This window comes from Lepeophtheirus salmonis, chromosome 8 (genome assembly GCF_016086655.4).
Source record: "Lepeophtheirus salmonis chromosome 8, UVic_Lsal_1.4, whole genome shotgun sequence".
In the NCBI taxonomy this organism is placed as follows: Eukaryota; Metazoa; Arthropoda; class Copepoda; order Siphonostomatoida; family Caligidae; genus Lepeophtheirus; species Lepeophtheirus salmonis.
The window spans coordinates 7,334,586-7,404,556 of NC_052138.2; the positions used below are offsets into that span (position 1 = coordinate 7,334,586).

At 32.5% G+C, this 69,971-nt stretch overlaps 8 protein-coding genes and 4 long non-coding RNA genes across 15 annotated transcripts; 6 read left to right on the top strand and 6 right to left on the bottom strand.

Annotated features, from left to right (window-relative positions):
- Positions 1-930: 930 nt before the first annotated feature.
- LOC121123172 (uncharacterized) lies at positions 931-7,654 on the top strand. 2 transcript variants are annotated; one of them, XM_040718296.2, is made up of 5 exons: positions 931-1,176; positions 1,238-1,538; positions 1,787-2,019; positions 7,008-7,116; positions 7,199-7,654. In XM_040718296.2, the coding sequence occupies exons 1-5, from the start codon at positions 1,053-1,055 to the stop codon at positions 7,302-7,304; spliced, it is 873 nt and encodes a 290-aa protein (XP_040574230.1). In that variant the 5' UTR covers positions 931-1,052; the 3' UTR covers positions 7,305-7,654. The 2 variants fall into 2 exon arrangements, with proteins under 2 accessions (XP_040574230.1, XP_040574229.1); XM_040718295.2 differs by having other exon boundaries at positions 932-1,176; positions 7,172-7,654.
- A 10,800-nt stretch (positions 7,655-18,454) lies between these two features.
- LOC139906150 (uncharacterized) lies at positions 18,455-19,425 on the bottom strand. Its single transcript, XR_011781478.1, has 3 exons — positions 18,896-19,425; positions 18,704-18,843; positions 18,455-18,642 (listed from the first exon to the last, which is right to left on the bottom strand). It is a non-coding gene; the product is annotated as an uncharacterized lncRNA (long non-coding RNA).
- A 7,842-nt stretch (positions 19,426-27,267) lies between these two features.
- Positions 27,268-31,159, bottom strand: LOC121123400 (uncharacterized). The gene is made up of 2 exons (XR_011781417.1): positions 29,752-31,159; positions 27,268-29,700 (listed from the first exon to the last, which is right to left on the bottom strand). It is a non-coding gene; the product is annotated as an uncharacterized lncRNA (long non-coding RNA).
- Positions 27,758-29,779, top strand: LOC139906124 (uncharacterized). Its single transcript, XR_011781416.1, has 2 exons — positions 27,758-28,973; positions 29,179-29,779. It is a non-coding gene; the product is annotated as an uncharacterized lncRNA (long non-coding RNA).
- A 5,853-nt stretch (positions 31,160-37,012) lies between the features above and the next one.
- On the bottom strand, positions 37,013-39,330 carry LOC139906125 (uncharacterized). 2 transcript variants are annotated; one of them, XR_011781419.1, is made up of 4 exons: positions 39,043-39,330; positions 37,899-38,071; positions 37,795-37,846; positions 37,013-37,698 (listed from the first exon to the last, which is right to left on the bottom strand). It is a non-coding gene; the product is annotated as an uncharacterized lncRNA (long non-coding RNA). The 2 variants fall into 2 exon arrangements; XR_011781418.1 differs by lacking the exon at positions 39,043-39,330 and having other exon boundaries at positions 37,899-39,036.
- A 1,988-nt stretch (positions 39,331-41,318) lies between these two features.
- Positions 41,319-44,448, top strand: Uck (Uridine-cytidine kinase). 2 transcript variants are annotated; one of them, XM_040717783.2, is made up of 6 exons: positions 41,319-41,560; positions 41,630-41,786; positions 42,088-42,330; positions 42,398-42,495; positions 42,575-42,623; positions 44,138-44,448. In XM_040717783.2, exons 1-6 carry the CDS (start codon positions 41,489-41,491, stop codon positions 44,290-44,292), a joined length of 774 nt encoding a protein of 257 aa, XP_040573717.1. In that variant the 5' UTR covers positions 41,319-41,488; the 3' UTR covers positions 44,293-44,448. The 2 variants fall into 2 exon arrangements, with proteins under 2 accessions (XP_040573717.1, XP_040573718.1); XM_040717784.2 differs by lacking the exon at positions 44,138-44,448 and adding an exon at positions 43,089-43,912.
- RpL5 (ribosomal protein L5) lies at positions 44,395-45,806 on the bottom strand. Its single transcript, XM_040717782.2, has 3 exons — positions 45,640-45,806; positions 44,717-45,418; positions 44,395-44,649 (listed from the first exon to the last, which is right to left on the bottom strand). The coding sequence occupies exons 1-3, from the start codon at positions 45,640-45,642 to the stop codon at positions 44,464-44,466; spliced, it is 891 nt and encodes a 296-aa protein (XP_040573716.1). The 5' UTR covers positions 45,643-45,806; the 3' UTR covers positions 44,395-44,463.
- A 105-nt stretch (positions 45,807-45,911) lies between these two features.
- Positions 45,912-48,616, top strand: vas (ATP-dependent RNA helicase vasa). Its single transcript, XM_040717779.2, has 4 exons — positions 45,912-46,937; positions 46,998-47,415; positions 47,478-47,714; positions 47,777-48,616. The coding sequence occupies exons 1-4, from the start codon at positions 46,629-46,631 to the stop codon at positions 48,430-48,432; spliced, it is 1,620 nt and encodes a 539-aa protein (XP_040573713.1). The 5' UTR covers positions 45,912-46,628; the 3' UTR covers positions 48,433-48,616.
- A 216-nt stretch (positions 48,617-48,832) lies between these two features.
- Positions 48,833-50,705, top strand: PpV (Protein phosphatase V). The gene is made up of 5 exons (XM_040717781.2): positions 48,833-49,243; positions 49,302-49,397; positions 49,457-49,664; positions 49,734-50,081; positions 50,173-50,705. Exons 1-5 carry the CDS (start codon positions 49,175-49,177, stop codon positions 50,361-50,363), a joined length of 912 nt encoding a protein of 303 aa, XP_040573715.1. The 5' UTR covers positions 48,833-49,174; the 3' UTR covers positions 50,364-50,705.
- Positions 50,706-50,805: 100 nt separating this feature from the next.
- Positions 50,806-51,787, bottom strand: Polr2E (DNA-directed RNA polymerases I, II, and III subunit Rpb5). The gene is made up of 2 exons (XM_040717786.2): positions 51,586-51,787; positions 50,806-51,491 (listed from the first exon to the last, which is right to left on the bottom strand). Exons 1-2 carry the CDS (start codon positions 51,664-51,666, stop codon positions 50,940-50,942), a joined length of 633 nt encoding a protein of 210 aa, XP_040573720.1. The 5' UTR covers positions 51,667-51,787; the 3' UTR covers positions 50,806-50,939.
- Positions 51,788-59,753: 7,966 nt separating this feature from the next.
- Positions 59,754-64,325, bottom strand: CenB1A (Centaurin beta 1A). The gene is made up of 7 exons (XM_040718608.2): positions 63,742-64,325; positions 62,663-62,926; positions 62,114-62,467; positions 61,863-62,036; positions 61,424-61,634; positions 60,246-61,371; positions 59,754-59,936 (listed from the first exon to the last, which is right to left on the bottom strand). The coding sequence occupies exons 1-7, from the start codon at positions 64,018-64,020 to the stop codon at positions 59,882-59,884; spliced, it is 2,463 nt and encodes an 820-aa protein (XP_040574542.1). The 5' UTR covers positions 64,021-64,325; the 3' UTR covers positions 59,754-59,881.
- A 90-nt stretch (positions 64,326-64,415) lies between these two features.
- On the top strand, positions 64,416-66,175 carry LOC121123488 (coiled-coil domain-containing protein 43). Its single transcript, XM_040718610.2, has 2 exons — positions 64,416-65,705; positions 65,774-66,175. The coding sequence occupies exons 1-2, from the start codon at positions 65,165-65,167 to the stop codon at positions 65,857-65,859; spliced, it is 627 nt and encodes a 208-aa protein (XP_040574544.1). The 5' UTR covers positions 64,416-65,164; the 3' UTR covers positions 65,860-66,175.
- Positions 66,176-69,971: the final 3,796 nt, after the last annotated feature.

The following is a 69,971-nucleotide window of genomic DNA, read 5'->3' on the forward strand; positions in this document are numbered from 1 at the left end:
TAAGGAATTTTCATTTTTCCCTAGAAAATGTAACCTTTTAATTTTTTTTTTTTCAAAAAATTTAATATTAAAAGTTTAACTTAATTTCCTGTGAATAGCCATAGATTTTTTTATTTTTTTTTTTTAAATAGCTATGGATTTTTGAAATTTGTTTTCGAAAAAGTTTAATATTTTGATTTTTTTTTTTTTTTTAATTTTAACTTAATGTTTTCTGTGAAAAAAAATATGGTTTTTTAAGTATTTGTTTCCAAATAATTTAATTTTTGGAGAATACATAAGGATTTTTGATTTTTTTATTTCAAAAAATTTAATTTCTGAATTTTTTTTTTTGAAAAAGTGTAATTTTTGGATTTCTTTTAAAAAAAATTCCAATAACCAAAGTATATTCAGTGAAGCTAAAAATGTTTTGTGCTGGTAAGGGGTTACTTGGGTTAAATAAATATTTCACAAGTGGTACACCACTAAAAAAAGGTTGAGAATCCCTGACATAGAGGACAATGAATTTAATAGGTACTTTCTATGATTGAAGTACTTACTCTTTACATTTGATAATAAAATAGCAATTATTTTGTTTATGTTGAAACTCCTACTAAATTAATTATATTCGGTTGACAAATAAAGGAAATGTGAATTATTCAAGAACGTTGAATTGTTGTCTTCGTATGGCACAATTTCTTAATATTTAACCCCAATGCGCTCTCTTAATATCAACATCTCAGAAATTTTACTTGTCTACATTATATTAGACTGACCCAAATACAGAGAAAATGCTCCCCTCTCTTCAAAATTATATTGTGACGGAATTTTGAAGCAGTCTAATTGACGTACCTCAATGTCAGTTATCACGTGTCCCTTCTGCTCACAAACCTACTCCAACATGGATACAATTGTTATTCGCAAATAGCGTACTTCTCCTCTACTTCTCTCCTTGACTCAGTTCAATATAGGCCCTTCTCTGTGATAGATTACTAACTAAATAAATAAATAGAGTCTCTGAAAAATATATGTAATATAAGTATCTGTAAATGCATCTGTGAGCCCTCATCATCAAAATGGCACAGTTTGAATCAAAAAAACAAATTGTGTTTCTTTTCATAGGTGCATTTGTTTTGAGTGTCATTACTATTGCGTTCATCAATGCAGAGGCGAAACGGCGATTTGGAGCTGATCAAAGGGGTAATTGTCTGACTACTACCAATACCAACCCAAGTGGTATTGATATTCTCCATTCTTTTAGAGGACAACAATGAAAAGGATCCATCGTACTTATCTCGATTCAAGGAAAGGATTCGGGGCCAGCTTCTGACTTGGCTTCAACCAGATGAGAAGGCTAACTATGTGCAGAAACGAAAGTTACTCTCCTTTGATGAGAAACCATATTTGGGCCCCCCAATGAGTGGATTTTCAGATGAAGCAGATTATAGTGAAAAAAAACATGCAGATTATAATAGGATATTAAAGCTCCAATCTGAGATTATCAAACGTCTTGGAGGAGATAAGAAGTTGATCTTTGATATACTCGGGGCTTTTTGTAGCTGGTTTGTACATACATACTTGGGGGCCTGTCTCAACTTTCATAGGGAGCCCCTTTTCTTCAGATTTACAAAATTTGCCGTTCCTTCTTTTTTTTTTATTCATCGATTTGGATTTTTTTGTATAAGTAAAATATTAATTTTGTAGTTCAATTTCTTAGGGGTCATGACCCCCTTGTCAGGCCACCAATACATACATACTTTTTATCCGTTGGTGTATTGCATAACCAATTTTGCTTCTTCAATCTACTTAGTAAAAATGAAGAAAAAGGGAACTCAGAAATCCAGGATCAAATGAAAAAACCAGATGCAGAAATCCAGGATCAAATGAAAAAACCAGATGCGGCAATCCGGACACAGGAGTCGACTGATTCAAACTATACAGAACTCAATAGAAATTCTACACTGGATTTTTTCAAAAAGGTGTTGACGAATCTGGACTATTCTGAAAAAATAATCAAGTCATTTGATTACTGTGCAGTCCAGGGTAAGAAAATATTTTCTAAAAAATACTAATAACTTATTGACAAAGCTGAAAAATTGTTTATTCAATCAAACCTTTTTGAGAATACCAAGTCTTGTTGTATAGTATACGTACCCGGGAGCGTCTGAAGGATTATTTTTTGGGACGGGATGGTTTTTGTATATTTTTTTGAAAAATCCAAACATTAAAACTTGTAGAAAAAAATTCAAAAATACAGATCTATTCACAAGAAAATTGAAATGTAAAACTTTGTTGGGGAAAAAAATTGAAAAATTAAACTTTGAATATGAAATTTTTTCGAAAAAAGTTTCAAAAATATACAATTATTCTTATAAAATTAAATTTTTTGATACAAATTTCAAATATTCAATATTTTAGGAAAAAATTTCAAATATTAAATATTTAAAAAAAATTAAATATTTAAAAAAATTAAAATCCAAAGCTATGTACAAAAAAATTTCAGAATTCACAGCGGATAAAAAAAAATCAAAATTAAATATTTGGAAAAAAATTACAAAAATCTTAAGCTATTTTCTAAAAAAAAATCCAAAATCCCCAGTTAACCATAAAGCATTACAAAAATTATAATTTTCATGAATTAAATTTTTTGAAATAAAATTTCAAATATTAAATTTTTCGGGAAAACAATTTATAATAGCTATTTAGAGAAAATTAAATTCTTTGAACAAAAATTTGAAAAACTTAAATTTTGTAAAAAATTATCTGAAGAATATATATTTTTTTATATATTTGAGAGGGGGCTACACCCCCTACAGGCCATCCCCGGCGGACGCCCCTGGTATAAAGGTAGATGTCTAAAATTGAACGTCTGTAGATATTTCAATTTTTGCAAGTAGCTTGTTGATGTACAAACATGGAGCATAGACATAGAACATTCATGGCGCGTCAACTGAAAAACATTATTGAACAAAAATTTACAAATAATTAAATGTTATATATCTTTTTTTTCATCATTATAGTAAATAATGTATTTTTTGGCTTTAATTAGCTTTTGGTTATTTTGGAATTGGTAATCTGAAGAAGAAATTACCTTTTCGTCTGCAGTTGCCATTATTATTTAACTCCTGAGTAGTCAACTTCCTTCCCTACTACATTCAATTATTTTCAAATCCTGATTAAACATTGACGTCTTTTGAAAAAAAACTTTGATTAAATTTTTTGGGGAAAAATTTCAAAAATTAAACTTGAAATATATAAATTTTTGGGGAAAAAATTTCAAAAATTACACTTTTGTAAAAAAAACCTAAAATTATATTTCAAGTACTAAATTTTTGGAGAAAAAATTTATAATAAAAAGAATAAATACCTTTTTGGAGCAGGTCTACACCCCCTCCAGGCTGCGGACGCCCCTAACTTATAATTATAAGTCCTTATTGGGCTCAAAGTAGAATTGAAGATCGACATCCGAGTAGTTATTCCCCATATCATTGTTTATTTCCTTCTCCCTCTAATCCTTTGTCACAGCTGATTGTAGCTGATCTTATGAAAAATCACAACAGCTAAGTAGCTATCCTCCAAAACATTCCTCAAATTGTCAGTGTGGCCATCTTGATTTTCGGATTCGTTTATTTTTTACATGTCCAAAATAAAGACGCTATTCGGCACTATCAATATTTCATCAAATCGGTCAATTATGGGCTTTGTAGTCCAATTTGGAGTAAGCAGAGATACCCAAAAAATATTGTTAACTATAGTTTAAAATCTCCTTTTGATTTATGTGAGTTAATTTGTTCCCAATCAAATCAATTAATTTCTCAATCTTTTATTGGTACAATGAATTTTTGCTATTTATGTGTAATTTGCGACTTCTAAAAAGGATTAATCATGTATATAAATTGACGATAATTCAAAATATGAAATTCAGATTCAATTTTGACAAAAATCATTCATATTTGATTTTATCTAAATGCACAACATATCTAACTACACTATAAAACAAATGATATTATTTCAATAAATGGCACACTAGTTTATATTTAGTACGCACAAATTGTATAAGTTCATTGACACATTGACAATTATGATTGATATATAAATCAATTGATATTGTAAATCGTAAGAATTTTTGGTATGTGTAAAAAAACCAAATTAGCCCTGACAATTAGAAGAATGTTTGAGACGAAAGGAGCTTAGACAGGGGCGTCTGCAGGGAGAGGGCTTGAGGGACTGTAGCCCCCTTCCAAAAAAAGGATTTTTTTATTCTCACTAAAAAAAATTTAAAAAAAATTTCCAAAAAATTTCAAATTTTTTTTTTGTGTAAAGAACATGATTTTTCAAATTTATGTTCCAAAAATTTAATATTTATTTTAATTTTTCAATTTTTTTGAGAAAAGCTATGGATTTTTGAAATTTTTAGAGTATTCAGATTAGAGCCATTTTTTGACGTAAAATAACTGTAAAGCTGAAAATTAAAGGTAATAACAATTGATGAAAAGCATTCCGGCATTCGAAAGATAAATCATGCATTAAGTTGTTTTAAATACAGCTCCTACAAAATGGGTCCAATCATATAAAAATAAAGTCAAATGGCGATCGTTATTATTTTTTTTTTTTTAATTACTATATATATATAGCTAAAACTAAAATATAATTCTAGTATTAAAACTCTTTGGGATTTTCTATCCCAAAAAAGTCGATTTTCATTGATTTTTTCGGCTTAATTTGTAACTTTCTTATTAGAAGTTTTAATAAATACGGAATAAAAATGGTTGGTGAAAAGTTCCGGAATGAAATGTTAATAAGTCGATTAAGTCAAAAATAATCTAATTCATTTTTTTGATTTCTGAAAAAAAAATCCAAGCAGAAATTTAAAAGTTAAAATGAAAAACTTACTTCTACTACGACTTAAATGAATGTTTTAGCCAGTGGGTAAAAAATACAACCAAACAGGGTCTTTTATTTTCTAAAGTTGTTATCATTACTCATTAATTATTTTGGAGATAAGTATAAATTGTAACCACGAAAGTGTGTATGATCAGGAATGGCGGAGAGTCACTCTGAGGATTTGATGGGGAGCTATAATGGTCAGTCTTATTTATTCGCTCCATTCCAGTCTTAGGACCGGTCCTTAAGACCGTCAGTCCTCCGGACTGTTAATAATAGAAATGATTAAAAAAATAATAAATAGAGTTGATTTACGTCATCAAAGACACAACTATCTATGTTTTTAGGAATGATCTTATGAACTGAACTAGAACCAGACCAAAAATGAACTGAACAGACTACAGTCTTCAGTCCTAAATAAGGACGACTCAAAACTAAGTATAAGTCCCTGTTGAGAATGAAAAATGTAGAAATTCCTCCATATTTCCTTCATCTCAGAGCTGTTTGTAGTTAATCTAATAAATGAAACATCATCTGAGCTTAGTTACTATTCTCTAAACATTCTTCAAATCAGTCATGGTTACTATGTTAATTTTTGGTTTATATATAAATATAAAAGGTTTTTCATTAAAAGCACTTCAACTTTTTTTTCAAATAAAACTCAAACGGTTAAAGTTGTTGCCAAATTTACTTTTTCAGCACAACTTATAAACATATACATTTATATAAGAAAATTGATTTCTTTTGCGTTACCACCCCGAGTAAGTTTACAGAAGCCCAATCGCTGAACCCAATTTTTCACAACTTTGTCCAATAAATATATATTGGAGCATTATATTTCAGCAACTTTATATTTCATATTTTCTCTGAGCTCTTTTAACATCGCCGGCTTATAAGTGTAGACAAATAACTTCATATGATCCCAAAGAAAATAATCTAAAGGCGTTTAATTGCAAGGTTGAGACGGCCGATCAACTGGCCCATTTCTCGAAATAACGCGCTTACTAAAATTGGCTGTTAGAAACCACAAATTTGACAAGTCTATACCTTGCAATTGAGGGAGGAAAAAAATAAATTATCATTGTACGATAGCAATTTTCGTTTATAGTAACGTGGCAATTATTATCATCAACGAAAAAATACGACTCAATGATCCACCCAGCATGAACTAAACAGTATTTTTTTTCGGGATTCAATAATGTCTTGTGAAGCACTTGTGGATTGCTGCCTTACTAATAATCCATATTGTGCTATTAAAGTTGCAACAATTGAACAGTTCTTTTGATAATAAATTTGGATTATTTGTAGTCGCTGATTTAGTTTATATCACTCCATGATTAAATATATGCTAATGAAGTTTCTAAAACTCAAAGAAAGAAAATAAATATGGAGTCGTTTTTTCACCAACGGAAAAAAATTTGATTCATCCCTAATGAAAAACCCTTAATATGGCGTAAATGCATAAGATTTACGACCCTAGTTAGAAGAGCGAGTCCCTAATGGAATCAAACCTGTGGACACCCCTGATTCCTGTCTATGTCCTTTCTTCAGGGACTTCCACAGGATTATATATCCTTTTTTTTTTGGGTGGGGAGGCTTCGTTTATGGATTTTTTTTTTAAATCCAAAAATTAACATTTTGTGGTAAAAAAATTCAAAAATTAAATTTAAAATTTTAACTTATTGGTAAAAAAAAATCAAATATTAAATTCTTGGAAAAAAAAAAATTCACAGTTATTTACAAAATAAATTCAAAGATTCACAGTTATTTACAAAAAAATTCAAAAATTAAATTTCAAATATAAAATTTTTTTGTAAAAAAGTTCAAATATAAAATTTTTTTATAAAAAAGTTCAAATATAAAATTTTTTGGCAAAAATTTCAAAAAACAATAGCTATTTACAGGGAATTACACTTTTTGGAAAAAATAATTGAAAAATTTAATTAAATTTCGAATATTAAATTTTTTGAAAAATAAATTCAAATATTAGATTTTCTATTAAAAAGAAAAAATCCTTAATTTGGGGGAAATTTCCTCCCTGCGGCGCCCCTGAAGCTTCTCTTTTTCAAAAAATGATATCAATGTTCAGAGTTACCAAGTTAATAATAATTTTTCAACGATTGATATATCTATTCTTACGAAAATAGGATTAATTTATGTCGTGGTGGCAATCATTCTAACGAGTCTTCTGAATTATACCCTTGTCTTTTGTTGTTATTTTTGGTGCCTTAGGGGGCGAGGATCAAAGTTTGGGATGTAAGGAACTCTCTTATTGAGAAGAAATTCATTTTGATCACTTTTTATTATTCAGGTATACTTTTAATAAAAAATATTCCAGAAAAAAGAAAAAAGATAAAATGGACTACATGGATCATGACTTTACGGAAACGGAAAATTTCCTACCTCCATTGGAAGAGAAGAAAGAAGAAGGAGGACCGGCATGACAATCAATCTCCTTCAGCGTTGTTGATGTCTTCATACAAGTTCAATAATGATAGTAATAAAAGTAGAAAATCCCGAGTTACATTTTTACAATTTATAATATATTTATTCGCTAAAAAGGAGAGCCTCAAAAGAGAAATTGAAAAATATATCATCAACTGTTGCCTTTTATTTATTTATTCAAGCTTTTCAATTTCAATATTACATACGTACAATATACATAAATAAAAAAGCTACGAGCCTCCAATTGTATCAGTTGAACATCAAATATCAGAAATATTATTTCAACATACTCGTGTTTTATATCAAGTTATCTCAAATATAATTTAACCTATTGTACTACTTAACATAATTATCTGATTCAAATTTAATATTTATAATTGTTGTGGCACAATAACACATTGTAAACTCCATCACCTAACATATTCCTACTTGGCAGCTTTTAATGGTAACGGAACTTTTCTTTTATATTCATTTCATAAAAACCTTTGTAGTCACGCTCGATCCACAACTAACTTTTTTATACATTCATTACCTAACCAAAAGGAAAGGAAACATTTGGAAAAACATTCCGTAGTTAGACTTCTGTATTTTTGTTATTTTCAACTGTTTATCATATTAACTTTTTAGATAGTATCGTAGATGAATAAATATTACTTTATAATGGACATTGTATACAATTTACATTGATTTGAAGTCCTTGAATGATATAAATTAGTTTAAAAATAAAAATCCATGTAAGACCCTTTTGGAGTATACGTAGGGTCACCTATTTTAGATCATACAGTTAAAAGAGAACTCATAAAAAGTTAATTCAAACAGCTGAAAGGAACATTCATCATGTATTTTTGTGTATATATAAATGCTAGTTATGATTATTAATGTTGTGTAGGCCCATATTTAGGACTGAAGACTGCAATCTACTTTACTTTAGTCTCGGTTCAGTGCAGTTCAGTCCTAACACTTTTTAAGTTCGGTCCTTGATGACGTCACTCATCTTTATTTCTTCTTTTAAAATCAGTTCTTATTTCAAGAACAGATTCTAAGGCTAGTCTGAACCGAATTAATAAGGACTGACACAACACTAGTTGTGATTATACAATGTACACGTGAAAATCTTCATACAATAAATCAGAGAGTACTATAGAGATGGAGAGTGTACTCTTTTTTACATGTTTTTTTATTATTTTCAAATATAATTCCCATTTGAATCATTTGTAGAATTTAGTTAGAATTTAAAAACAGTTAAGATTTGCAATATAAATAGTTTTCGAATTCTAAGAATGATTCAATTCATTCGATACCCCAACCCCTGAGTCAATAAAAATAAAAACACAATACATCATTGTAATTATAAGACTCCACACCCATTTAATAACTAGTGAAGTGTAACTCAATCATCAAAAATAGTTATCATTGCAAACATTCGATGATACTTTGTAAGTGTAGTAGTAAATAAAAGGACACCTTGACAGAGCTGGATTTATCATAATGAATGAAGGGGCTGAAACCCTAGAGCCCCACGCTGTTCTTACTACAAAAAGTGTTTTATAGGTACAGTTTCTCCACAACATCCATAGAGGAATTGGTGAAAACATCCAGTATTCTTATCCCCCTATACTATGGGGAACCTGAACGCCGTTGATCCGGCCCTGGAGCTTGGAGTTGATGCAGAAAGAACTTGACATAATAATTAAAATCTTACCCCTCTCCTTCAATTATTATCGAATCACCTCAAGTGAAAACTTCAGGAGACTTTTAATAACTAAATAAAAAGAAAAACAACGTGGATCTACTAAATGAGTAAATAAAAAAACAGTGCGTTCTCCATCTCTATAGTACTCCCCGGATAAATATGGAATGTTTTCATGTGATGTTGATCAGCGCGTCCGATACTTTGATAGAACTATATACTGGTAAAGCCGTTCCGTCTCACTTCGTGATTACCAAGTCAATGGAACCTCAAAGTCAAGTAGTGTTGTCCAGGAGAAAAGGATATTTTTCTTTCATTGGATGAAACTACAGATCCACGACAGCGATCCATGACTGTAGTATTAATTGGCCCTCTGTATGGTCATTTTATAGGTCGACCTTATTTAATTAATTTAGAGGACGTTAAAGGAGCCGACAGTAAAAAGATTACAAATGTTGCAATTAAAAGTATTAAAAATGATTTGGACTCCGATTTCAAATGCGAAAGACTGAAGGTTTTCATTACAGATGGAGCTCTTCCACATTGATTAAAATAAGCCGAAAACCTTAGGAAAAATTTGCCTTGGTGAAACATAGAGCTTGTCCTGCTCATGGTTTAAATTGGATAGCTAAGCTCTGTTCTGATCAATTCCCAAATACCAACACTTTAATCTCTGAAGTTAAGAAAATTTTAAAGAATGCTGGTGATGGCAAATGGAGATTTACTGCTTCATGCCAAATTCTCTTACCTCCAGCACCTATTCGCACACGATAGGGAACTTGGCTTAAAGCATTAGAATGCAACGCCAAACACTTAAATTTAATCAAAGAATTTATTAACAGTTTGGAAGAAAATAGTGACGCAATCCAAAAAGCGAAAGATGTTTTGAATGAGTTTCTTTTCTCGGAAATATTGATGATAAAAGAGAATTTGAATCAGATTCAATTAACAATTAAAACATTAGAAGGGAGAATACAATTTCTTACAAGTGTTACAATTGTTGAAAATCTATGTAATGATATCAAACTTGAACCGTTCAAAACTAAATGTATGGAGGTGATTGAGAAGAACAAGGGATACATCAAACTGAGAGAATGGGCACCAGAATAAATTAATAGCGATAGTGAGTTATTTAAGTACAAAAACAATCCTATAGTAAACAGCGACGCCGAGAGGGTTTATAGTATGATGAGAAATATAAGCGGGGCCAAAAGGTCTCGTCTCACAGAGGGTCACGTCAGGGATGTGATGATTATAAAATGGAACAGTGCCTTTGTAGAAATTGGAAATTTGTAATAAATTATACTATTAATCTAAAAGATAATAATAATAATCTAAATATTTACTTATTAATTATATTTTTTTTTTTATTCCAGGAAAAATTTGACTTTAACAAAGTCTTATTTTTTAATGGCTTTAATGTATAAACAATAACTAAAATAAGTTACAAATATTATTTACAAAATTAAAATAAAGATATTAATAGTTTTCTTTTTCAGGATTTATGGAACTAATATTTTTATTGTATGTAGATTTCCGATTGATGAAAATGCCAAATTCCATTTGACGATCATCAAACACCTGGTGGCACTAAACGTTATTGGTAAATTAATATTCATAATTATACTGAAATCCATCTCGATGTCACAGTATACAATACGATGTTTTTTGTATCTTAAAAACTCACAAGTGCAACTATAATTAAAAATATATATCAAAATATTACACTTGCTTCGTTCAAAACTAAATGTCTGGAGTTGATAGTTGAAAACAAAGAATACATCAAACTGAAATCAGAAAAATAACCCTCATAGTTGCTCATTTTTGCAAATATTGCAAAGATTATGCAATAAAAAATTACGGAAATTGAAAATAATCTATTGAAGTGTTGGAGTTCAAAATTTTCTGTCCAAAATATATCGTTTTGTGGCATTTATTCATAAAAACTTTAATTGACGTTTGAGATAAGGAATTAAAAAAATTGAAAAAAATTTCAAAAATAACAGATATTTCAGTTGAAAAAATTCTTTATGTACCCTATTTATTTGCAAACGAATCTCCAGAAAAAATTTTACAAGCTTTATTTCCTTTACGAATCTAATATTTCCGTGGAAGTTCATTTTTTTTTTCTTTTACACCTGAAAAAAAAACGAAATTACAATTTTTGGCAATTTATTTTTTTCCCCATAACTTTTTTAATTTTGAATAAATTTAGAAAACGGTGTAATTTTTATATATGTTTCTTGAGATTCCAGTGACTTTTTGATTAACAACTATCTAGTCTTTTTGAGCTCCAAAAAACAGCTTTGTGTTTTGAGTATAAAATGAGCTTATATTATCCTAAACAAAAATTGAAACACTTCTCAGCCTGAATATGTTCAAAAGAGGCATCCATGCAAAATTTCAGCCTCCTATGTTCAACGGCGTGGGCATGCATGCCACACACAGACACTAACTCTATTTTATATATATATATATTCACAAATAATATGAATAATTTATCGTCTTTTATTTTGTATAGAGGGAAAAAAGCAATATCTTAACACGAAGAAATTAGTTAATCCGGGAGGTTAAGAGAGTGATTAATGACTATGTATTAAGTGGAGAAAGGAAATTGTAGGCGGGAATTTATTAATATTCAATAGTATCTCTCTCTCCTTCACCTCGCGCTCTACAAAGGCCCCATCCTTACACTGTATTAATTTATTCAGATGGTGTTAAATTGTGGAGTTTTTTTTAAATTTATTATATCACTATGAATCTATTATATAGTTTTTATTTCTCCCTCTCCCATCCCCTCATATTAAAAAGAAATTGTCTAATTGTTATTATTATTAATTTATTTTTGAAGAGGGAACATAAAAGTATTGAGTAACTACGGATGAGTGTGAGTATGAAAAACAGAGAGTAACTCAAAGGATTTCTGAGAGACTTATTTTCTTTATTACTAACTGGGTTTTTTATGTCTCTTTAATTGACCAGATTTGATATGCACTGATTAAGTATCAGTAAACATTTTAGTATTACAATTTCTCCATCTGACCTAGAAATTGACTTTGAAGTCCATATTCTACATAACGTATATTTCCTTATCTAAACATAACCTACGTGCATGCAGTTCACGAGAATAATTTATCAAGAGAACGTTGTCCATTGAGCTACGTCGTTCTATCTAAGGCAAATTTTTCCTTTTTGTCAACGTTTAATAACTCCGCAGAATCCCATGTACAACAGCTGTCTTATAATAAGCGAAAAGTCATTATGGCATCCCCAAATCATCAACAAGTATTTTTTTTTTAACTATCGATTTCCAACTTTCCTTATTAGTGTTCTGAACATTGATTGGTTGAAGTCAGATAAGCTGTTGTTTTTATAAACAATTGGATGGAGAAAAGTCTCTCAATTGTAGAGAATTGGCTAACTAATCGTATAATTTCAAGCTTTCTCTTTTTGGAGAAGAGAAGTTTGAGATATACAATAAGTCCTATTTAAAACTGTTTAGATGTAAAAACCTTATTTGATTAAAGCTTATAATTAGTAATGAAAATCATGAGTATTTTGGTATATTAAAAAATAAAGCAAAAAAACTGAAAATCAACATGGTAAACCACGACGAATTTGAAGAATGCTTTGGAGGAGAGCAGCTTAGCTGTCACGAATTTTCCTGAGATCAACTACAATCAGCTGTGACAAGGGAGAGAAGTAAATAAAAATAAATAAGAACATTGGGCGGAATTTCTTTGATGCTGATCCTCAATTCTACTCGGAGTCCAACAAGACAGGAGCGTCTGCAAGATTATATATATATATATATAAATCCCCAAATCCCCCCTTTTCCCTGATAACCTTTTTTTCCCCTTAAAAAAATTTAATCATTGAAAGACCTCTTTTTTATAAAAGAAATCATTTTTTTTAATAACCTTTTATTTGGAAAACAAATCCTTTAATTGATTTTTTTTTTATTTTTTTGTTTTTATATTTCTTCTTTTTTTATATTTTGGGGGGGTACATCCCCCCCCCCACACGGACACCTTTGAAAGACTTACAATTACAACTCTGCAACAAACCCTCAAGGTTACTCCCGTATTTTATCAGCAAACACGAAGGTTCAATCAGTTTTTGAATGTAGTAGGAAATTAAGTTCACTACTCTTGAGTTAAATAATAATGACAACAGCTTAGTAAAAGAAAAATCATTCCTTAAATTACCAATTCCAAAAACAAAACAAAAAACGAGACACATCACTATTTAAAACACCATAGAAGTTTCTGGGGGGGGCTACATATAGCCTAAGGGCCTAAATTCGCCCAACCCTGATTTATTTAGAAAGCCAACATTCTATTTGAATCATCCTGATTTATTATTAAATCAATCAATTTGCGGGGGGTGCGTTAAATCAAGTTCAATTTTAGCCTTAACTTTTTGGATGCAATCTACACATTTTAAGCACTCTAGAAAAATAATTTTCATTAGTGTCGCACGCGAGATTTCTTCATTTAATTTTGGCTAATATCCAAAAACTATTGAGGATTCTTGCTTTAAGGCCATTGAGCTACCTCTTAATATTCATAAAAATGCTTCAAAGTTTGTCAATCGTTGTTTTTTTAATAAACCTCCAAATATTTTTTTGTAACAAAAAATGAAATAATTGATACCCTAACGTATATTGTACATATTTACCAATTTTTTAGTGATACTGATACTTTAATATTGTTCCATATTTCTCAAGTGTAGATCATTACAGAGACTACAAATATGTAGTTAAAGACATATTAGTTATTTTCGACCCAAACTATAATTCTGTAACTTTACTTTGAGGTCTTATAGGATTATAACTTGTATATATTCTCATCCAGGCACTTATTAGAGTCATGGCAGATGTATCATACAACAATTAATATAAGATTTATTAATTGTTCGATATAATTAATAGTTGTAGTAAAAAGAATTTTTTTTTATTTATAATATTATTTTTTTTAGACAAAATTAGTAAATATTAAATTTTCTAGTAAAAAGCAAAAATTCCTTCTGTGGACACCCCTGTGATGTGTTTGAATTAAGAAAACGCCTTTTTCAAAGTTGTGTTAATTAAAATATTTAATACGTAATAAAAATAGAAAATTTATAAGAAAAAACAATCTATTTTTCCAAATGGTATCCCCTCATCATTAACAACTACTTTGTGTTTTGGTCAGTTGTCATATTTCTACTTTTGTCTACTTTCTCCTTATTAGGTGTCTTAACGCTGAAATATTGTATTCGAATTAGATGTTATTAGGGTGTGAACAATTTTCTACTATACGATGAAAAATATTCCCAAATTTGGTCAAAATAGAGTTTTAACAAATTAAAAGAATATATATTCTCTGCAAGTGATAGTCTGTAGCTTTCTTTTTTAACTAGTTGTTCAAAAATAATCGTGCATGCTGCGAAAATTTTTCACATTGTCTCTATGTCAGTGGTTCTCGATCTTTTTTGAGCTCGACCCTTAAAATATGCGGCTAAAATATTCGACCCTTACACTTCTCATTGAGAGATGAGTATACAATTTGTTATGCATTTCATGCAAAAAGTTGGATTATATTGCTTAAAAATAAAGATTTTAATTCTACATATATTGAAAAGTATACGCAAAAAATGAGGAATACAACGAAAAAACAATCGAATATATACCGTATTGCAAATTCGAAAACAGAATAACTATTATACTTTGTCATTAAATGTACTATTTTTTTTCCTGCTTTTATCCTAATATTTTAAATATTGAAAGTACAGATAATTTAAAATCTCAATTATTTGAGCATGTACGTATATAAGTATTAGATGAAGACATTTTGCAAAACTAAAATGGAACTATTCTGATCATATGAAAATGATGAGAAAATCAGTACATATAGCAAATCATCAAGAAATTTATTGAAATAAGAAGATAAAACTAAGAAATACTTAGAACTTAGACACTTCTTGATCATTAGCAAGTCTTCATTGAGATTTTAAATTATATGTACTTTCAATATTTAAAATATTAGGATAATTTTAATATTTAAAATATACCTAATAGTAATTAATAATTATTTTATTTGAATTCGAGCGAAGCGCGGTATTAATTATATTTATGTTATGATTTTATTTATCATGGGGCATGACGTCATTATGAGGACATTGGAATCGTAACCAATATCAGATAATGTTACACATTTGCTTGTTCACCCCCCTAAAAAAATGGGATGAATCAAAAAATACCAAATCGAACGAAAGCCCTTGGAGATCCTTATTTTTTAAATAGCTATTTTTTTAAATAAAAGATGAAATATTCCTCTATAATATGAGCTATGTTACTCCTTATCACTATTAATGATGAATAAGTTATAATGGTCTCAAGAAGAGTATCGTTTTTCATCATTTTTCAGCCTAAAAATGGAAATATGTCGAATTCAGAAGAGAATAGAAAATTTAAAAAAAAACACTTTTATAATCATAAAAGACCTTTCTTTTTACATCAGTATTATTCATCATACTTCAATTTGGTGATTGTCTTAATGATGGAAAATGTCTTTCAACAATAATAGTCTCGAATTATTATAATATTATAACTAAGAACAGTTTTAGATTTTGCGCTCAAAGATAAATTTTATTCTAGGTTTAACTTCATTGGTGGTAATTTTGACCCTCTAATTGTTCCCCTGTGTTATCATTCAGGGAGTTGCATTATTTTGCCACAAGATGGTGGCACTCTCTGTCACTCTTTATATTCACTAAATAAAAAAGGCTCATGCATGTCCCATCGTAATTTTAGTTAATCCCCCCCCCCTCTTTTTCAAGAAAGAAAGGTTGAGAGATGTGATAAAGATTCATATGTGTTTACAGGGATTAAACAAGATTATGAATGGAAAAACAGAAAAATATATTTCTCCATGACATACATAAGGTGCCACAACTCTAATCGCATAAAATAGCACCTAAACGCGTTTAAGATTTTTTTAAAGTTGATAATCTGAGGAGTGTATTATTTTCCAAAGCTGTGACCATACTTATTTCATTCTTAAAGAGAGCACATTTAAGTATAAAGTAATCAACAAATCTATAAACCAAGTGCTAATAAGGGATTTTACACTTATACCGAATTACACTTATATCCAGGATGTCAATTGAGAGCATTCTGTACCTTAAAAAAGAAACCGAAAATAAACATGGTAACCCTGACAATTAGAAGAATATTTTAAAGTAGAGCAGTTTAGCTTTCATGAAGTTTCAATAGATCAGCTACAAGCAGCTGTGACGGGGGTGAAATAAACAAGGACATAGGAAAGAATTACTCCGATGTTGACCCCAATTATACTCTTAGTCCAACAAGGACCTAGACTTATAACTCTGTAACAAATCCTCAAAGTTACTTTCTCTCTTTTAAGAGGACACAAAATCCTATAGCTTGTATGTATGTAGTAGAAAAGTAAGTTCACTCCTCGGGAAGACAACAGCTTTGGAAAATTAAAAAGCTTGTTCACATAATATCGATTTTTATTAAGACACATATGAAATATGTATTGGGCTTATTGCACACATATCTTGCAAAATATTTTTCTCATGATAATATCGGGTGGGGTAAATGTCCTACTATCATTTTGATTGCACGCCATCTTGTTTTGTGTAGACGCCCAAATTTTATAATGGATAAATATATACAACAAGAACGAGCAGAAATAGTTACAATATTTTTTGAAAATAATCGTTCCATTATTACCACTCAGCGGAAATTTTGTCAAAAATATCCTAATCGTCCAGTACCTCACAAAACCACAATTTATCATTTATATGCAAATTTTCGGCAGTGCTGTACGACAGCAGAAAGACCTCGTTCTGGAAGAAAAAGGACGTCGCTGAAAATGTGGCCCTGGGCGCGATAGTTTTGCAGAGTCTCCAGAAGCATTAATTCGGAGACGTGCTTCCCAGTTACACATTTATGCACGCAGTTTAAGGCGAATTTTTGATTGGAATGTGTTCCCGTACAAAATTTAATTAGTCCATAAATTGCTACTGAGAGACTACACAGCCCATTCGAATAGCGAATCGTGGTCACCATTTAACCGATATAATTTTTCAAATATAACGAGAGAAAAAATGTCAAGACCAAATAAACTTTTATGTACACCAAACTTACTTATCTTTTCTTTCAACAAAGTTATAGGCAATCAAAATAGTAGCGGGACTTTTGCTCCACCCGTTACGAACATATGATATTGTTGATTAGTTATATAATTTATTATATTATAAAACGGAACAATTAAAAAAGGAAAAACAATCTCATGACGTCACCAGGGATCGATTTTACCTTCTGTAAGGACCCAAAATTGGACTGGAGTGGATGAGACCTGACTGGACTCTACCACAGTTCTCGGTCTTGAATAACACTGACACAACACTAATGATATGTATTGAATAAGAACTGTTAGAACTGGAATTATAGATCATGGGTAGAAATGTGATTTCTGTAAGAGCGCGAGGAGAAGGTAAGAAACAAACAGGGTACACTTTAATAAAGACCATTTTTAATATAAGCTACCTGTTATATGATTGTGGTGAAGAAAATGAATTACTGCAATAAAGGGGATACCCTTCTACATTTAAATTAATATTACAATGGAAACATTTTAAATATATTGAAGTTTAGTTATATTTATTTCATTATGCATTTTTAAATCAATTTACACCGAAGAGAGGTTATAATTCTTCTTTTAGAGGGAGAAGTTAACACACACAGACGCATCCCTTATTTACCAATGGGTAAAGTTGATAATTCTGTAGAGAAAAACGCGTGCAAGGAGGAGGGGGAAAAGACTTATGGTATCATTGTTTAAAATACTGATGTGATTATCATCTGCCTGCTTTATTATGATTTTGTGAGGGTATAACGAAAGTATTTATTTGCAAAATGTTTAATCAAGATATACTACGTATAATTTACTTAGATGTTTTTTATCCGTTATAGTAGATTTGAAAACGTCACACTCCATGAAATTGTAATTCATTATGAACCACATTCTCAGAATAATAACTAATGAAACAACAAAGTAGAGTATTTCGAAATATATTGAAGTTCAAAGTTTAAAAAAGAAGGCTTTAATTAAATATGATCTACATACTAAAAAAATAAACCATTAGTTAAATATGTCATAACTTTAGGTTGCAATACACAAGCGAGATGTGGAGTTTAATCAAAAGATAATCACCCCTCTTCTTCATGGGGAAGTTGCTATATACAATTGTGCACAGGATAGATATATCTCTACCGATGAGATCTAACTAATTATTAATAATAAAGTAAATGTCAAAATCATAAAATTAGACAATAAATATACTAATAAAAAAATGTTATAAATAAATTCATCGTAAAGATTTAGAGCAAAAGCTAATTATGTAGTAATGTCCGGCGATATTACTCCTATTAAGAGCATCAAAAGATTTTTCCCCGTTATTTAGGTATGCTTATATAACAACATACTATTATCATGATGGATATACACAATTGTTAATTATAATGCAACACCCAATGTAACTACCCTCGTTGTTGTGACCATTTAAACAGTTGTTTTTGCCTTTTATGAGTTTTCTGAACACCATTTCTTGGAGCCCATCAACCATAGCTTAGCCTTAGTGATAAAAAAGTAATATTTATTGACTATGTAATATTGGAAAACCTAATTATCATACCCAAGTCTTAAAGCGAAGTAAGAAGTTTCAGACAAACTAGTTGCAAACCATCCAAAGCTACTACCCCCGTAATTGTGACTATTTAAGCAGTTGTTTTTGCCCTTTACTGAGTTGTGTATCATAATTCTTGATATGTTTAGCTAAAATAGAATCATATTTTATGGTTAGATTTAAAAAAAATTGAATACTTACTGTGAGATAGTTAAAAATTCAGAGTTCCATTTCGATATTCGTAAATACTTTTTACTGATAACTTGATCATTTGGTGTGGATGACTCAAAACATTTTTATATGTATTTCTATATATGACATCAGTACCAACATCCTCCATTAATTTAATGATGGTTCCTCGGGAAGGGATATGTTTACCCTTGTATTTCTCCATAAATTTTTTGAACGTAGATGATTAGCAATGGATAAGGTTATATTACATGCAATAAGCATCGTTGTGAGATCAAAGTTAAAGTCTGACTTGATGTATTCATCGTCAAATTGATTTTATAGATGAATATCCATACTCTTGTTATGAGATGAGGATAATGAGTGGCGTGTAATTCTAGACAGGGGACAAAGGCACATTTATATCGACAAATCCGAAAAACCATCTGTTTCTCATCCGGTAAGTATTTTCCAAATTCCTGGGCCTCCATTTTCATAAATCCAGACAGAAGGCGACGTCATTTTAGGCATTTTATTCAGTTCTCTATCTACTATCACCCTTTAATATTATATTAATATTGAATAATAAAGGCGGGAATGATAACGTTCTTGATTGATAGAAGAAGATGTATATTATTTAATCAATGATGCCATAAGTAATTCTTCTTTTCTCCTCGCACGCTTTTCTATTCTTACCAAAATTATCACCCTTACCAATGGGTAAAGTTGATAATTCTGTAGAGAAAAACGCGTGCAAGGAGAGGGGGGGGGGGAGAAAGACTTATGGTATCATTGTTTAAAATACCGATGTGATTATCATCTGCCTGCTTTATTCTAATTTTTGAGGGTATAACGAAAGTATTTATTTGCAAAATGTTTAATCAAGATATACTACGTATAATTTACTTAGATGTTTTTTATCCGTTATAGTAGATTTGAAAACGTCACACTCCATGAAATTGTAATTCATTATGAACCACATTCTCAGAATAATAACTAATGAAACAACAAAGTAGAGTATTTCGAAATATATTGAAGTTCCAAGTTTAAAAAAGAAGGCTTTAATTAAATATGATCTACATACTAAAAAATAAACCCTTATACATTTATGTTAAATATTCAAAATTAAACAATTGTAATCATATAACTAATAATAACAATAAATTATATATACAGAATATTGAAATAATAGATTGATCCAAATAATATTTTCTCGTTCTGACATCGGAATTCCGTTAAATATGTTGTAACTTTAGGTCACAATATACAAGCCAGACGTGGAGTTTAATCAAAAATATAATCACGCTTTTTTCCTCATGTGGAAGTTGCTATATAGAATTGTGCACAGGATATCTCTACCGATGAGATCTAAATAATTGTTAATAATAAAGTAAATGTCAAAATCATAAAATTAGACAGTAAAGATACTAATAAAGCAAAAGCTAGTTATGTTGTAATGTCCGGCGATATTACTCCTTATTAAGAGCATCAACAAAAAAAAATCCCGATCGTTATGTATGCTTATATAACAACATACTATTATCATGAAGGATACACACATTTGCTACTTATAATGCTACACCTAATGCAACTATCCCGTTGTTATGACCATTTAAGCAGTTGTTTTTGCCTTTTATGAGTTTTTTTAACACCATTTCTTGGGGCTTATCAACCATAACTAATCCTTAAGTGATAAAAAAGTAATATTTATTGACTATGTAATATTGGAAAACCTAATGATCATACCCAAGTCTTTAACTGAAGAAACTAGTGTTAGACAAACTAGTTGCGAACCATCTAAATTCCCGTTTTTGTGACCATTTAAGCACTTGTTTTTGCCATTTAATGATTTATGAATCATAATTCTTGATATATTTAGCTATAATAGAATCATATTTTATGGTTAGATTTAAAAAAAAATATGAATGCTTAATGTTAGATGGTACAAAATTCAGAGTTATATTTCGTAATTTGGTGTGGATGGCTCCAAAACATGCAGAAAATTATCTTAACTTCACAATTTACCATGGGGGTATTTCTATAAATGACATCATTACCAACATTCTCCATTAATTTAATTATAGTTCCTCGGGAAGGGAAGAATTTACAAGTTTATTTCTCGTTAAATTTTATTAACGTAGGATGATTAGCAATAGATGAAGTTATATTACATGCAATAAGCATCTTTGTGAGATCAAAGTTAAAGACTGACTTGATGTATATCAAGTATTTTGTATCAAGTATCATATATTTTGTTGTCGAGAGTATTCAAGTTACTCTTGAACCCGACTTTAGTGCTATTCGCCTGAAGTTTTTATTACAAAAAAGCCGGCGAAGAACTATAAATATACTACCCTCAGTTGAAATATATAACCTGCGTGGCTCATGGGCTCCATAACGTTGCTGAACTTGCTCGTAAAGAATTCCCTAGAGCAAACGAATTAATTTCCGAAATGAAAAAAATATTTTTGAACGCTGGGCTAAGAAAACGTAGATTTGCTGCTTCTTACAAAATTCCCTTACGCCCCCCGCTCCAGTCATTAAACGTTAGGGAGCTTGTTTAAAAGCAGCAGATTACTATTTCTAGCACTTCATAGTAATCAGGGAATATATAAGTAACCTTTATAGAAAAAATGTCTTCTATAATTAAAGTAAAGGAGATTATTAATGACGAATATATATTTGAAGAATTGACCATTATTCATAATAATCTCCATCAAATTTATGGGCCCATCACAGCTTTAGAAGGAAAATTGCCCTTACTGTCAGCATTACCATCGTTGAACTGCTATGAAATTATATTAACCTAGAGCTATTCCGATCTAAATTGACCCATTTCCTATCAGGAAATTCAGCTTACAATGCATTGCGAGACCTAGCATGTGTTGGAGATTTAATTTATTCAATTGTAAATTGTCAAGTTGGGAGAATTCTCAGCATGTTTAGAGTCATCCACACCAAATTACGATCAAAGTTATCAGTAAAAAGTAAAATTAAAAATAGGTAAAATGGTGTGTATCCTTCATGAAAATAGTATGTTGTTATACAAGCATAACTAACGGGGGGAAATCTTTTTTGATGTTCTTACTAAAAAGTAATATCTCCGGACAATACTACATAATTAGCTTTTGCTCTAAATCTTTACGACATCATGTTAGAAAACTATATTAAGTCAAGAATGGTTGCCTGAATTGTCTTATCAGTTATAAAGGAGTCATATTTTTATATCAAGATAAGTAATTAAGGTTTAAACTTTGACTGCATGGATTAACTTTTTTTTTAGATAAACATGAAATAAATGAAAGTAAGATTCTAAAAGCTATTCGTACTAAGATTGATTAAGAGATGGATTTAATTTTAGCATTTTTTTTATTATTTATTTATTGTCTAATTTTATGATTTTGACATTTACTTTATTATTAATAATTATTTAGATCTCATCGGTAGAGATATCCTGTGCACAATTGTATATAGCAACTTCGACATGAGGAAAAAAAGGTGATGATATTTTTGATTAAACTCCACGTCTGGCTTGTGTTTTGTGACCTAAAGTTACGACATATTTAACTAAATTCCGATGTCAGAACGAGAAAATATTATTTGGATCAATCTATTATTTCAATATTCTGTATATATAATTTATTGTTATTAGTTATATGATTACAATTGTTTAATTTTGAATATTTAACATAAATGTATGATGGTTTATTTTTTAGTATGTAGATTATATTTAATTAAAGCCTTCTTTTTTAAACTAGAACTTCAAATATATTTCGAAATACTCTACTTTGTCGTTTCATTAGTTATTATTCTGAGAATGTGGTTTATAATGAGTTACCATAAGTCTTCCCCCCTCCTTCTCCTTGCACGCGTTTTTCTTTACCCATGGATGGGTAAAGATGGGATGTGCTTAAAGAAAAAACTAAATATAGCGATTAGAAAAGGAAAAATGGTTGATGCTTCTGCTTTTTCTTCTTTTTTTATATTATTTTTTACTATTATTTAATAAATAATAGGACATATCAGAGGGCTGTATTAACATCTATACTTTCTAAAAGAAAAATTGTCGCCTGTCTTTACTTTGCATTTACTAATGGTATATCTCCTTTCTATAGGAGTAATTCATTTTCTCTCTCAAAATCATATAACAGGAAGCTGATATTAACAATGGTCTTAATTCAGTCATACCATATGTATCACTTACGCCTTCTCCTCGCGCTCTTACACAAATCCCAACTCTGCCATGGGATAACTAACTGCAAAAATAAACAAATACATTAGTCATAATATCAAAATATAGCTATGCACACTAAATCAATAATATTTACTTTTTCGAAATTTGAATATGAACATTAACAAATCAGCATACAAGAACGATTTTTCTCTAAATTGAGTAAGGATTTAATTTGTATTCTTCGACAAATCGATATCAATTTATATCAACAAATTATTTTGATTAACTGTTTAGAAGCCGCAAATTGCTCTTAAAGTAGCCAAAATATATCATCATAATAAAAGAATAAGAAAATGATATGTTTTATTTGAAAGGCCATATCGGGGCCAATATAAGACTCTTAAATCAAATAAAGGTTTTAAACTATAGTGAATACCCTTGGGTATCTTAAATCATTCCACAAATTAGAATAGTAAGCCTATAATTGACTCAAATAAGTCAATGTAATATTGGTGTGTATGTATGTATATATACAAGAGAAGTAAAACAGTATATGGGAGTTTTCTCATTTTCAATGGTTTTTCTTCGAGATTGTTTATATGTTGACGCACCACATATTTTGAGTCAATAATCATGCTGGGATATCAAGGGCGTCCGCAGGGGCTGTAGCCTCCCCACATTGAGGATTTTTTTTCCTTTTTACTAGGAAATTAATTATTTTTTTTCAAAAAATTTAATATTTGAAAAAGAATTTTTGAAATTTTTTTCCAAAAAAAATTATTTTTGGTGAGTAACTGTGGTATTTGAAAAAAAATTCAAAACATTTAATATTTGAAATGGAATTTATGATTATTTTTTTTTTTTTTGAATAGCTCTAGATTTTTGAAATTTAAAAAAAAAATTGAATTTTCAAATTTTTTTCAAAATTTTTTTCTTTTTTGTGAATAGCTGTAGAATTTTGAATTTATTTTTTTTGACAAAAAGCTTTACTTTTGAAGTTTTTTTTTCAAAACATATAATTATTGGATTTTTTTTATAGAAAAAATCCAAAAAACTAAGCTCCCTTAGCATTCCTATGTAATCCCAATCTCCCAGAATTTTGATAACTGGCAATATTCGTTCGTTATGAACATCGTGTACATCATTAATATTACACCGAACCCACTTCCCATAATTCCCATTCTTAACCCTAACCAAATGATCTATACAGTGTGCCCCATCTATCTTTCCATCCAAGTAGAACTCTAAATACCACCGAAGTTGACCATAAATGTCCCACATTATGGCCACAATGTCATTTCGAGAACAAGTAATAGAGTCATGATGTTCTTCATTGCCTTTTGGTTCTTCTGCAGCTACAGGGTGTCCACGATAAATTGGAACTACTTTAAACTTCATCCAGATCCATAATGTGATATTCGGGGTTAAATCATACTAATAAAAAAGGTTGCGTGAACAATACACTATAACTTCCACCACAATTGTTTTGACAACAAACAATAGTCATCATGGAACAAGCAAGGAGAGACGCCATCCTCGAATTGGCTCGCGCGGGACACAAGCCCTCTGCTATCTACAAGCTTCTTAACTACCCCAAGACCACGGTATAGTCTTCAATGCCTGGGAGGTTGAGGGGAAGGTCTCCTGCAAGGCCCACAACATGAGAAGTGACCGAATTCGCACTCCCCGCTTCCTTGAAGTCCTCCGAAAGTCCATCAAGGCTTCACCGGGGACTTCCTTGTCCAGGTTGGCCTAGACCCATGGAGTGAGCGAGCAGCTGGTCTCCAAGGCTGTGAATGAGGACCTCGGGTACAGGTCATACCGAATGGACAAACAACACATCCTCACTGCATCCATGAAGGCCACCAGGCTCACCAAGGGTAAGCGTCTCCTGAATGACCTAAAGAGCCATGGAGGAAGAATCATCTTCTTCTCCGACGAGAAGAACTGGACTGTCGACAGAAGCTACAACGTCCAGAATGACAGGTCGCTTGCCAAGGAGAGAGAAGAGGTCCCTGCGGTCTTCACCACAAAGTTCCCGGTCTCCATTACGAGGGAGTGGAGTGCTGTCGATTCCGCGGAAGTCATCAGGGCATGCAAATCCTTTAGGGGCAGGATGGAGAAGATGGTGGCTGCTGAGGGAGGACATGTTGAATAAATTTATTTTTTAATATCATGTCTAACTTTTTCAGATTAACAAATACACTCCAAATTCCATTTTTATCAAGCAGGTTGAATTTTAAGATAGTTCCAATTTATTGTGGACACCCTGTATATAACCTTAACTTTTCAGCTTACCCATTGTCTCATCCTCAGTCGGAAAGGGGGTTCGGTTGTTTCACATGGTGATGAGGTTGTATCTCATTGTGTCTTCGTAGACTTTATTGACCTTATACAGTTCAGGTCTAGCCATCACATCTCCCAGATGGGTCACTCGTTGGTGTTGGAGCTCCATTTGTCTCAATTCTTTAGAAGCATTATTCACAATCATAGTATTTACCTCTTGTCTTGAAGTTAATAGACCACAATGCTCTTTGCATTTTTCAGCAAGATATCAATGAAATCGTTAGATTTTTTCTTCTTCCTAATGTTGTTGTGTCCATTCTTTCTATGATCAATTATCTTGATTATTGTCATGGTACTCTTCAATTACTTCTGAGGTATAAGAGGCAAGCATGAGGTCATCTTTGATCCGCTTACCTTTTTTTAATTCGATTTTTAAACAGATTGTGCAGCCAAAAATCTCTCACAGTTCAGGTTATTGGTTGGCAGATGTTCCCTTCACTTATCTGACAATTTACGAATATGTGTAGGTCTTACATTATACTCTCCGTCCTCCCAGTATTCCCTGCTACACTGTTGCTTCACCCCTTTTGATCCATCTTTCTCATAAGGAACTTACCAAATTCTGTACGTGGAGGTTTGTTGGCCATGTCTAGATGCTTCCTTTTTACATGTTATTCTTTAAGTGTTTCCATTCATAGATTACTTAACATATTAAGTAATCCATGTTGCATCGTACCTCCTGTAAACCTTTAAATGATTTCGGAAGATATTAGTACAGTTATGTTTGATTCAAAATTTTAAACAAGATAAGTAATGGCATTGTAATGTTGTATGTGAAAATGGCGAAAGTCTTAAATGCTTCTGTTATGAAATCGTTCTCCAGGTATATTCTGCATGCACGAGCAATAATTTTAAGTTTGTCTTCTCTAGCAGCTCTTTGAAATATGGGTGGCAGGCATATGCAGCTCCGGACTAGTAACCATGTCGAGTGAATCGCTTTTCTTTGTAGAGGCTGATCGAACGACTTTGCGAACTCCTTTCTTCTCAAAAAGTTTAACCGAAGTCAGCAGACAATGAAACTGTATTCCAATTGTCTATATTGAATATACTATATTATTTTTTGTCAAAATATTGGACGTGGCAGCTATAAAATAATCGTATTTGCAGAATTACTGAACAAAAATTGAATTTAAGCATTCCAAAATGTATCTTAAAGCATTCTATGCCTAAAAGTACATTAGAAAAAGTTTTTTTGATAGTGTATCTACACATTATAAAAGCTGAGATACAGATAATCAGTATTATCAAGAGTAAAAAAGGGTCGCAGTTCAATAAAATCAGCTTGCTAACCTTGGTTATGAGGTCAATCCCATATTTTTGTCATAATATGTCAATACAAGCTATTTGTAAGCTGAAAAAATCCAGCCTAAATTAAAATAAAAAATTTCCTCTTACAGCCCACTCCTAATAATAATATATCGAAACCAAAACAGAGGAGAAGGTACTCAATGAACTTTTTAGTAACGTGTATGCTGTGGGAAAACTGTAGTCCTTAAATATATAGAAGAATTGTAAATGATAGCTATTTTGTATATCAAGCTTTTCATACTTCAATGAAATTGTCAGGAGTTTTAAATTTAAATATATGGATACCCTCTTCTACAAGACATGGTTAGAGTCGCTTTCTTCAGAACATCAAAAAGTAACAATAATTTGTGATGAAGTGTTTCTTCTAAATAAGTTTATTGATAGAAAGTTTTATGGAGCAGAAACTGATGCCACTCCTACAAGGACGATCATAATTATAAAAACTACGCTCTCCAAGTTGTATTTAAATTTTCAATTTCATTGGAAAAAGTTTAATCTATGAAGCCAACAGCATAATGCATATGGCAAGAGAGAGATCCTTTTAGCATGATCCAATTGGTAAATTAAGTTCATAATCTCAAATTTATTATCAATTATATTTCAATAGAGTATTAACTTTAAGATACTTGAGTTTAATTAAATCATTACATAGCAATGCATACAAAGAAAGTTTTTAATTTCTAAAAATTGTTTGCTTCAACAATCCTTGTACATAGTCGGTGTTTGAATTTATTTATGTATCCTTATCATTTAAAACGCTCACTATAGGTATGTTAAGAGTGGAATGAATTTGAAGGAATATTTACAATTAATTATTCATGATCACTATATGTAATTATGTTCCATTTAATCACAATGACTTGTTCTTGAATGCTGGGAGTGATGAACTAACACGATCTTTTGTTAGATTCAATTCCACACATTCGCCACACATCGCTATAATTGATAGCCATCTGAACAAATGACAGTCAATACAAATCATATCGATGGACTATATTTGGTCTTGGATTGAATGATTGAATTTATGATGACAAGGCTAAAGAGTTAACACAAAATAAGGCTTCCATTTCATTTAGATAATAGATTTGAGTGAAATCAGACAGTTTTCTTCGTTCCTCGCTGCAGTCCAATATGGAAAAGTGATACTCTTGAGAAAGTGAGACTTATATGCTTCACTACGACGTGGAAGATCCTCAATGGGTTTGAATGTCTTTAATAGAATGAAGACATCAAGAATGTAGATTGTTGAGACATATCCGGAGGAGAGATAAAGGAACATTGATAGAGTTGTTAGATGGTAATTGATAGCTTAACCCAGGAGACGAATGTCGTTCACTTTAATAGTGGAAATAAAGATTCCTAATGTCTCGAAACGCCGAGTAAATAAGGAGGATCACTTGAGTCCTTTTAATAAACCCATCGACAAGGTTGCGCAATGGATCTGGGGCCACTCCATATTAATATATTCAGACCTCATTATCCGCTCATTGCTCCGGTGACGTAACTCTACTTATAGGGTTCTGATAGGAACCAAGATACTTAGAGAAAAAAATTTCTTTGTGTCCTATACATTATTATTATTAGTCATCACTCATCTTTTTTTCTATAATATACTTAATATATGTGAATCAGAGCCCTACAAGTAGGGGTTACGTCACCGGCCTATTTGGTTTGACGATAGCTGACTTCCTCAGGTGTTTGAGTCACGGCCCAAAACATTCAAAATTTAATACTATATTTTAGGTGAAGAACTCTACAAAGCCGATATATTTTGTTAAAATACCCAAGTATGCCCTCTTGTAGTGCCGTGGATTGCAGAAATCGTTCCGGAGCTGAGGGGATGACACTTTTTTCATTTCCAATGGACAAATTCCTTGGAAGGCAACAGACCCTAAAAATGAAATGAAATCTATGGAAACCATCCATAATATAATTCTCGATTGTGCTCTAAACATTTTAAAGAAATAAGTAATTCCAACTCTCAAGCCATTCCAACCATTGTTTAAGCATCTTAAGCCTAAAGTTCCAAGGCTCACCAAAAACTCCAACAAACCCATTTTCATTCTGGAGAACAATGCTGATGCTAAGAAAGTTTAATAATTAAGGAAATCTCAAGCAAGTTTTTTTATTTCGAATTTCAGGTAAAAACAAATCTCCATAATTTCAGGATCATACATACTTTACTCCTTATTTGGAACCTCCTTCTTCCGAAAAAAAGAAATAGACATAGTAAACATAAATATAATTTCATCAACAATAGAAGAACTTCTTATAATGATAATAGTAAGGATCATATATACTTTACTCCTTATTTGGAACCTCCTACTTCCGAAAATATAGAAATAGACTTAGTGGACATGAATCTAATTTCATCAACAATAGAAGATGAAACTTCTTATAATTATATATTTATATATTTTTTTTTTTGCATTAGTTACTTTATCCTTAGAAAATAATAATTGTATGTATTACAGATATTTATCCGTAGGTAAAACATCTAAAGGAAATAAATACAAACATCCAAATCCAACTTGGAGTCTATGAAGCAGAAATAAAGGAATTAAAGAAGAAGTTGAAGGAGAAAGATGTCAAAATTTGGGACGCAGAACCAAAGTTTAAGTCTTTAAAAATGCGCTTCTCTCCGGTATTTAATTCAAACCATATAAATTTTTTTAAGTTGCAAGTCTTCACATTCCAAAATCCGCCTTTGGTCTAATAAAACCATCCATAATTCACTTCAGTTAAGATTTGTTGAGGAACCAAATCTTATGTAAATCAATTTAAAAAAATGAAAAAAATTGTAAACTCAATAACTGAAGTAGCTGTCCCATTAATTAAGTCGTATATAAATGTTGCCAAATGTCCTAAAATTTAATTTTTTACTATGTATAAGTATGTTAGTATAAGAATGTACATACATTTACGAATGCAAACTGCGATTATCAAAAGAAAATAGAATTGCTTCTTCTACTTTCGGAAGACGAAGAATGTGTATGCGAAATTAAGTAAGCTAAATAAATTATTATTAAAGTAATTATAAAAAAATTTCATAATAATGAACCTCAATAAAATTATTTTTTTAATATTCATTTATTGTATTAAGTTCTTTTTGGGCCATTTGATATCTGTCACAAGGGGGTACTGAAATCTTGTGACGTAACTCTTCTTATAGGGCTCTGGTTCCTATATTTCTCTTCTGTAATCAATTCCAGATATTTATAAAACTCATTGATACTTCACTCCAACTAAAACACAATGAAAAAGTATTAATGATTAAATTTATACAAACTGATCATAGGGTAAATAAGCTATTATATGGTACTCAATAATAATTAATCGATTGTTCATGGTCATTGATGATAAATATATAATATTAAGACTTAATATATATTTGTTACAATCATTGGAATTCATACTTTTTTAATAACCTAGTCATTTCTTTTATAAAATATTAACATTAATCAGCTTTTTTCAATTTAAATTGAAACTTGATACACCTTTATCATCAATATGAATAATAAATTACACATTTTTTCATTATCAAACTTATATTGGGATTACATTTTTTTTTTTAATGTTTGTATTTCGTCATTAAAAGTTTCAAAGAACATCTACTCAAAAAAAAGTTATTGATTGTACAATGCTGCTAATGAATACATTTTAGATTTTTAACATGTATTTAAAAATAAAATTTGTACAAAAGCTTACACATTTTTATTAATAATAAATTAAAATTCGATTCATAATAAAAGTTGGAATCCGTGCGCGCTAGGATCTTGGGAAATCTATCTTAGACTTTGATTTTTTTTTTTTTTTTTGCCTACTTCTATAGATTTTCTTTACTTATAAAATCATGCTACTTAACTGCCATTCTAACATGAGACACTTCCGAGGTGGTTCTTTTCCTGGAAAAAACTGTCCAAGAGGGACGAGAAATATAAATAAATTGGTTTCGTCTTCACAACATCATGCCCCTACTAGAAAAGGACTTAGTAGCACCTCAAAAGCTCCTCTAGGCCCTCATTTTAAATCTGTTGAAGAACTATTGGACGTAAATATGGAGGATAGTGGTGATAAACGCAAGTTTCTTAGTCGAGGTCTTACTCCAAATATTATTACAAACAAAATGTCTGAAATGCACAACAAAGTGCTGGAGTTTGTAATAGGATTCGAAAGTGCTCAAAAAAGCAATGATCTGCTTCTATCTCATTGGGAAGATGCTGTAGAAGATTTTGATAGCTATAGTAGAACACTCAGAGCACTTAAGAAATTGTTTACATGCAGAATTACAAAGCTCCATTCCACTTTGAGGCGATAACTAGCTATATAATCCTAAAGAAATTTATTCTCTATTTTAAATAATCTAAATTATATCCTTGTATCTGTTATTTGTTGGTACATAGGTATATTATTTGTAAATTTGTGTAATATTTCAAAATTCTAAATAAAACAGGCGTACTGGAGAAACATTATTTTATCATTATCACTTTATTGATGTAGGTTAAATGGAATGGATAAGATAGAAAAGTTGGCTAGTCTCTCCTAGCAAACTGACCTATGTATATTTATACAATTGGGCAATAATTCTTTGAATGTTATACGATCAAAATACAAGGTATGTGTAATATTTTTACCCCTAATTATCACTCTAAAGTTCAATCAATTGATCACTTACTCAATCTTCCATATTCATTTTTATTAATTATACATTGAAATAAGCTATGAAATGGATAAAATATCAAATATTTTTGATAAACTAAGTTTAGTTATGACTTATGAGTGTTTCTTTATACAGGGTCGTGAACTATAAATGGAACAAAATTTGATATCATCTAGATCCCGTATGAATCAACTAAGTACCCGCCAACCCCCGCCCCCACCCCTTCTCAGTTCTCATACAAGAGGTTAGATGAATAATAAAATAAACTTCCGTTTGTTTTCATTTTTAGTCAGTTGTCGAGATTGAGCCAGAAACACGATTACTCATCAAGCAGTTTTTTGCTAATTTGACATTTAAAAAAAAAAATGAAAATCAATAACTCCAGTATTAATTTGGCTAGAGTGCTATAATTGGAACCATTTGATTTTCCGTCATCCAAGAATTCCAAATTGGGGGGATTAGTTTAGATCAAGTAATTGGAAAGAACACATTTAATAGAGATTAATATTTTTCTTTATGACGTAAAATGGTTACGATCGTTTTTACTTAATAGATTCATATAATTGCTAATATTAACATAATACAGTTGAAATAAGATAAAATGTCAAAAATAACAACGGTTTCAAAAGGTACCAAACGCTCTAATACAATTTTAGAATATTTCCATTAAGCTTATATTCCTTGAAAAATTGAAAGCTAGTCCATATAATGCAAACCTTTTTTCATTCAAAACTGTGTACATCCAAAAGATCAACTATTACTAAAACAATAATTTGACAATCACATAAATATTATCAACTCTTGAACTGTTAATGCAAGATTAATATTTTTCTTTATGAAGTAAAATGGTTACTCCGTGGGAGAATTGAGACAGTGATTTAGGCCCATTGAGTTAATATAGAAAATTAATATGCTTAATATTAAAGAAACCAAAAAATACGTCACAATGCACTAACTCAGGATCTGGATGAGGTCAAAGTGTGTTCCAATTTTAGTGCAAGACCCTGTACATATTGTTGAAGTACATTCATTCCATTTGTTAGTAAAAAGTAAGAAATTATTATCTGTGGTGTTTACCTAAATGTAATTAAAGACCGTGAAAGAGATATTCTATTCTCATCGCCAAAACATCAAAAAATAACCCTGTAAATGAGTCACGGAATGGAATCTTTCATCTTCTTATGAGAGAAAAATGAACATTTCAATATTAATATATTACTCTATAAAGTACCATGCAGTGATGGTCAATCTAAAACTAGACTTTTATTCATTCAAGCACTATTTTTATTCTTTGTAAAAGTTATTTAGTCAGTATTATAGCTTATAAATATAGCACAATTATTTTTAAACTAATGTAATATGAACATTGAACATGAATTATAAGGATTTTAACAAAATTTTAAATGAACTATATCTTCACAAAGCAGATTGAATCTTTTTTGCTCCATGTATCCCCTTAAATAAATCTAACAGACAAGAATCAAGATAAATTGAAAAGGTGAAGTCACTTTTCAATCTGGTATCGTATTTGGCACGTCCACTAAACAAACTAAAATTAAGACTTCTCCTAATTAATTTACCTATACAAATCGTTAGATAAAATGAGACAATGAATTAAATACCAACTTCTTCTTTTCGTTACTTAATAACTCAGTCTTTGTCTTAAAATTATCATCGACGGAGGTATTGACGTTGGACATTGCACAGAAGTAGCAGTCTTATATTGAGAATATCTTCCTTAGTTAAGAAGCTAGGGTATTAGAGTGGTCCTTGGTAGGGTTGTGTCTGGTTCAAGATCAGCAGTTCTATCGGTTCCGTTCTCTGTTATTTGATTTCAACGGTTTTGAACGGTCACAATTCAGCTTTATCGGTCTTGGTTCTTTTTTATACAGGCTCAGTTGTGTAATATACGCATAAAGCGTCGCTAGAATATTTTAGCCCAGGAAATGATAATAGATACAAACATAGCCGCAGCTACCTTATACGCAGAATGCGTAGTGCCCCAAGTTCCAACAGGGGGCCAGGAATTAAGGTTGCTTAAGACAATGGGTTTCAAAGTGGGGTCGTGAGGGGAGGCTAAGGGGGGGGGCACAGGAAGATGGAGAATTGAGGATTGCTTTCAGTCTACACATAAATAGAACAAATGTTTCGTATGGAGGAGGCCTCAGATAAAATATATTAGGGTAGGGGGCTTTGGCATAGTAACGTTTGGGAAACTCTGGGTAAAGAAATATTATATTTATCATATTATAGGGCCCTGACAAGCTTAGTAGCAAACCTGGATTTTTTTCCCTTTTCTTTTGGGTGGAAAGGTTCCGTGATACAATAAAAGTAACTACATGTTTCATTTATATAAAATTATGTAGATGAAATATTAAAAGCCTACAAAAATACAACAAACAAAAATAAGCACAAGAACCGAGACCGATAAGCAATATATTGCGGTCTCTGTTCTGTTCTCGGTTCGGCATTGTCGGTTCCAGTTCTAGTGGTTCAAGAATCCGAAACGCTAGACCGATAATGGCACAACCTTGCTCCTTGGTCATTAGTAGTGAAAAGGAGAAAAATTCGAATCCAAAATCCGTTGATGAAGTTGGAATTAAAATTCAATGGATTCATAAACATCTGGGATTGCTCACACAGTTTGGAGTCCTCTTCTGACTCCCAGAATTTCAAGCAATATCAAAATACAATATTTTAGGGGCGATAGATCTGGAACAGGCAACTGCCAAGAGTGCTCGAACAACAGCCACTGCAACACCCAAATTGACTTTCAATTTGAATAGAGCCATGAGGAAGTTCTTGATCAGACCTCCCAGGTACGGACCAGGAGGGACAGAAGCTCTAGTACTGTTGGTTATTTCAATCTAACTTCTAAATAGGATAGGTATATTCGCTCACACCCATCATCCTCCTTCACTTTGCTGGACTGACAAAACCACTAAGGGAAAAGCCAAGGGCCCTGCAGGACTTCCAAAATGGGATCTCAAAAGCAGATTAGAAATCATAAAGAAAAAATCATCAAACAACACCAATTGTATCGAGCAACTGGAACATCTTCATAAAGCTTTCAAGAAACGTAGTTACTCAATACTTAGATGTTCTCTCCTCAAGAATAAATTAATAATTATAAGAGCTTGATAATTTTTTTAAATATAATTTGATGACCCAGGGAGTTCTTTAGATCGTTACTAAACCTCATCTAAAGCCACATTCATTTTTTAAACTTTTATATTAAGTGTTTTTTTAATTTTTAACATGAGTTAAAGTAAACACCTGCGAGATTTTATTCATTTCTACATAGCATCGTTTCATATTTTATACGACTTTTAACATATACAGTATTAGCAGTAGTACCCGGCATTTCCGGAGTAATTAGCGTCGACTAAAAGACAAATTTTGCTTTAATAATATAGAAGATAACTCATTAATATGTAACCAGTGTTACTCCCCGTTTTACATGAGCACACTCACACGTAACTACTCAATACTTATATTAATTCATATGTAATATATTCTCAAGAATGAAAGAATAATAGTAAGAATTTTAGAAAATTGATGACTGATGAGTACTTAATTCTCTACAGTCAGTATGTCCAAAAATTGATGATAGTATTAAAAATATCCGTTTTATAGTAAAAAAAAATATTTTCGGTCGGAACAAAATGAAATTTGGCTGATACAACCATTAGGCAATATTGAATTTTTCTGATGCAATAATTATCGATGATATCATACATCAGTATAAAAGGGCTCAGAAAACACCACAGGATGTCAGTTGAAATTCAATATCCGAAATGGTGAGAGAGCACTCTTTGGAGACCAGGCTGTTGGCATAATAGAAGGTGGATCAAGCCAGGAAGATTCCCCTCATGAGCATTGAGAATTAGTATAAGAAAAGGAAGGATGGACAAACCCTTGCAAATCAGAAGAGTTGAGGAAGGAAGAAAAAAATTAGCAAAGTTCCAAAACTGGTGATTTCAAAATCTTTTACCAAAAAGAGGCCATCCACAAGGAAACTTGCAGTAAAATTGACTTCAAAGGGCTATCCAATATTAATATCATCTGTCCACAATTTCCTGAGGCACTCTTTGAATTCTTTGCCATACAAACCTCGTCTGCACCCCAAACATTCAGAAAACCAAAAGAAGGCCCGGCTTCAATTCTGTCGTGAACGGAAACACTGAACTCCAGATGACTGGAAATATATCTTCTTCAGTTATGAAAGTCCATTTGAGCTATTTCATGCCCCAAACAGATCGAGTTTGGGCAAGAGATAAGGAAGATGTGGAACCCACTCCAACTTTGAAATTTCCTATGAAAATTCAGGTTTGGACCGTTATCGGCCATCAGGCAGTATCAGATTATCACCACGAAACCAAACTGTGACAGACGAGTACAACGTAACAGAGATCCTCAGCAAGTCTCTGATGTTAGCTTTGTCTCGTACTGAAGAAACTGGACCTCCTTTGAAGAGGAAAATGTTGTCTAACACATCAAGAGCCATTTCCAGCTCCTGCTCACCACTCCAGAAAGGCACAAAAGTGGTGTTCAGACAACTTGGATTCTTTTTGGAGCAAAGGCACATGGCCTGCCAACAGTCCTGATTTGTCTCCCATTGAAAGTTTGTGAGCCTTGGTCCAGAGTTAACTCAATGAAAATACTCCAGCAACTTCAGAGGATGAATTAAAAAAAAACTGACAAAAGCTAGGGAAAGAATTTCTCCAGATACTTTGAATAACCTGTATGAAGGGATGCCGAAACGCATAAAAAAATGTATTAAGCTTAAAGGTTGTCATATTTGTAACTAAATAAAGTTTTTCGCCAAAAAAATCAGTTGTTTAGGTTATTTCATGATTTTTTTTTTTAAACCACTATCAATTTTTGGACATACTGTAGAACGCTCAATAACAAAAACCGTTATCCCTGTATGCAGGCTTGATGCGCTACATACAAAATGCCTGCGAGAGTTAATTCATTTTTAGATACCAGCGTTTATATTTCATTCAAATCTTAACATACGATACTCTAAGTGCATATACACTGCCGAGAAAAAGTTTGGAAAAAAATAGAATTTCACTTATTTTCTAACTATCTATGACTTTATCATCACTCATCAGGTAATAGAGTAATTAGGCTATTCAAATGGAGAAAAATTAAGGTTCAATATGGGTATAAACATTGATTTGTAAAAAATCAAAGTATTTCTGTTTAAATTTTAACTTCATCAAAAAATCCTCCCTTTGGTGCTATAACTGCTTTACAGACTTTTGGCATTTTTACTGTTAGTTTTTCAAGATAAGCAGGTGTAATATCATTCCAAGCATTCTTTAAAATGTTCCTCTTACTTGTGGGGTACTTTTCTCGAACTTTTCTGTTTATGTGTTCCCACAATTGCTCTATTGGGTTCAAATCAGGAGATTGAGCTGGTCATTGCGTAATAGATGGGATGTGAGAGGCTTCTTTCTTTTCCAAGAAGTTTTTGTAGAGCTTGGATGTATGTTTTGTGTCTTTGTCTTGTTGAAAACAAACTTTCTTTCAATTAATATCTATCCAGAAGGAATGGCTTGCGTCTTCAGGATAGAATGATTACCATTCTGAACGAATTAACTACCAATCTCTCATACTTGCTTGAGAGAAACATTACATATGGAATTAAGCATGTCCAAAGTACCTGAATTTGTAAACACAAATAAAAAATTAATATTTTATGGATCTATTTTTTTCACAATAATTTTCATCGAAGTAAAAAATATTTAATAAGTCATTAACATTGATGAAAAAGTAATTTTTCCAAACTTTTTCTTGCCAGTGTACATTATGAATTTATAATTAAATGCATAAGAGGGTAATAAGAAAAACAAACAGACACAATCCTCTTTGTATACATAATCGATACTTCATGCTCACACTTGCAATATTCTCTTAATACAAATAAATTGTTATTTCGTATATCAAAAATTATATACATCAGGGAGCACTATATACAGTGTATGCTGTATACACGCTCGATCTTAGAAGGACATACCTGTTTATTGATTTATATTGTAATTTCTTAGACAAAAATATAGATAGATAAAGATGATATACATGAGGGAGCAGTATATATGTTGAAGGACCCTCTATACGCGCTCGATCTTCCAAGCTAAACGACTACGAGGTCTACATTAACTACATGGCTATGTCTTCATTTGGTTCATAGATTCATACTTATATACAAGCCTGCTGAACTAGACATAAGTGCCTTTAGCGCAGTACTTACATTCTGATCTTTTTAGAAACCTCAAGTGAAGCGGTATATGGAGTTTAGAAGTTTAATCTCGATCAAGAAGCATTTCCATGACAAGGCTATTAAATGAAATTTATTCATATTTTAACAAATACACAAGATAATATAAGAAGACTTATCAATGCCGATACATTGCAAGTGTTTTGTAATATCACCTTCATAATCCAAAAATTTCTTTGAAAATTCAACCAAAAGGTCTCGTGACATCTAAAAATAAAATAATGAGTAGGTTATTTCTAATAAAAGTTGAAATGTGTACCTTAATATCGGAATCATTATAGAATAAACATGATGGATGCTTGATTGGCTTGTTATTTTTTACAAAGTCTTGAAAGTAAATTAACCTCAGGAGCATCTTAAAATTAAACTTTTTAAGTGTTTCTTAGTGGCAAGGGTTATAGAGATGTGTAATTGTCGGATGTCAATATGTTTCTGAAATACTAGTATTAATGAGAAGTCTGGTAATGATGAATCGAGTTATTCCTAAAATATCCGAATTTGCAGATATTTGAAGAACTTCATCGAAGCATTTAAGTATAGATTGTCTCAAAGATAGTTTATTTTTCTCAATTTTGAGTTGAGTTTGATAACTTGTGGAGCTTGTCAAAGGCCAACCGTTTTTATCAATGTTAATACAGAATTAGAATTATATTTTAGTACTTTCGAATCGGAATATTTACTTTGAAACGAATAACATATTTTGAGGGGAATAGGTTTTATTTGGGAATTTGGAAAAGTCTTTTAAGGATTATAACGAACTAACCAAATGGGATTGAACCATATTTTTTTTTATTTGAAAGCTATATTTAATGACATTCAATTATTATTATTTGAAAGCTACATTTAATTATTAATAATGAGATCCGCTTTTCTTCATAACTTCAGCCACACGGCGCCGGAAGCTTTGGTAGGCCCGGACAACCTCGTGCGGATCCAGCTTTGCCATTATACTGATTCTGGTTTTGTACCTTTAATTTACAATTCTTCAATTAATAGAGTAGCCCAAGGAAGAAATTACACCTTCCAATAATATATTCAACCGGCCCACAAGTCAAAAAAGTGCAGGATGTCAGGGCCACAATATGTTCTTACTTTTGTTGGCCGGACTTTTGGCATGTAAACTGTCCGGACCTGAACAAATATGTGTTCTATCTCTAAGAGAGGGTCGAGCATGAGGCCCGTCCCAAGTATTATTCGTATATGGAGGCCCTGTAGACGTCTATTACGCGTACAATGGTAAAGCCGGATCTGCACGAGGTTGCCCGGACCTGCCAAAGCTTGTGGCGGTGCGTGGCCGAGGTTATCAAGAAAAGTGGATATCATTATTAATAATTAAATGTAGCTTTCAAATAATAATAATAAATATGGTTATACCCAGGATTAATAGAAATACAAGGTTATACCATAACACGTGCACGACTGATGTTTGACTTCCACTACGCTTTTAATATTGACGTCATAGTAGATGAGTAGTTGTGTGTTTGTTCAAAATCTGTTTTTCTTCCCCAGCAGTTGGTATTATATATAAAAATAGAAAATTATGGTAATAGTGACGTCATAGACTATGAGTGGTTGTGTGTTTTGTCAAAATCTGCATATCTTGCGCAGCAGTCGGTACAATACATCAGATTGAAAATCCTAGCAAGACCGATTACAAGATGGTGTAACATTGTATTTCTATTAACCTTGGTTCTACCCCATCTAGTTAGTTCGTTATAAACCTTTAAAGATTTTCCGAATTTATCTAGAGCACCCATTAAATGAAGAAGGTTTGCTTTTTCTTGACTATATCATTGAATATTTTTCCTATACATTTCTTACATTTTGTGTTTCCCCACAACCAGCCAGAGGGTTAGAAGAAGATTTCATAGCCTTGAATGTAGGAGATGTAGATAATATGAAGTAGCCTTTGATTTTAAGCTTGGAGGGGAATTATTATCAGTTAGATCCGTCATTTTATACAATGAAACGGAAATTTCTGTAGATAATTTAGATTAATTTTAGAGAGTGAGTTGATACTAAATCTTCAGTGATGGCTGTTAGCTTCCATATTTCAGGACTCAAAGTTGAAGTTTCAGATGATGTTTTTAAATTTTCTAACGGAGAAGGTGAATGTGGAGAGATAGTGTATTCTCCATATTCTTAATTGACAGCATCATTTTATAATAAATTGAGTTATTTTTACTAACGAAGATATCGAGAAAAAACGTCGATTGATCATTGTTTTTCCTTGGACTATTGTAAGTTGGTTTCGTTAATTATATATTCTTTATAATCGATTCTTCTTCGCCTCATCAGAAATCAAGGATGAAATACTTAGAATATCAGTCTACAATCTTTTTTTTTTTCTTCCTCATGCTTTAAATACTAGGAGACTATGGATTGACCTTATCATTCGAAATCCCTTTTGGAGAAATAGATTGAAAGAAGTCACTTTAGTAGGTGCTTTATTCTCTATAATGTGTACATTTGGACTTAAATAATAGCAAACGACTCCATTTTCTATTAATGAGTACAGTATTCATCACTAGTTTGAACGGTGATGAAAGAAATTTATTTATATGTAATTGTATGTAAAAAATGTATCTTATTATTATTACAATACTAAATACTTTAAACATTTTACATTTATTAATATGATCTTATTATAGTAAAAAAGGACGAGTCCCTTATTTTCATTTCGTGTTAATGACTTAGCATTTTTCGTTTCCTTGTTCATACTTGATTTCTTTCGAGATCATTGTCGTTTTTTTTATAAGGCATAAGTTATGTGAGTCACATAACATTTGACATATTGAATATTATTCTGACGGCATGAATGGGGGATTACAAAATACATATATTGATATACTGTATCAATGAGTTCTACTCTTATTGATTGTTTACACATAGATACATTAGAAAAAATATATCTATTGGATCATAATTAATAACTTTCCCTGATAATGCAATCTTTTTAGATACGACAAAAACCCAAATAATTAGATAGGCTAGGTAAATAACAAAATAATTTCAAAAAGACTTAATGAAACTCCAATAGTGACGTCATATATTCAGAGTAAAATAATATTTTATAAAAAATGACTTTGTACTAAATATATTTATTATATTAGTATTACTACTAAAAAAGAGATGTAGGAGGAGCTAACAAATATAGTTCACACTATACTCGCCTACGTTCGTGCCCTGCCATCTTTCTTTCTTTCTTTATATATTATGTTGTGTACAGGTTGCGATATCTGTACAAGTTGTAAATTGTATGATCAAATTGTACCAGATGCAATTTCTTCGTCTTAAAATGCATTATTTAATTACGGCATTGGTCATTCTAATTACCAACTATATATTCATGCATTCATTTCATTTTGATCTATTAAAATTACATGGTTATTATGTACTTATGAGTAATATATAACTCTGGGTATTTGACTTCAAAATGTGCCACAAAATACTTATATTATAGTAATTTGTATTAAAATGCCCCCCCCCAAAAAAATACATTATTAATATGGCAATCATTCAAGGAATATTAATTATTGGACTACCTTCATTCCAAGTACTGTGAAGCCTGTGAAGCCTTCATTTAATAGTATTCATTTCATTTTTGGGTTGCAACTTGTACCATTTATTTGTACAAGTTGCAACTTGTATAAAACCGCAACTTGTACAGCACATAAATATACACATTTCTTTCTTCTTTGATCAAATCAATTGCTCTCTCTCTCTTGTTCTTCAGACCGTAATAGAAAATAATATAAATCTGCGCTTCAAATTCAAGCTATAAAAGTCCAAGATTCCAGCTGGGACGAGTGAGTCTTACCATAAGGACAGTTGGAACAAAGGAGAAAGATGCCACATGGAATGGAAGGAAGGAAGAAGCCCTTTTTGATCGGGGTAGCAGGTGGAACTGCGTCAGGAAAAGTAATTTAAATTATAGGCCATGATAGGCCCTTTCAAATTATTTAGTATGTGCTAAAAATTATGTTCTAGTCAACAGTCTGTGAGAGAATCATTGAGGGTGTTTACAAGTCTGATGATGCTGACAGATGTCAAATCTTTTCCATTTCTCAAGAATCTTTCTATAGGCAACTCTCTGGGAAGGAGAGTGTCCGGGCGCAAAAAGGCCTCTTCAACTTTGATCATCCTGGTAAGTTCTTACTAATTGCCCTTCCTTGAAAGTGTGGCCTTCAATTATTCCAAAGGGTGGGAAGGACTGACCTAGTTTTTTTATCCATCAGCAAAAAAAGAATAATAATATTATTATGTACCTTGACTTTCTCGGCGAGTTTTCATTTAATTTAAAATAAATACATACATTATATATATGTGTACTACATCCATGAATAACTAACATAAGTCACTCAGTCATAACAGGATGTGACTCAAAGTGCAGCAAGTGTTATTATGTCATCATCATGCTCCTAATTGCTCCTGTATTTTTCCTTTAGATGCCTTTGATTTTAATTTAATGAAGACATGTCTACTTAGTATACTCAGTGGAAAGGAAACAAAGATCCCAAAATATGACTTTCTACATAATCAAAGACTGGACGATAAATTTGTCATTGTTCCTTCCTCAGACGTTGTGATAGTTGAGGGCATCCTCGTGTTTTATATGTCAGAAATTGCCAAACTATTTGATTTAAAGCTATTTGTCGATACAGATGCGGATACAAGGCTTTCCAGGCGAGGTGAGTGGTGCTATATTATATTATTTATTCCTTACATATCTATGAAGATAACTTATATATTTTTAAGTTCTTAGAGACACTGAGGAACGGGGTCGAGATCTGGAGCAGGTTTTACTCCAATATACTACTCTTGTTAAACCAGCATTTGAGGAATTCTGTCTACCCGTAAGTTTTGAGTCATCTTACTTCTAAAAAAGTTAGTTTATTATTTGTAATGTACATTTTTTTAAATCTCTTATAATAGACGAAAAAAGTGGCAGATATGATTATTCCTCGAGGAGCTGACAACACAGGTAATAACGAATGAGAAATGTCCGACTTTATTCTTATTATTCCTTAATTATCTATTGGAGAAAACCTAACTTGTTTTTGGGTACCATTGTCTCAGACTTTTATTGTTCTTTAGTTATTATAACTTGTCCGGATATTTGACTAATAGGAACTTTTCAATTTGACTTGAAGAAGGAAGAAATATTTCATAAATGAATTTAATTAATCCCCTTGTCTAAACTTAAATTATTCCATAATGATTACACATAGATAACAGCAATGTATAGATAGTCTATAGCAGGATATCTGTAAGGTTTTAGTTAGATAGTTTAGCCACCTTTTGTGCGAGTACTAATTTAGCAAATTTCAGAAAAAATAAAAAATCCTTACTTAATTAAAATAACAAAATTAGCTAATACTTTTAATAGGGGGACATCAATATTTAATAAAAGATTTAATGAACACGTTTTGACATTTTCACTTTACAGTTGCGATTGAGCTCGTTGCACGACATGTTCAAAGGCACCCCTTATCGTGGAATTCCTCTCCCAGCGATTCTGGATCCCAATCACAGAGAGGCTCTCCGTTTAACAGATCCAGATCTAATTCGGATTCCATCATTAGATAATAATGGATCCTTACTAGTAGAGAAAAACAAAATATGAAATCCAAATGTTGAGTTGGTTGATATTTTGTTGCCCTTCTTTTTATTGCGTACATGTCTTATATGGCCTTTAGAGTGTTTTCTTCGTATCATATTCATCACTTATTACTATTATTTTAAATGGTGTAAGATATATAATAATTTATTTCCGTAACAACAAATTGTCAAGCGCGTATCGCACACGAACTATGTACATAATTAGGAAATAAGGCGTCTTCGAAAATGATTGTTAAATGTGATTTATGTATAGCACAATTAATTGTAGCAGCATTTAGATGTTAACTTCACTTCATTTTGTCAATTTTTTTCCCCCCTCTCTTTTTTTACAAATTTTCATTTTTTATAAATCATTATTTGCAAAATTTTCTCGTTACTCTCTCGTTTCCTTTTGTGTTTTTTTTTCAATGAAAGGAAATGAAAGTTTTGTTAAATAAAGAAACAAAACAATTCCAATCTCATTTTTATACTGGATTTTCGAATTTTACACATACTAGATACTTAAAAGAATCATTTTGATAGATGTTACGACATACATATAATATGTATATAACCCATATTCATTTTAGCAACTTTTATTGTGCATTTGTAATTATATATATGAATCAACCAATGTAAATGAATATAATAAACGAAACCCATAAAAGCGTCTTTCTTCTTGATTAAATTTACTTCAGCGTTAATATATATTCTCGTAGCTGTATCATGAATAGAGGAAAGTTACGAGTTGTATGAGATAGTCTGTAACTAAATATTCACATAGTAGATTGCTCCAGGTTATTTAGACAATGTTGTAGCGTACCCCGCACCTCCCCGTTTTTTCAAGTTCGTCCTAAAAATTACCTAACTAATTTGTATTATTTACATTAATTTCAGTTGCTATCAACCTAATAGTACATCATATCGAGGACCTTTTAACCAAAGGACAGAATACCCTTGAACACCAAAGAAGAAAACTCATGATGTCCATTTCTAGTCCAGGATATGGCATCGAAGGAACCGCCATGAATCCCAACGTCAGACCTCACTGACAATGGAGAGCAAGCTATGACAATAATATTCGCTCATGTACCTCAAACTACACTACACTTATCGTCGACTAGTCCTTCAAGCCATTAATATAATGAAAGTAATTTGTTAATAGTAATTATAATATATATATTTGTAAATATATATGCATAACAGTAGACATGAAGTAAGATTTATTCCTTTTGGGCCTCGATTTGAGCAAGAAATTCTGCCTTTGCAGCCTTGACCTTGGCTTTTCTTTCTTCACCAGTAAGCTTCTTGGCATTGAAACGTTTCTTTTGGACCTTCTTTACGGGTTTCTTGGGTCTGGTTGGGTCCTTGCGAATAGCGGCATGAGCTTTGGCGTACATATCTTCCATCTAAGGAAAGGTACATGTAGATAATTTAGTTAGCTAGAGAATTCAAAGAACAGATAAAAAGACTCACGCTTGAGGGGGTAACTCCGTGCTTGATATATTGAGAGAATTGCCTCTTGTAGGCTTCTGGTTCTCCTTGTTGAAGAAGTTCCATGTAGTCTGCGACGTGCTTGCCGAAGATATGACTGCGGTGGGTCTTGGCATCGAATTGATTTTCTTCATTGTCGTAGCCAGGAAATCTTTTGACGGAGTGTGGTACATCAAGTCCACCATCGGCAGCACCCTTCATGGCTCCAAATACCTTGGCACCAGTAGAGGTGCGGGCTAGACCTGTATCAAGACAGGCACGGAATGCTCCAGGTTTGCCTTCCTCATCTTCAACCATGAAATGCTCTCCATCCACCTTGGTCTGCCCTTCATAGATGGAATCCAACTTGAACTTATTGAGTACACGTCGGGCGAGGAGGAGGCCAGTACAATATGCAGCGGCATAGTTGGTGAGCCCAACCTTGACGCCGTAACGGGGAAGTTCGTGAGCATAGGCAGCTTCAACGATACGATCTCCGTCAATACGAGCGTACGCTATCTGACAACATATGTCCTTGTTTGTGAATCGCACAATCATACGGTACTTGGGGGTGTTGTACTTATTCTTATCTTGAACGACAAGCCTCTTTCGAGCATAGTAGTCCGTTCGTCCCTCGCGCCGCCGACGGAACTTCACTTGATAACGCTTAAAATAAGCCTTGCACTTGACAACTTTCACAAATACCTTAAACAAACATAAGTTACGTTAGTACGGATGTCATCATTGTCGCTCCACTTCATTATGTACATTTTATTTCAAATCATTGCTCCCCAAATTCATTTACCCAGTCGAGTAACCACTTGAAGACCATCAACTATGACTTCACATCCGTGGTTATCCGCTCCATCGTAATCATGATGGTAGTGAAATTAAGCCCACAATAATTAGAAATGTGTATAACTCACCATGATGATCGATTGATCGTACGGATTATACTATTATTCCGCGTAACGATAGCTTCGGCTTAAGGGATCACCTCCGTTCAGTCTTAAAAACGGGAAGGAAAAGGAAGAGCAACGGTAAAATGTAAATAAGCTGTTCAAATATTTACAAGTTCGAACCAGACATTTTCAAATATTTTACCAAATAGTACGTACTCATTAAATAAATAAAAATTTACAGCATACATACTGCTATATAAAATCACTATTATTGTACATATTATTAATTTATTATCACTTTAGTAGTATGTCCTAAATACGTATCTACACTATATTCCATCATTTTTTAAATAATACATAATATTAACTAATTATAAAGTCGTCCGTCGATGTATATTCGCAAAAATGTTGCATAACTTCTGTGGCTCATCAGTCATCACTCATCATATAGCTCTGGGTTTAAATGTAGCTATTTAATATTATAATTAATTTTTTTTAACGTCACATCAAACCCCAAAAATAAGAGCTGTTTCAGTTATCTACAACGAAAACAATCAAACAGTTTAGATAATGATAATGTTGCATTATTTGCAGTATCGAATGTATCCTGTTTTACTTATTATATTGTCTATCCTATATATTATTTATACAGCAAGTATTCGTATTGCTAATATTATGAGATGCGTAATTCAATATTTACAATTAAAGAAAAGATCAGAACGAAGTAATTGGAATAGTATTATAATTCCTAGGCCTCCTCGAAACTCGAAGCATCGACATTAGTCTCAGGGAATACAAGCAATAAATAATTACGTTGAAGATAATATTGAATTTATTTACTCAACCATTATAGGGGTCGAAAGAATCAAGTTTTCAAAAATGTTTGTTGCATCCTGTTAATTCCAAAGTACTCCAAATTAAAAAAAAAAATTTAGAATTCCCCCTGCTCGTACCATTCTTCTGAATCCAGCTCAATCGCTTACATCAACGCGCTTAATCTTAACGTATACAAGATGTCTGACGGTGGTTGGGGTACTGATCTCCACGATGGAGACTCTAAAAAAGGGAATGGAGACTTTAAGTCTGATCGACCTCCTCGAAGTAAGGGATGCTTCAACTGTGGAGAAGAAGGACACATCGCTAGCTCATGCTCACAGCCCCAAAAGAGTCGACGCTTTGGTGAAGATGGGAAAAAGAACTCTTCCGAAGGAGGAGACGGAGTTCAAAGGGAAGTTTATATTCCTACAGAAGTGGAAGAGGACGATCTTTTCTCAACCTCCATTTCCAGTGGAATAAATTTCGATAAGTATGACTCCGTGCAGGTAAGGGAGACACGATACACATCCAACAGGATTCTATAAGAAGCTTTATTCTTTCTCTAGGTGGATGTCAAAGGCACCGGGGATTTACCTCCCAAAATTAATTGTTTTTCAGAGTTGAATCTTCGCGAACTCCTTGTAAGGAATATCGGGCTCTCTGGTTATAAAAAGCCAACACCGATTCAGAAGACTGGTATACCTCTTATACTGGCAAAAAGGGACATAATGGCCTGTTCACAAACGGGAAGTGGGAAAACCGCGGCCTTTCTCCTCCCCATTATTCAATTTATTTTACAAAAGGGGGAATTCTCCTCGGCATCCTCTCAACAAAAGCCATCCTGCCTCATTGTCGCTCCTACAAGAGAGCTTGCCATTCAAATTAAAGATGAGGCCAGAAAATTTTCCAAGGGCTCCATGATCAAGTCTGTAGTACTCTATGGCGGTACTTCCGTAGGATATCAATGCTCACAGATCGTAAGGGGTACGTAGCTCTTCTTCTTGTTATTTCTCCCTCAGGTTACTTAATTGTTCCAAACTTCTTAGGAGTGGACATTCTAATTGCCACACCGGGACGACTACTCGATTTGGTATCCAAAGGAGCTGTTAGTTTGGATGCCGTACAATTTTTTGTTCTCGACGAAGCGGATCGAATGTTGGATATGGGTTTTCTTCCAGAGGTCAAGAGGATCGTTTCTGAAGGAAATATGTGCTGCAAAACAAGTCGTCAGACTCTCATGTTTTCTGCTACTTTTCCCTATGAGGTTCAAAGTTGTGCTGCGGGTCTGTTCATTATTTGATAAATATTCCTTCAATATTATTGTAGTATTTGTTTTTTGTTTCAGAGTTTCTCAATGACTATGTATTTGTAACGGTGGGTATTGTCGGAGGTGTCAACACGGATGTGAAACAAGACTTTTATCAGGTTGAGAAATTCAAAAAACGCCAGAAATTGAAGGACATATTGGATGATGTAGGCACTCTAAAGACGCTAGTATTTGTTGAAACCAAGAAGAATACTGATTTTCTCGCCAGTTGGCTCTCGGAAAACAATGTACCAACGACTTCAATACATGGTGATCGTCTACAAAGTCAAAGAGAGCAAGCTCTAGCAGATTTCAGATCAGGGAAATATCCCGTCCTTGTCTCAACTGCGGTTGCTGCTCGTGGGTTGGATATAAAGGGAGTGGAACATGTTGTTAATTATGATCTCCCTAAAACTGTCGACGAATATGTACATCGTGTAGGACGTACAGGGCGAGTCGGGAACAAAGGAAAGGCAACAAGCTTTTATGATGGGAATGAGCCTATGGATCGAACGCTTGCACACGAATTGCTTAAAGTTCTGAGGGAAGGAGATATTGAAATACCTGAGTGGATGCAAGGAGATAATTCAATGGATGATAATGGTGCTAGTTCAGGCTTTGAGTCCCATACCCGAAGTCAGCCTGTTGCTTCTACTTCCGTCATTAATAATGAAGAAGAAGAAAATTGGGAATGATTTCCTATATGGTTTTTATTCATTTATCTCGTTTCATTTTTTGTCGAAAATTATATCAGTACATTTATATATTTTTTTATATATGGTCGGGTTATTTATTTAGTATCTATGTATGTATAATTAGTTTATTACATTACTAGAAAAATATAAATTATTTTGTTTAATAAGTCATAAAACTTCAAAAGTGGTTATTTATTCACCAAGAGGGGGAATTTTGGTACGAGGCAGACTATCAATTAGATTTTACGCTGTATCAAGATCGAATAAAATATTAATGAAAAGTAAAGAGGATTGCACTCACTCAACCTCGTACAAAGGTTTATTACTTTAAAGTCTAAATAGCTAGGAATAAATAAACAGACAATAGTAGTAGGAAATATTATAATAAATAACTATCTATCAGAGTACTGTAAACAGCTTGCATGCTAAGTTAAAATATATGCATTGACAAGCTTGAAAAAGAGGGAGCTGATAGCGAGAGCTAGCAGCTGCAGGGATGCCCGATGGTGGATGGAGCAGAAGAGAGGGAGAGAGAAAGAAGGAATAATTTTTATGTGTGTATTATTTTGTGTTGACGAGTTTTTTTAATAATTATCATCCTTCGGATTCCTGATATTTCTTCGTGTCTCAGAGGAGCCATCTCCTGAATTCCTTGGCTTGCTCTATAATTAAGAACGCCCATCATTTAGATTCATGTTTTGAATCAATTTTATATTAGATATTGAATTAAATAAATAGTAGAATGTCTGATCCGGACACTTGGATTGAGCTCACAAGTCAATGCAAATACCTCACTGAGAATGATCTTAAGGTATGAAGTGATGAAGACACGTTGAATAATGATTAAATAATATTTCCTTTCTTTGTAGAAATTATGCAACATGGTATGTGATTTACTTATGGAGGAGTCGAATATACAGCCCGTTTCTTCTCCTGTCACTGTCTGCGGAGATATTCACGGACAGGTTTCTCATTCAAAATTCATTTCTCCTTCTACGGAAGTTCATTTTCACTTCATTTTTAGTTTTATGACCTAGAAGAGCTCTTTAACACCGGAGGACCCATTCCTGACACAAATTACATTTTTTTAGGGGATTTCGTGGATCGTGGTCATTATTCTCTTGAAACATTTACTCGTCTACTCGCCCTCAAAGTGAAGTGGCCTGATCGTATTACACTTCTTAGGGGCAATCACGAGTCAAGGCAAATCACTCAAGTCTATGGTTTCTATGGTATGTACTCCCTACATTTATCGTATGGACTCTCCGCATTTCTCATTTCATCCCCTCTCTTATTTCCAGATGAATGTCAAACCAAATATGGAAACAATAACGCCTGGCAGTATTGCTGTAAAGTCTTTGACTTGCTCACTATCGCTGCTTTGATTGACGAACAAATATTTTGCGTTCACGGAGGTCTCTCTCCTTTCGTACCCACACTTGATCAAATTCGCCTAATAAAGCGTGATCAAGAAATTCCGCATAAAGGAGCATTCTGTGATTTAGTCTGGTCTGATCCAGAAAATCTTAATTATTGGGCCGTGAGTCCCCGTGGCGCGGGCTGGCTTTTTGGAAAGAGTGTGACGGACGAATTTATGGAGAATAACAACTTGAAGCTCATTTGTCGAGCTCATCAACTCGTTCAAGAAGGTGAGGAGATTTTGTGTTTTATTTCTTTTTCTGAAGAAAAGGTTGTAACAGAATCATTGGACCATCGATAATAACACATTCCCGATTTTAGGTTACAAGTACATGTTTGATGAGAAATTAATAACAGTATGGAGTGCACCCAACTACTGCTATCGCTGTGGAAACGTTGCATCTATTCTTAAAGTCAGTGATGTAGATACGAGAGATCCCGTTATTTTTTCTGCAGTTCCTGATATGAATAGAGTCACTCCGTCCAACGTCACGATTCCATATTTTCTATGAAATGTAGCTCCCGAAGCAAATCCAAATACATCACGACAACGCATATTCCAAGACTGTATTTATATACATAGATACCATATAGATATATATACGACGAACTCTGCACGCCTCTTAGAGATACACACAACCACACCGCCTTTTTTAGATTACAGCCCCACAAGAGAGCATACAACTGTCAACCAAATTATATTTTCTATCTTAAACTTACTCATATTTTTTTTTTAAATCTGTTATTCGTTCAATGTTTGGAACTTTGGTTCTTTAGTAACATCGTAAGGACTTTTTACTTTCCTTCCGGTTCATTTGTGATAATACTGAAAATAATAAACATTCTTCTTAATATTTCCTCATTTGATGAATATACTCTCAGAACTCTGATTCTATCTAGATACGAAGTTCTATTAAAGATTAACTATTTTTTGAAAAAATCACGCAAAAGCTATTGACAGGGGAAATGATGTTATTATTAGTAAATTAATTTCTCACGGTGCAATGGAGAACATCATGATTATTTAAAGAGAGTAGAAATATAAAAATATTAATTTTAAATATATATGTATATATATAGAAATGTATTTAAACGACGAGTCTATAAGAAATATATCTCCCAGCCGTCTCAGAAGGTCGAATAATTTTAACGACCTGTCCTCTTTTAAGACCATAGTATCGAGCCACTGGATCACCTGCTTGAATCCGCATTAATTGATTCTCTTTGAGCTTATATTTCTTAAGAAGTTCTTTTTTTTCCTCCGGTGTCATGACAACATGTTCGGGTACGAGATCGTGCTCAGTGAGATTAATGAGCAGCTCAGACTCTAGAAACTGCTCGAGGATATATTTAGGTGCCATGTCCATGAGACTCTGTTTGGCAGAGGGCGTCATACCTGCCTGGACAACAATGATGGCACGAGTGATGTTTTCCTCTTGCATTCGTTTGCAGTAAGTTCGAATGTGTTTGATGCCGATTTTGGGATCCTCAGGAAAGAAAACAAACATTTGGTCTGTAGGATCGTCATTGTGAGCCACTAAAATGGTGAGGTCGTTACGTGAGGGCTGCTTCTCGGAAGGTTTATCTCCAAATTGAATTTTGAACTGTTCAATGGTCTGGTCCAACTCGTCTTGAGTTACCTTAAAGTGAGCAAAGCAATTAGAATAGGAAACACGAAAAGCCAGGAGGTGTTGACAGTTGAAGTAGTTCAAGCAGGACAAGAATTAAACTTACGAGATATCCACGATCGTGACATAGGCACATCACCGTTTTCCTCACTTTCCATAATTTGTAGGTCTCAGCATCATCATCCATGGCGGCGAGGGAGATAGAATCGGGATTCTTGAGAGTTATTACTTATTGGTGATTAGGATGTAATTTGTTATGATTGTATTTTGTTGAGAGGAGGATTCAGGGCGACCAGAACTACTAGATTACTCATCAGAACGGCACTTTATAGGAATGAGGAGGGATAATTCAGTTGGTAGCAACGACACTATAAACAACCTACATTAATGAGCGTTCATAACAGCCTCACGTGTCATTACTCTCTGATATAAAAAATATTATTATATCCCAACATTACTCAGGGAACACTGAAATGAACATTTGGTCTTCTTTTTTTACTGGAGTGAAAAATGGATGCATCATTTATCATATTAATAAAGTAAATGCAGTAAATTGAAACTTGAACAGCTCATAAGTCATAATCTGATTTCAGTTTTGAAATTTTTCTAGTATTAGAAGAATTTTGCAAGCACTTTTCCTTTTTTTATTTACATGAAGATCTTTCAAACCATGCTGTAGTTTGATTAGAAGTAAAAAAATCTTCGTGCACCTTTTACAAAAGCACTTCTTGGAGTAACCATAGATAAAATAACATTTCGCCTTTCCTTATTTGAAAAATATGTTGTGAAAGTTCTTAGAGATGTCCTCCAAGAAGATAGATGACATAACTGGGCTTTTTTAGACCACTCTATTAGTTTCATTAACAAAGGAGTCTAATTCTTGATATTTCCCCAATTCATCCATTGAGAAAGTAATATCTCCAATATCTTATCAAGATAAGAACTTTGTGCAGCACTCCCGATTTAATGTTTCTTAAATAGAATGGGTAACATAGCCACATATAAAATAAATAAGCAGCTCCAGACCTTTAAGGGAATCTAATTCCATTGGAAAATTGGAAGATATAAAGTTGATAAATATAGAAACATCTTCTTCACTTATATAATTAGACTCTTTTTTATTGACTAAAATTGATGATATTGATTTTAAAACACGATTTTTTTTTCAGCCTCAAAAACTGCCGACAACTGATATAGTAATTGCCACCAGCAAGTTGTCTATACCACCCAAAATGCCCTTCTATTGGGTCCCAATTAATTCCACGAAGAAAAATAAACTTAACTTTATTTTTATCTAGTAAATATATAGCTAAATGGACTAGTCCTATGGATGTTTGATAGGCGGCATGAAATGTCTCGAAAGATAAACTACCTCCATGTATCTTTGAGAGTGGCTCCCATTTTTTAATCCATTCTGCAAACTTAATCAAGAAATCAATTTGTTCCCGCTCATTTACAGAAATTGGTTAAATGCATGCAGAGTGAACTCGTGAAAAAACGTTATAGAAAGATCAACATTGCACTTTTCAATTGGTTGAGGAGCAATTACTTTATGATTAAACTTGTGAGCTAATTTTAATCCCTGGTCTAGCTCCATGTAGTAGATTTGGCTCACATGCCCAAATTCGGTTTCACGAATAGCATCCTCATTTTCAAAAGATGGATATCATAATTTTCGTCTGCTAGTAAATTTGTTAATTTTTTTTTGAAAATATGTACCGAATCGATTACATAATTTTTTTTCTTTCGTAAGTGGAAAAAGGATTCAGTATATCTACGAAAAATTCTATTATCTAGTTCATCCACATAAAATTTTCTGTTTGAGGCAGCGCATCCGTAATGGTTGCAACGGGTCCTAGGCTAAATTTGGTAACTACTTCAAGAACTTTCATAAAATATTATTTTATAATGGAAGATTTAATATTTGTGATTGGTACAATAGCTACCATGTCACTGTATTTCCCAAGTAAACTCTTCACCATAAAACAAAGTATTGTTTTATAATATTTTCCATTCCTATCACATCCAAAAAAAATTGCCACCACTAAATTCAACTCTCTGTGAGAAATAGACTTCGTCAATTATAGAAACATACTTGTCTTTTTCATCGAATAATTTAACTCTAAATTTTAAATAATCAATTGATAAGACTGGCACTCCTCCTTGAACTGAGAACACACTTGTTATTCTTCTTATACGGGATTCAGATGTGAAATAAATAATTCCAGATTTTCTCATTGGATTATATAAAGCTGGGCTTGTATTGTGCCAAAGTATTGAAATTACTAAAAATTCAGGGGCGTATCTTTGTCCTTTTGCCCTTACAGAGTGAAGGTGAAGTTGTTCTATAGACTATAATAAAGATGATATGATTTTTCGAATTAAAGTCATGATGATGTACTGCTTCTTCCAATATCTCAATGGGATACTTTATGCTTGAAGCTAGTTTGGGTTCATTCTGTTTATTTTTTAAATATATTAAAATGTAATTGATAATTATAATAACGTCCCAGACTCTTTGATGAACATAAATGATTGACTTCGACAATTGGTGTAGGAAGTCCTTTTGAATTGAGAAAGAGAGGTCATTATTCACTTTTAAACCAAATATAATGCATGGAAGAAGATCCTGTGATGATAAGGCAAAAAACATGAAGTTTTCATTATATATTTCATTAATGCCTTTGGGTAAACCCGATTTATCCAGGGTTTTTTTTATATCCGTGAAATTTTGTATCTCGTCTTCTTGAAATAAACGTTCAATTTGAGAATTAAGAAGACAAAGCATATCTTGCTCAAATCTGACAAAATAACAATGCACTTTAAACTACTTTCAAATGTTAATATGCCTTTTCTAAAATATAACCTTTTAGTAGAAATAGATAAAGTTGTTGTCCATTTAGGAAAAGTTTGTTTTCTCAAGTTTTTTGGAATATCCGGAAATACTGTTGGAAACACCAGATTTTAAAGGGCTCCTACCCCTGATCAATGACCCCGCCCCCACTGGCATTTCACCCCCTATTACAATAAATAGCTACTAAACGACCAAACAATCAACCTTTTAACAACCATACAAACGTAATTATTAATTTAATCAAAGAGTCCTTGATTTAACTTAATTACGTAAATATTAGTGATACGTATTATTATTAATTAATTTATCTCATCAAATACGGGATAATAATTATATGCATCTAAGTCAGTATTTTGAATCTTTCCATTACATATATAAATCGTTGATATTACTTGAGAAGATTTTGGGTGATTCTATTTGATTTTTGTGATGTTGAAACACATATATTAATAGCTAGATATAATTAACCTATCTATTTTGGATATGCATGACTCTATTTCACCTTATTTAAAGAATTATCCAAAAATTCTTCTCAGACATTAGTTATAACATCTTGTGTATACTCGTTCAATATTATCAATCCCTAAATTCATCGTATAAATAACCAACTAAAACTCAATGTTTTACCAACTTTTTGTAATGGGATTAAGAAAATTAGATTAGGCATTATTATAAATATTCATTGTATCTTATATATCATGCCTACGGTTAAACAAACTGGCTAATTATCTACTTTATTATAATTTTTATTTATTTTAGTAGGAAAATGCTTGCTACAGATTCGGAATATTGAAAATATATTATTGTAAAGATTTATAATTACCAAATGATAGTAGATATATAACAATTAACAATCGTTGAAAACAAAAATACATTAATAACTTTAACCACAAGTACACTAAGTACACAAAAAAATAGAAAATCATTTGGAATGAATACATAAAAAATGAAATATTCATTAATCATTTCTTGTTTGCAGTCATGTAAAACAAAAAAATAAGCGCGTTCCATATTCATTTCAGTGTTCCCTGCATTATTGATCAAGTCTTTTTTTTGCCTAGGACTATTAATTAATATAAATAAATAGTTAAATCTTAGTTTCATATTATACCGTTGTAAGTTTGAAAAAGTAAATAAATTAGAATATTTATCTGTCTACATTTATTATTACGGTAGATTTGTAACTTTGAACTGCTACATGTAAGTCATTTATGAGTATTTTTTCAATATATTTTGTTTAGATAGGGGATATACATCATTGTCTTAAAATTAAGTACATTTTATAATAAAAACCCTCCGTATAGCAAAAAAATCAATAATATATTAAGAATAAGTGGATATTATGTCCAAAACATTAACTAACAATAAGATCTTAGTTTGAATTTGATAAATATAGAGTTAATTATTTTACTAACATAACCGAATATGATGCCTTGAATAAGCCTCTTTAGCCCTGTGATTTTGACTATTCTCTCTAGATATATATACTTTAGTAATACTAAGGAAATCAAATTTTCTAAACACACCCACTTTCATATTCCTTGGAATAGTTTGTAATACAGACCAATGATGGTTCTTCGACTAATAATAAGAATGATTTTGAAATTTCTAATCGCTTGACAAGAATCTCAATAATGAAATAGGATTTGCATGTCCAAAATAAAGCCGAATGAATCAACAAAATAACATTGCGGAGAACTCATTAATAAGGCATATAATTTAGAAGAATATCATTGATGTTCTAATTATTTTTATTTGTTCAATTAATACTCAAACAATTGCTTTATTATTTTAATACATTTTAACTATTGTCTTCAATCATACTTATAATTAGCTCGTCAAATATTAGTAATGTAATATTCAAATATGCTAACAAGCAATTTAGCTGTTTAGAAGAGGATTCCTGAGTCAATAAGTTTGGTAATTGCGACAACATTAAGATATTTCAATAGACCTCTACAGAACAGATAATCACTTAACAGTTCCCTATAACTATTGAAATGTAATAGCAAAATAGAATCACGCATTCTATAGTAAAATATGGCGAAAAGAGGAGCATATTATCTTTGAGAGTTTAAAATAATCTTCCACTTGTTTTCCAATGACAAAATAGTCTTACGAGTACTTAGGAAATTCGGAGTGAGGCTGGAACTTGAAGTGTTCAAGATGTATAATTGACAATATTGGCAGTCCAGCACGAAGTAAAACATATAAATGGAATTGATATTTGTGATAAAGACTATTCAGTGGTAATTTTTGTGTTATAGGCCTTAAGGGGCTAAAGGATTCTTACCAAGGAAAGAGTTGACTTTAGGAAGATTGAACACATGAGTTTCAATGAAGGAGATGTGGGTGGAGGATGAGAACTTATTATTTTCCATTATATTTTTCTTTGTGCAACTCTTCAGTTCAATAATAAAAGTACGGGATGATTTGATACAAGATACCATAACTATTTATTTACAATTGTATAATTGAATATGGTTTGCAGACAAAACTATCGAAAAAGAGAGTTACATTATCTTTAAGTGTCTAGAATCAGCTTCCACTTGTTTTCCTATCACAAAAGAGACTCACAAGTATTAAATAAATCAGGGATGAGGATTATAGTGTCCAGGTTATATAATTATCCATATAGACTATACATCTCTTCGTTATATTCATCAAGGACACTTATGAATGAAATAGTTAAGGAGTAAAATAAGCTTGCTTTATGAACACACGAATAGAAATCACCTTCTAGGACAACTGAAGCGTCTCTACATAACCAAATGAACAATAGTGTTTTACCTTGGAATGACGACAATGAATTGCATTGTGATGCCACATTGATTTAGAACGTTAAACGACATAAAATAACATTTCATCAATGCCGTTGGGTTTTTTCTTTTTTTTATTGAATTGTGTCATTAATTTTGTATTTTACATAATTATTTATTTGCTAGTGTATAATAGTAGACTAGAAGTGTGTGTGATGGCATTATTTTTACCACTATTTTTAAGGGGATTTTAATATGATATATTTAATTATTATATGATTCTACTTGTTTAACGACAATAAACGTGGGGGAAGGAATCAAAACTGAATTCAGTTAGGTCCCATTAAAATTTTGGGATGTGATTGCAATACCCTTTTTTATGTTTTAACCCTACCCACTATAAATAAATTAAATTGGGAACTTTTCTGCTATGAGTTTGAAATTTTGTTAGTTTTCCCCCACCTATCTAGATTAGGAGCTAAATTCAGACTTTATTTCCTACTACTCAAAATAAAAGACGAAGCAGAGTTGACTTAAGGAGAAAATGAATTAAAAACTGGAGGATGAAAACTCTCTTTATTCCTCATTGGATGTTTCATTCCATTATTCTGTCGTTTTATGGAACTCCATAGTTCTTATATGTAGAAGTATACGCTGATTCCGTAGAAAATCTGGAAGAATTTATGTATTCTTGAGCATAAAGGCAATGATTCACGAAGTCAGAAGTCACTATCATAGACCTTGATGTCAATGGTATCTGCACAATGAAGGATTCTTCCATTCAAGGGGATGTATTCCACCGAGTGAGGTACAGAGAGGCGAGATACCTTGAGAAAGAAGTTGTAGAGAGGATCAAAAGATATATTTCCAATTGCTTCTGAAAATATTCAAAAGGAAAAATATGAATTCCTTAGAGCGGGAAGGATGGGTGGATGCAAATCCATATATCATTATGCTTTGTAGGAAAGATCCATCCAAATCACTATGAATTAAATTTATTTCCACGCAGTTCTAACTCTTTTCCTCTCTCGCATCATTCCTTCTATTGAGTACAGGATAATAATAATAAATAATATTTATATTTGAAATTCACAACTACACGCGTCCAAAGATTTAGTAAATCGAAAAGAAGTTGTATGTCCTCCTTTATATCAATGAGTTCTAATAATATATGGAGGAGCTCAAGCTCTGATCACGCAACCTGTTATAATAAAAAACATCATTTTTGATGATAAATGAATATTCAGTAAATTTAGTCTAAATGATTAGATTAATAATATTTTAAAAGTTTACTTTAGAAACCCCTTTAACATATATTTGATTAACATTTTTTTTGGATTTCAAATATTATCCCAAAATGGAAGAGTTGCTTAAAATACCACGTGATATTGAGATAAAATTAGAACTACGACAAATATTATAGCATTATAATTGTGCGAAGTTAATATGAGTTCATCAAGCTAGTGTAATTTATCATCAAAAATGATGTTATCACGACAACATGTTGCTTGATTAAAGCTTATCCTTCTCCAGATAGTATTAGAATTTATAACTCATTGTTCCAGCATTAGCCAAGGACTACTTGAGAACTAATTGAAACAACTGTTGACTGCAGTCCTCCATTATTTTCGTTTATTGATTTGTTAGTTATTATATCATTTTTATTTATGACTTCAAAAATAATTTTGAGTATTGAAGCAAAAGGACTACACTCAACAGGTTACTGAATTTAGTATCCAGTCCTGCTCCCTAGTGCATGAACTAATAAGTATTATAATTAAGTACTTCTCAGTTGACAGGTCCTTGACATTTAATATTTTTCAATCTGATTGTTCGAATACTCAAGAGTAATTAGTAATTAAATATAAATATATGAAGGTAAGTGATCAATAAAAGGATGCCGAGTACTAAGAAAAAAGTAGGGACCCGGAGCGTCCTTGGATCTCCCTTCTCACCTCCAGAAACGTGCCCCAAACTCAACAAGATCCTTAGAGAGTCATTGAAAGGTGTTTGGCCTCCCAAGGCCCCTTCCTCAAAAGCCCTTATCCGTAAGGATCCTGAGTTTTTGAAATCCTTGAGCAAGACAGAAAGAGCTGCAAAGCTCAAAGAACTCAAGTCTCGTTCCTCAATAACTATTCATCCAGATCGAAAGTTTGTCAAAGTTGGTCTCAAGTCCTGCCTCCGATCCCTTCAGGACCTTCGTGTTCTCTTCCTTGACAAAACAAATCCCAATATTGAAAGCATTAGCTCCACGCTGTTTCCTCTCCGAAAGCCCAGTTTCTCCATTTTTCTTGTGGATAAACTATCAAAGATATGTGAAGATATTTTAGGGTTTCATTCTCTGGCCCTTGCATTCTGTCATCCAATAAAGAAACCCTCAAATCGCTTTCATGCTGTGTTCATCTACATAGACTCTCTCACACAGAAGGAGGCTGAGAAGGAAGGACTCAACGAACCACAACCTCCTCCTCGGAAAAAGATCAAGATTGAAAAAGAAACTCCTCCCAGCGAAAGCAAAGAAGACTTTGGATCGGATTTCATATCTTTTAGTAAGGGGAATGAAAGTGATGAGGAGGAAATCGAGTATAAGCCAACCAATGTCCTTAGAGTTCCAATCGTGCATAATAAAAAACCAAAAAAGAAAAAAGTCTGAGTACCACATTGACTTATTATATATTTTATTACTCAGTATTCATATTTGTATGTATTTGACAAACAGCACTATTCATTAATATATATCTATATAATATATTTATTATTTCTATTCATGATATAAAATGCACGTAATTTTATTTTTTATGTTTCTCGAAAGAGGGTAATTTTTTAGTGAATACAAAACTTTTTCTAGAAGGGAGTAACGCATTTTTTGAAAAGGCTATGAATTAATCAGGATTAACAATTAAAAGTAAAAAAGCAATAAAATCAATGTTTTAAAATATGTAATATCACAGCTTAATGCAGTTATGGATTTTAAAGAGACGATGAAACTTGACATATATTCAAAGTTGTCAGTGTAATAAAAATAATATATGTAGAGCAAAGTATTTCACTTGATAAAAATAAATGACAGTAGGGGGTGAGAAGAAGGGACAGAGGAAAAGCACAGAAATGCCTATTCAGAAAATGCGCTAGTTTTTTCTTAAAAAGCCCTACTTTTTAGATATTTTATTTTGCCTGGAGAGCTGTGAAAATTCTTGAACAACATCATTGAAGGTCATGTCCTCAGATAAATCATTTTCTCTAATTTCGTCATTAAGTGCCGCAAGTCTCAATAGAGTGACAATGTCAGCATCACTTTTGCAGACTGCAATGTCCAAAGCTGATTTATCAAAGTGATTTCTTTTATGATACTCGGCTCTGTGTTTCAATAAAAGACAAACAAGCGCTGTGTGACCTTGCTTGGCTGCTGTGTGAAGGGGAGTGTTTCCTCCGTCGTCTATAGTATTTATTCGGGTACCGTTAAGTAGAAGATACTCAGTTCCCATGACTGAGCCACTTAAAACAGACTGATGAAGCACTGAGTCTCTTGTTCCATCTTCTTTGAGTCGTATCCAATCCCTATCAGCTCCTAAAGCCAGGGCATAACTCATGACTGGAAGATTATGAACTCTGGCTGCTCTATAAAGCAAAAGATCCGGAGTGATCGGATCCGTTTCCATGATATTTTGATACAAATCATCTTCCTGGTCAGTAGAGTCTTGTTCATCATCCTCAATTCTAAAACTTTCATGAGACCGGCTCAGAGGACTTCCGAATAAGAGTTTTTCAGGGTTTAATTCTCTCGATAAATCGAGTCCGTAGGACGTGGCGAGAGTGTCTTCATCTTTTTCATCAACATCCGTCTTTTCTTTTTCAGATTCTTCGTCTTTGGGACGCTTTTTTGGAACGGATTTCTTTCGTAGTTTCCTTACTGTCCACTTGCGAGCTATAGAAAGAGTTCCTGACGGCTTAAGGACATCAGGGTCAATAAATGCTCGAGATACATATTTGGCTTTAATCCAATTCTCTCGAACTATATCAGAACAATCAGGCTTAGCACGTGGAGCAATTATCTCTTCAACTTTGGCTTCATAGATACGATTGCTGAGATTGTTACCGATTTCCGTCATAACTTTTAGGATTTCTGGTTCCCATCCGTCAAGTTCTATGGATCGAACCTTTGAAACATGAACTCCAAGACTGCGATGAACCCCTGAGCATTCAATACATAAAGTTATTCCCAAGTTAATAGATGCCCACTTGGGGTCGAATGCACCACAATCACAGCATCTATTATTGCCTGTAAGGATAAATAGTTAATTATTATTTGAAGAGGACTCTTTCTAAATTACCTGGAATTTGGAGCAACTGTCCAGCAGTTCGTTTGACTTTCCTAACTGCAGGTTCAACAACAGAAGTTGAGTGGGATGACGATTCCTCTGTATCAGAGTCCTCCCATTGAAGTGTAGTAGGTAAGTCAAATGTTTCTTTTTCATCACGATTTTGAAGCATAGTTTCATGCAAGGCCGTAGAAATACCATGTTGAAGACTTGTTATCCAAGTCTTTAAATAAATAAAAATAATTATATTTGAATATGGTAAAACTTGAGATACTAAGTAATGTGTATGAATAATGATAAATGTAAACAGGGGCGTTGCTAGCTATCAAGGTGGGGAAGGGGGGGGGATTAGCCCCAAATATCATCAACAGCGTTATACAAATGGGTTGATTATATATATATATATACACGAAAAGGGGCTAGCGACTCCACTGAATGCAAGTAACCTCACTTTTAAGAGTTCTTCAGAATCTGCTTGAAGGATATGAGACTTTGTTGGCGATATAACTTCGAAACAAAATCTACGATCAATGTCAGTCAAGGGTCGAACTAAACATATCCTCAAATCCTCTTCCATTATAGTGACTTCCTCTCCAGAGCGTTTGGCATAGCACAATTGATTATTCTAGATTAGATAAGGATTCAGGTGAAATGATTGTGAATATACAAATTAAGTATAATGTAGATGAAAAACAGACTTACTTGAATATAGAACCAACGTCGATTCCATGTACGAAAGGCATTTTGTCCCCGTTTAAAAAGATATCCTTCAATTTTAACGTCACCAGTTGAGGACCCAGTACCGCCGCTTGCAGTACCCAAAGCTGTTTCTCCGGCTGTAGCTGCAAATGCATGGCGTTTTTCCAACTCTCTTTCTAGTGAGCCGGTTTTCGTTTTCATTTCTTCTATCATCTCTTCCAATTGCTTATCAAAGGCTTCTGTATTAGAATTAAATAACTCATTAGCACCAGTTTTGAAATAACTCCCATATGCTCGAACAAAGTTCATTAAGGCATCCAAAATTTCATATTTCTTTTTTGCTTGAATCATCGATATCTTAAGGAGAAGAAAAAACAAAAATACAAATAACTTATAAACGAATGACTATAAGTTAAAAGCAATTTGAGTTATTTATTGAGAATATGTATTCTAGAAAAAGGTGTATGAGCGTGTGGATGTAATACACAGATTGTAATAATGATACTAATATTGCGATAATAAAAATACTTTATCTCATTTTTTAATAATCACCTGATATACGTAGTCCAGAGCTGTATATCTGAAACAAGATCGAGTTGCAAGAAGTAGATTTGTAGTTTCCTCCACTTCATTTGGACGACTCCTGGAGACGGATGCATTTTTTGAGAGAGAAGAATCTAAATCATCACTAATTTTTTTAAAATATCCTTTGGTATCCCTCATTTGCTTCACATCCTCTCTTAAAAAACGAGTAAGTCCAAGGGCAACTGAGCGTGAGGCTTGCTCCAGGACCACATTTTGGTATTTGATGATTTCCTTTATTTGAAAAAAAATATAGGTATATTTAAAAGGATCCTTTTTTTCGTAAAAAGAAATGTTCGGATTGAATGGATCTATTAATGAGGGCAATAATAACAAGAAATGTAACGTCACATCCAAGTAAGTATATAATAATAAATAAGTAGAAGTAGCAACTCTCTCTCACTCGCTATATGTATGTATTAATAATCATGTGTACCTAACACCAGTACCTCACTACGCTACACTCATATAAAAATAAGTCATTAATAGAAGAGTCATATAATAATGAAACCTACGCGCTCGAAGAGTGCATTTATCTCACTCCTCTAACATATAATAAATAAGTAAAGTAACATAGGTATGTATATGAATGATACAAGATTGTAAGTATGTACGGGTATATTTTTAGCAGATTCTTCGCTCTCATTTCTTTTTCTAATAGGCCTGATATTGTATATATAATGACGATAACAATAGATGAAATCATGAAATGACATGCATTGATATATTTCTATATATAAACACAATATAATTGTCCTTAAAGGAAAGGGAAGAGGGATTCATTTGACCAAAGATAAAGGGGGAGAAATGAGACATGGAGAAAAATTCCAGCAATACTACTGCATCATCCTACATAACACATTATGAAGAAGAGCCTTTCAACGAGACAGGGATTTGATGTTAATAACTGATAAGGTTGACTACACTTGAAATATTCTACGTTATTACATGATGATGAATGTATGTATAGAGACTAGGGAGACTAGGTAGACCATGGGTTCATGACGAATGTGACATTAGGAGGGAGGGAGGTTCAAAGGGAGAATTACCTGAAAAGTATGAATGAGCTTATTGAGATTAGTGGTGACTTGTGGGGATTCTCCGCCCTTTTCGGATGAGAAGTAGGCACTCATTTCCCAGAGAGCGGCTAGGAACTGAGTCTGTTGCCCGAGGTAGACCTTTCCAGCCTCTGTCATGCCATTGCATATCTTGAGCAACTTTTCCGTTCGCCCTTCTAAATCCTCCAAGTTTGCCTCTTGTCTCTGGAGTTGATTCCGGAATCGCGGAGAATCACTTAGAGCCTCCAAAAAGTCAATGACGGGCTTCATCTTGTCCTTTTCCCCTCACTCCTTCCTCCGCTCTTCTTCAAACTAATTATTTGATTCGGAATTACTAATCCTTATTAGTAACTGCTCGTCAAGTGATTTGAAAAAAGGTTTTGTTTTCCACAGCACAGCACTCGAGTCTATCCACTATCTCATCATTTCTTTCTTAAGAAGTTGTTGTGGCACGAGCAGCTGAGGTAGCAGGAGCAGCAGCACTTTAATCAAGGGGGAAATAAGAAGAGGATGAAAAAACAGCGAGAAGGAAACAGCAGCAGAGGGAGCAGCAGGGGGCAGCAGCAGGAGAAGGCACGTACGAACAAGTTACAAGGGGAATTGAATGGAATGACACACACACACACACATAGTCACAGAAAGACATAAAAAGAGAGCTGAGCTACACAAGTTAAATTGCCAAGGCGCTCTGAGTGCAGCGCCTGTCGCACACACAAGGGATGTGAGGGTCAATGGCCCCCCCTCCACCCACCCTCATCTTGTCTTTTTTCCTTCAATTCCCTTTTAATCTTCATGTTCTTCCCGTGGGAGTTACAGAGAAATATATTAATAATTAATATATTTCTTAATAATTAATGATCTTCTCTCCGTCCTCCAGCCACATATCGGCCATCATTATCTTATGTGAATGAGAGTTATATATAAATGAGATATTCAACATCATGATTCATTATTTTATGAGTTATGGTTCATGAGTATAGTCCTTCCGACTATTTTTGAATTCCGGAGCGACACTGAAACTCCATTGATGCCACTTTGTAAATGAATGAGAATGGGCTATGGTTATGAATCAAAATGCATATAAATAGATCCGAGTGCAATTGTCAATTTCATTTGATATATTAGTGATTTCATTAAGAGACAAGACTCAAGAACAACACTTGTTGTTCAGGTTCACTAATCATTTATAGAAAGATGATTTTGACGTCATAAGAGCAGGCGCTTTATTAAGCTAGTGCATTCCCAAACAAGGATTGTAGACTGTTGTTGTTTGACGTCATCATAATTCATAATAAACGTCCTCCTTTTGTATTTGAGCTCCACTCCATCTCAATCGCGCACTGTACAGGCCACAGTGCACACCTGACAGCACCACCACCACTACCACCACTTCACTCCACTTGAAGTGACAAAAATGTCTGGGCAATTCGAAGAATGGCTAAAGGATCGTCTCAAGGGCGTGGAGTGTGACACTGGGGTTCTCCTTCCTTACGTTGTAAGTATTTTACAAGAGGAAGAGGATGAGACGGAGCTCAAGGACTCTATTGAATCTATTTTGGAGTCCATGATTGATCCTTCTGCCAGTGTCAATATTCTTCAGAGCACAGAAATTATCGAGAAATGGCAATCTCTTGTATCCAAAGGAGAAACAGATCTTCCACCGAAAGGCCCCATGGATCTCCAGGCGGCAATGAGTGAAATAGCCGAGTCGAAATCCTCAGCCTATCGAGATTCCATCAAAAAAGGACCTTCAAACACAGATGCTGCTGTTAAAGCTGCAATCCTTGCTGGCTACTCTCAAGAAGAGGATGATCTGGATATTGGGGATGAAGATCAAAATGGGGATGATGATCTTTTTTGTCGTAATTCGAATGCAGAGGGTGTTGCTAAGGCGGAGTTTGACAAAAGAGAAAAAGCCAGGGCCTCTGCTGCTGCTAAAAAGGAAAAAGACAGAGGTTGTTAAAGGCTTTGAATATATTTCAAGTAATAGATAGGGAATTTATTATTATTTTGACTCTTTCAGAGGATCGTGAAAATCAAAGAAAGAGTCACGAGGAACGAAAGAAGAAGGCTCAAGAAAAAGCTGCAAAGGGAGAGCGTAGAAGATGATCCATTGATACTATTTTTTTTATCCGAAAGAGATAATGACGCTATTACACGAAGACTAAATGACTCTTTAGCATCAGTGATCAAATTCAGCAATTATTTTTTATTTCATTCAGATATTGAACAAAATGTAATATAAGTACTTAAAGAGCTATGAATTCATTGATGCTTCCTTTCCGATAGCATGATATTATGTAGATCCACTTAACCATTCTTTGTTCCATAAACGTAATTCCTTGCTCCATCTTTTTAATGTCATTGTGCGATCCATTTTTCAGTGAAATTTATCATATTTCTTTATTTAAATTTACTGAAAACATTTCCTTCATAAATTTGTATTTATTTTTGCATGAAAGAAGTTTTAAAAGACTATGTGCTCATATTTAGGGGAAACCCTCTTTTCCACGATTAATCTCTCTTCCATGCAATTGATTAAATTTCTCCCATTAATTTTGTCAAAATTGATGTACCGCAAGAAGTTTCATTCTTACATTATGTTACATCTTAATCCTGGATGAGCAATAATTATAATTTACGTGTCCTATCCTCTACTCTCATGTATGACAATATATTTTCAATTGACTTTGTTATCAAGTCAACCTCACTTAATCTATTTAAGGTCAGGGCTATTCAAATGAATATATTAGGAAATCTTTTATTAAAGATTTTGAGACACAAGAACAACGTTTAAAGTGAATTTATTAATATAAATTCATATTGATGTGTAAAGTATTCAAGATCCATCTCATTTACTAGCTATTGATGATAAATACTGTATGAAAATAAGTTAGTCATGGCTAGTCCAGTAGGAAGGTCCCCCTCCCCTTCAATCATTAGAAAAGTTATAATAATTGTTACTACAGTTGTAAACTAGGCGATCAATGTTAATATAGACACGCATTCTGTTTATTTCAAAATTACGTATATACAATGAAACTTCTAGTTGATGGGATCTCTTAACTGACTACTCTAACAATAATAACCATATCCTTGATTACATCCTTTCCTAGCACATATGCCATTATATTTTATCGTTGGGAAACTCATGGCTTAATCATATTCTTTTGTCAATTAATAGAAAAATAATTTACATCCTTTTCTGGCCTTTATAATTTTGTTTTAAATTGATTAAAAATCTTGTGGACCTAGAGGATACATTAGATATTATATTCTTAACCTGAATAAAAAGATCACATTATGTTATAGCTCATGGCTTTGAAGAATCTAAATGATCTTCTATATAACATTGCTTCTTGGATATCGGGTAAATTTCACTTCTTCTGATCTGTTTGCGCTTCTAGCCATTCCTTATGAACCGATATGCGACCCTGGGTAGAGTTTTTTTCAACCCTTTTATCCAAGTTTTATTAGGGATATGGTAAAAGAAAGCTATATATATATGTACAACGTATGATTTTCACCGTTTAATAACTTTAGTGGACCAAGTTTGTCATTACAGAAAATTAAATTTCGTCATTAAAATAAGTTTGTCCAGTTTTTTATCAATCGGAGTATGTGCTCAATTGAAGTGAAGAAAGTTAGTAAATAATAGCCATGGAGCTTCCATAAACAAATCTTTCCGATTAATTCCATGTTTATTGTTGGTCTTTATCTAGGACTCAACAAATACTCCATATAAAAAGTTCCTTTTCTTTTAATTGATTTTTGAAAAACTCCTTTTTTTATTGACATAGCTTATATTTCAGTCAAATTTATAGCTGTTATAATATGGTGTTATTAAGGAAGAAAATGTGTCCAATAAATTATGATCATTCCTTGTTAAAGTTTTTAATTGGATGACTGTTGAGTTGGAAAGGGAAGCTGGGAGTTCATTTAATCTCTTTCTTGAAATATAATATGGAGTTATTAGGGGGGGAAAATGTGAGTCCAATAAATTATTATAATTCCTTGTGAAGTTTTATTTGGATAAATTTACTTGTCAGTTCTAGGAGTCTATAAATACAATCTGAATAAATCTATACCATTATTGTTGTTACCCTATTTGAGTAGGGAGTAATTTATTCATACGTACTTACATATATATGTATATGTAAATATAATGTGGATTTAATAAGGAGCTATGAAATAAGAACTTAATTTTATTGAAAAAAAAGTAATAACCCAATTATGATCATGTTTGTTTAAAGTATGGAAAGTAAATCTCATAAAAACTATCAATAAAACCCTGTTATATTCATTTAGTGATGTAATAATGTTTTTTAATAATAGATCATTCCATTTAATTAACACTATGAAAATAAGAACCCTAAATAAAGAAATATGAACTTGGAATATCTCCAAAGTTGTGGGTAGAAAGGATTTTAAGTTATTATAAGTTATATTTCGTGTGTGAAACATAATAAATTACTTGCTACTGTCATCAAATAATGTCACATTAATTAAATAATATTGTTCAAACTTCATGAATGCATTTCCCTAATTAAATTAATGTGTGTAGTTTAGGTTATAATCATTTATTTAAAGGGGTTAAGGTCCGATATTAAATTTAATATCAGACTTAAATACTTTTTTAAAGAATGAAGCATATGGAAAAGCAGCTGACCTAACATTCATTACTATACATTACTGTTTGAAACAAATTAGAATTCTGTTTTTTTAAGGGAAGAACGTTATATTTAATCCTATAATGGAAAGGTATTTATAAAAAGTGGGGGTATAAGGATTTTATGTAAAAATATAATAGCGTTGTATTTCAAGCGATTTGGTTGAATGTCTAAGATGCTGGTTGACAACATTAGCGGAGTTTGAAATTTGTTTTGGAGGTGGGGAAATTGTTTTAATTTAAATACTAAGTTTATAATATACTCCGTTAATATATTTTGAGGGTCAGAAGCACGGCCCTCTCCTAAACTCTGCATATGGTTAACAATTCCCAAGGTGTTTGTCTGGCCCTTCAACATTGTTGAATCAACAATATGTATATTTCTAAATAGCAACATACCTATTCTATCATTTGTCAATTCCTTATCTTTCATTAAGCCATCAAAAGTAAGGTAGGTTATTTGACAAAGCGCTTTGAGTTCAAGAATATTTATTTATTTATAATCAAATATGGTATTTACTCAATTACCGTTTATAATAATACCGACAAATAAAAATTGAATGCTTATAGAATATTCCTACATTTACAGTCCAAACAGATCTGTTGTCGTGATAAGAATCCCTGATTATTGAGAAGGACCTTAGTGTATCTCACCTCCATATAATTTTATTTTATCCATCAACATGATATATTTAATTGGTAGTATTATGATAGTCAATGATAATTGAGCAAATAATTATTGGATTTTACCAAATGAACTCTGATGAAATGTTATACCTGTAAATTAAATTTTAAAAACTATCATAAAAAAAGTTGTCCTGGTAGTGGTAATAATCTCATAACTTATAAGCTTAGTTTATCCATGCTACTGATTTTTTCACCCCAGACCATGAAAATTTGTTTTAGACAAAAATATTGACCATATCAACGACTGGCGCTAGGGACAAAATAAATCAGTACAGTTTGGTCTATGCTGTTTAAAACTATTGACTGGACAATTTTCCCTTTTTTGATAGAACCACCGTCCTAATAATAATTAATAACTGGATGCTGAACCTATATAATAAAAAGCAGACTCGGCCTTCAGCTGTTGGCAGCCATTTTATGTTTACATTTATATCTATGTATATTAATATATCTATCTAGAAAAAGATTCTATCATGGATAGAACCCTTATATAAAAGGCTCTGTTTTGTGTAAATGTATTTGGTTACATAGATGATTTTAGTAATTAATCATAAAGGCCTAATTTTTTCAAACTAGACTCCTACATATTCAGTCAGAGTCTAATGATGTATAGCCAAGAATTTTGTATTTAGAATAGGGGTTTAATTAAACGCCAAGAGTATAGTATAAAGTAGGAAAAATGAATTTGCAGGCACTCTGGTGCTTGAGGCAAAAAAGTATTTTATATTCAGTGGTGTATCCCAGGGGGCTCATATGCTAGGATCAACTCAATCCATCTATTAGTTTTGGAGTCTATACGTAGCAGACAGGCTACCGATATATAAAGGCTCCACGCACTGTATTGGAAAATTGAGGGGCCTATTCA

What these genes read in the sequence shown, in the direction of transcription:
- PpV (XM_040717781.2), top strand. Translation starts at nt 49,175, where the DNA reads ATGTCTGATCCGGACACTTGGATTGAGCTCACAAGTCAATGCAAATAC. An exon ending in TCAAGTCTATGGTTTCTATG is followed by an intron (nt 49,665 to 49,733) that starts GTATGTACTCCC and finishes TCTTATTTCCAG; the next exon opens with ATGAATGTCAAACCAAATAT. An exon ending in TCATCAACTCGTTCAAGAAG is followed by an intron (nt 50,082 to 50,172) that starts GTGAGGAGATTT and finishes TCCCGATTTTAG; the next exon opens with GTTACAAGTACATGTTTGAT.
- vas (XM_040717779.2), top strand. Translation starts at nt 46,629, where the DNA reads ATGTCTGACGGTGGTTGGGGTACTGATCTCCACGATGGAGACTCTAAA. An exon ending in ATGCTCACAGATCGTAAGGG is followed by an intron (nt 47,416 to 47,477) that starts GTACGTAGCTCT and finishes CAAACTTCTTAG; the next exon opens with GAGTGGACATTCTAATTGCC. An exon ending in GGTTCAAAGTTGTGCTGCGG is followed by an intron (nt 47,715 to 47,776) that starts GTCTGTTCATTA and finishes TTTTTGTTTCAG; the next exon opens with AGTTTCTCAATGACTATGTA.
- LOC121123172 (XM_040718295.2), top strand. Translation starts at nt 1,053, where the DNA reads ATGGCACAGTTTGAATCAAAAAAACAAATTGTGTTTCTTTTCATAGGT. An exon ending in ATTTGGAGCTGATCAAAGGG is followed by an intron (nt 1,177 to 1,237) that starts GTAATTGTCTGA and finishes CCATTCTTTTAG; the next exon opens with AGGACAACAATGAAAAGGAT. An exon ending in CTCGGGGCTTTTTGTAGCTG is followed by an intron (nt 1,539 to 1,786) that starts GTTTGTACATAC and finishes CAATCTACTTAG; the next exon opens with TAAAAATGAAGAAAAAGGGA.
- RpL5 (XM_040717782.2), bottom strand. An exon ending in ACGGAGTTACCCCCTCAAGC is followed by an intron (nt 44,650 to 44,716) that starts GTGAGTCTTTTT and finishes ACCTTTCCTTAG; the next exon opens with ATGGAAGATATGTACGCCAA.
- LOC121123488 (XM_040718610.2), top strand. Translation starts at nt 65,165, where the DNA reads ATGTCTGGGCAATTCGAAGAATGGCTAAAGGATCGTCTCAAGGGCGTG. An exon ending in TAAAAAGGAAAAAGACAGAG is followed by an intron (nt 65,706 to 65,773) that starts GTTGTTAAAGGC and finishes TGACTCTTTCAG; the next exon opens with AGGATCGTGAAAATCAAAGA.
- Polr2E (XM_040717786.2), bottom strand. Translation starts at nt 51,666, where the DNA reads ATGGATGATGATGCTGAGACCTACAAATTATGGAAAGTGAGGAAAACG. An exon ending in GTCACGATCGTGGATATCTC is followed by an intron (nt 51,492 to 51,585) that starts GTAAGTTTAATT and finishes GCTCACTTTAAG; the next exon opens with GTAACTCAAGACGAGTTGGA.
- Uck (XM_040717783.2), top strand. Translation starts at nt 41,489, where the DNA reads ATGCCACATGGAATGGAAGGAAGGAAGAAGCCCTTTTTGATCGGGGTA. An exon ending in TACAAGGCTTTCCAGGCGAG is followed by an intron (nt 42,331 to 42,397) that starts GTGAGTGGTGCT and finishes TATATTTTTAAG; the next exon opens with TTCTTAGAGACACTGAGGAA. An exon ending in TCGAGGAGCTGACAACACAG is followed by an intron (nt 42,624 to 44,137) that starts GTAATAACGAAT and finishes CATTAATTTCAG; the next exon opens with TTGCTATCAACCTAATAGTA.
- CenB1A (XM_040718608.2), bottom strand. Translation starts at nt 64,020, where the DNA reads ATGAAGCCCGTCATTGACTTTTTGGAGGCTCTAAGTGATTCTCCGCGA. An exon ending in CTCTGGACTACGTATATCAG is followed by an intron (nt 62,468 to 62,662) that starts GTGATTATTAAA and finishes CTTCTCCTTAAG; the next exon opens with ATATCGATGATTCAAGCAAA. An exon ending in ACAGTTGCTCCAAATTCCAG is followed by an intron (nt 61,372 to 61,423) that starts GTAATTTAGAAA and finishes TTATCCTTACAG; the next exon opens with GCAATAATAGATGCTGTGAT.